Here is a 72,089-nt window from a genome sequence, read left to right on the forward strand (position 1 = left end):
GCTGGCTGGGTATGGGGCTAGGCCCCTTGTTGTGGGGCCACTGAAACACTCTCGACTACTCGTATTTATCGTTATCACCGCAGCAACACCACCAAAAAAGGGTGAACCGCAAAATCCTGGAGGATGTTGAACGTTAAACCATTCTATGAATACGGAACAAGCTAAAGTTGTATCGTTTTTCTGCGAAATTTGAGCCGCGGCGAATAGATATTCATAGATAAAATTATAATTCAAAAGAACGAGACAGCATTATAATCCAAGCGAACGAATTCAGGTTCCATTCGTTCCCGTGGGGACAGTTGTGAGCATAGCTTAACGAGGAAAAAAAGAATGATGATACTTTCGATTTATAGGTGGGGCAAGACGACCATATGGGGCAAGAGGAACAATCGCTCGTACGGCCGTAATTTTTACAATTTTGATTAATTCCAGTATGAGGAATTGTTGCTAACAATGCAATTAGCTGATTCTACTAACACGTAATTGCCAAAACGACGTAAACGCCACGGGGCATAAGATTTAATGAAGTTTTTTCAAAACCTTTGTTTTATTATAATAATTGGAAAGTACAAAATAAGACTTAGGGTTCGTTTTAAGGCTCATTTTATCAAAATACTATTTTTCCTTAATCAGTAGTGTCCCTACCAATGACTTGCACCTATTATAAAGTATGATTTAACTTTTGGTTATTTTTGTTGAGAGCTTTTGAAAAATCTTGTTCAGGTGCATTGTTCCTCTTGCCCCATCGGATTGTTCGTCTTGCCCCACTAGTTGAGTAGAACGCATGGAAAATCAAAAATTTTAATATCAATTTTTCACATTAAAAACAGTAGTTTTTAATAAATTGTTCTATCAAAGTCTTAGTTAAGACCTGGAATATGATGAATATACAAAATCCGACAGATTTTTTTAACGTTTTTAATGGGTTTTAACGAGCATTTCCTTAGCTTGTTACACTTGCCCCACTTTCCCCTATATGCACACAGTTAAAAAATCGATGGTAAAAGCACATGCACAAGACTCCAAGTAAGACATTTAGGGGACTCTCGTCCCTACCTCCATAACTCCCTGTCAAATAAAATCCATTTCTGGACTCGACAAACAGACACAGAAAACGTTTTTTATTTACGGTACTTTCCTAATGTGCTTCCAAAAAATCCACATTAACCCCTTCCCGCCGAGAACAAAATCGAGATTTTTACGGGTTTCTTTGCCATTTTCGACAGAATTGACCAAATTGGATGGAATTTGAATTGGAGCCAGTAAACATCTTAAATAACACTGTGCAGGAAGAATGAGATCATTTCATTATTTAGTTTTCGAGAAATTTCAATTTGAAGTGAAAAATTAGTGGTGCTCTGGTGCAACCATGGGGCTTTAGAGGGTTAAACAATTGCAGCATTTCGAACCGATTCCATCGAACAAGAAACACTGGACTCACTATCCAGAAGTTGCTGGTTCGACGGCGCTCTTAAAATTCTAAATGTAAATATAGGTATCCGGCGCCTTTGCTCCGTTCCGTACTGAAACACATAAGAGCCCAGGGCGGTTAAGTCGTTATAGTTAAAAGGAAGACACAAGTGGTTGGTACTAGCAATAGTGCCCAACAGCAGCTATAAAGTCAACTTCGTTTATCATCAAATCGTCAGCTGTGTGCTATCTTGTGACATAGACCATTTTGGTCGAAAATGAGTTAATGATGACGTTTTGATATACTTAACAAACACTACAAGATGCTTTAACCCGATTTTGGAAACTCGCTTCCGTTTCCCGGATATCGCAATACACACTTGTGACATAGACCAATTTATCATCAAAATGATTGTGCACACTTGTGACACGTCATACATGTTGTTGGAAAATGTGGAAAATTTGTCTTGTTTTTCACAAATTTATGTTGATAACACTTTCTAAAAGCAATGCAATCTTTTGTTTTTGAAAATATACTGATTAAGTCGATTAAACCATTAATCTGAGCTTATTTTAGTTTGTATGGGAGTTCTGTGCACACTTGTGACACGTAGTACAATTTTACTTTCGAAACACACTTGTGACACGTGCTTTTCAGATTTTTGAATACATAATTTACTGTATCTTTTAACTGGTGTAACCAAATTAGTTGAAACTTGGAGCATTTGTTAAGCGATAGTATACGAACCGATTGCTTCAAAAAGTTTGGCTCTACTATTCATAGTTTTGAAAATATTTATCATCAAACTTTAAAAATAGATTTTCTCGAAAAGTACTAAATGGTCGTTGTCACAAGATAGCACACAGCATACGAAATTCCACCATATTTTGGAAATATATTGGTAAACTATCCAAGAACAATCCTACGTTGAAAGTTTTTCCAATGACCAGTAGCCATTTTACAAGCAATCCCAATTCAAAGCAATGACAAAACTTTTTGTGCAACTAATTCCAAAATATTTTAAGAGCAGTTATACAATTTTGCAGACAAATTGTGAGGGGCATGTGTCAAAAAGGTCCACCTTAAACAGGGTGTAATCCTAGTATCCCGCCAAGATGGCAGATATTTTCCGCCCACATTTACCAATTTCGCTTTGTGCTTTCAACAATGTGTCATTGGATTACTTGACGCCGGAACAAAGTGCGTGGGAAATAGAGCGAGGGGATTAGCTCTTTCACCCTCGTTCGTTCACTCACCGGCGTGATAAACGTAAGAGAGAAAAAATACATGCCACTTTTAAAAGTACAATTCCGCCGGTACTTGGCCCCAGAGTGGTACGTACGAACGCACAAACGTCAAAGTTCGAAATTTGATTAACCTTTCAAAGGCAATTTGTGTTTGCGCTGTCTGTGATTTTACGCTGGAGGGGCGTAAAACAAAAGATTCTCCGTTATCACTTTGTCTTCCTCTTTCTCCTCGGGAAGCTTTTATTCTTGCTCGCAGGAAATCGCATAACGCGTCTCCATTTGCACCCGCATATTTCAAAAGCTTCCACAGAGCGTAGTGTCACACGCTATTACTCTGTGGTGCTCATTTCGTGGTCGTACTCGGGCGCTCTCTCTCTTTCTATATCTCTCTCTCACCATCTCGCCAGAACAAATGTTTCTCTGGCACGCGGAATGACCTCGATCATCAACGTGAAATCGGGAGAGCATTCCTGAGCGGTTCCACACTAAATGGCGGGGAAATCAATGCAAAAATAGGTTAGAGATAAGGTTTTTGTAAATAATTTGCCAAAATGAAACATAAACTTACTTTGTAATGAAGCTTTCCGAATCGACATGAGCAAATTGTAAAATTTTCATTACATTTACATGTTAATTGATATTATCCGCGCAGCACCAAACCGAAGTGCGCATCACTTCTGTTGCGCGGAAAAATCTGTTGCGCCGAACAAAAATGTAGTGATTTGTTGTTACCGTGTACATGCGCCTGTGGCCCAACAGCTTTATCAGGTTGCGCTCGTATTTTAATTGTTGTCTGCTTTCACAATAATAATTGGTTGGATTTGAGTCTTAAAATAATACAAATTTGTAATAAGCGAGGGTGTTGCTTTTCGGCTCAAAGTTCATTAATCACTCATTTGTTGCCGTTCCTAACAACTTGAATCAGCAGCGAACAGGGATGGAATAATCGTAAAAAAATCTTTTTCGCTTGCGAACTTTCTTCACCCGCGAAGGAGAGTGGAGACGAAACACGCAAAAGAAAATCGCTCCCGAACAAAAATCAGCAATAGATGATTGTTTTGTGATTCTCAATATATGCATCGTTCATCTCCGTTCATCTACAGGTCATGTTCTCTGACAGGTCATTTTTGGACGTGTGACATTATACCTGCAAGAGTAATAGAGAAATCGAATCGCCGAATAATACCGGGGATGATCTTCTCAGTTTCCTTTTACCGATTTTTCGTGCGCGAGAGAGGAGAGCTAAGATCCCTTTAGATTTTTTCTCTTGGTGAGCGTCAAAAGATTTTCTTTTTCAATCGTAACTTTCTACGATTCGCAAGCAGCCAGTGATTTGGTCAACCACCGTTTGTCGTTGACACTCACACGAAACATGGTCAGCTAAACTAACAACAGCAGCGTGGTACCAACAGCCGTGAACTTGTATAAGTTGCTGTCAAATGAATTATTGATGTGGTGTAAACACAAACAAACACAATTTGTACTTATTTGTCAACAGTTTTAAGAATTTGGGGTTTTGATGCAAATCTTCCTGTTTGTCGTGAGTTCAACCATCCGCTCCTTGCGCTGGAATTGCTTCCCACCATCACAGCAGGACAGATACGGCGAAAGGACCTTGCACTTCGGGAGCGCGCACACACACGCACACACACACGCACACACCCAGTCAACGACGGTGTCTTCTGCGCGTACTCCACGAAAGTATCTCAGTCCGGAGTTCGGGCTGGGTTCGGATCAGCATCCTCGAGATGGCAACGACGGGGATGCTGTGGCCGCCGCTGGTGGAGTTTAGTTTATCTCGATGTGTCCTTGCGACCAGACGGTCAGAACTGGGTTTTGGATAGGAAATAAGAAATCGCGAGTGAGTGAGTGTTTTGGGGTTGGTCCGGGTTAGACGACAACGAGTTTTGTCCGTCGGATGCCATCAGACGGGGTACCGTAGGTTCGTGTGGTGTATGATTGGTGGTGCTGTCGACGGCGACACAACACGTGGTTGATATCGTTACATTTGAGCCAATTGGATATACTAACCCGAAACGAAATTGGATTATTGAATTAAAACATAGCTTCCTGCTGGGTGGAGTAGTGTGTTCAGCTGAGAACGACTCGAGTGGATAATGGAAGATAAAAGTACACCGCAAGGACCTGCTCGGTGTTGGCTGAATCGTGAAGACCTGTGTTATGCTTAGCTCGTTTGGTGCCAGTGCTAAGGCTGCTCCTGGCTCGTACCTGTAGTTGCAGTGCTTGTCGGCTGGCATCCGGGAGCAAAAGGACACCCGGCAAGCGATACCGAAATGAATTTATATGTGCGATTCGCGTACAAGTGCTAATTGTCATAAACGCAAACTTGTGATTTACATACCCACCTGGCTGTGTCGGGTTTCGCAACGACGAGTGGGAGTCAAGCACACCCGCACCTCGTGTGGGTGTGTGAGCATGGATATCCAAGTGGTGTGTGGTGTGCCAACGGATCAGCAAACCCCACGAGAAGAGTGGCTTTGTACCGACATGTGTGATCGTTTCGTGGCGTGGGTAGTGTGCTGAGCTGCGTTGTTAATGAGGAAAATGAAATCACCTGCTTGCCGCGTGTGAACATCCAGAATGACGTTAATGAATTTCACCCACCACACTGACGACATAACATGATAGAAAGCGCCTCTGCCTTTGCTATGAACCAATGGAACTGATTCCCTTCGGCGGCATCATTAACGATGAAAGCTATTCCCGATAGAACATTGCTGCTGGGGTTGTAGGCAGCATATTGCCAATAATTTTCCGTAACCTCTTCACCTCTTCAAGTATGTGCTATGTGTTTGAAATATATACGATTATCACACTCTAGGTGCCATAAATCAATAATTGTGTGTATGTTACATTAATGTAACCTTATTTCATACACTCTTGGTTGAGAGGTGGTTTGCCCAACCCAACTCAACCTCCGATTTTCATCATCTGGTAATGCCAAGCAGCATCTCCAAGTATTATTGTCGTCTGGTTTTGCCAAGAAGGTACGACCCTGCCGGGAGGGGTTGATGTGGGCCACGTGAGGAGCAGAAGGTGATTTATGCTGGAGGGGTCTGTGTTGCCAAGAATTTCATCGTACTTTATATCTCCTTGAGTCGAGACGAGGAGGGCGGGGGAACTGTGGGAATGAAGAAAATTCCACACTCTGGCTTACAAGCACACACACATGATTCCAAAGATTTTCGGAACAAGCTGATGCCGGTTTTGTTAACAGGTTCTAAAAATGGGGCACAACATGAACATTTTCCGAGAGTGCTATAATTTGATGCCATTAACAAAACTGAAATAATAAACTAATAATGAACTAATTTAGGGTTGGTGGCTAATTGAACTTAACTTCAAAAATGAACCATTTTTTGAACTAATTTTCTGTTGTTATTATGGTTGCGGTTTTTTTAATCACTGTCTTATTCCATGCACTCTTGGTGGGGCTGTTGGGCATCTTTTAAAAGCGTTGGTTCTAAGAAGGTTATTTTTTTTATTTTATGTGGAGAGTAATGAAAAAAAGGTCAGCCTTACGAAACGATGGAGATTCAATGCTATCATACTGAAATGTAAAAATCTTCAGGTTATTTTGGATTTTCTTAAATGTTGAATCATAAATTCAACAAGAATCCTTCTCCAGTCTTTGCGTTTACAGTTTCCATCACTTTGAAATAGTGTTTTTTGGGATTGTTAAAGTTTCATCGCTGAAAAAATATGTATATAAAATTATGATAGTAAACTGAGGTTAGTAGGCCTCGTTGATTTATCACGCAAGCAAAATGCACGATCTTCAATGTAAAAACCTGCTGAAAAGGTTAGTCCCTGATTAACATCTTTTCCCATAAGCGAGTTTAACACTGTCCGAAAACAAGCTCAAACAATATAATTCCATGAGAACCTTTGGAATCTGAACACACTGAACATCTGATTTTTTTCAAAAGTATGTTTTCAACAAGTCTCCTTTGAATTGTCTTTCAATTATTTAACTAAGGACGGGTTGTCAAATCTTCAATGTTTTAGGCTTATTTAAAAGGTCTTCCAAATGCATTTCTAAAAACACATAACCTGACTGGTTTTCTTAAAAAGCCTACCCTTTTTACAATCTTTCTAACTTTAGTCAAACACGTTTTTTTAGCATAACTATTGAAGTACTTAACTAAACTTAATGATTTCCAATAGCAACTTAGAAGTTAAGACGGATGAAATAAAACCGGACAAAGTCGGTTCAGCTAGAGCAGAGATAATCAAATGCAATTATTTTGATCAACATCCCGCCACACATAGACATTTGCTCAGAATTTGGTCCTGAGTAGATATCTATACGTGAAGGTTAAGAGTTTTAATTAAGAAGTTTATTTTACAAGTGATTTCATAGCCATTCCTCAGTAAGGCTTCATCCATAAAGTACGTCACGCTGAAATCCGGCAAAATTTACCCCCCCCCCCCTTTTGTCACGCTTTCCCTATACTTTTAATAGACAATGTCACACTTTCTCAGACCTCCCCCCCTCCCCCCCTAGAGCGTGACATACTTTATGGATGACGCCTAAGGTGTGGAAGGCACAAATCGTTTCGTCACTCAATAGTAATTTTTGCAATTCCGTCGTGAAACTACTTACTTTTCCTGTCATTCTTGAACGACGAAATAGCCTACTTTTCTGTACCAAAAATAACAGAATCGAATAGCAACACTTTTCAAAATAAATGCTGAAAAGTTCTACTTTTCAGCACTGAAATGGGTGCTGAAAAGTTGAACTTTTCAGCACTTGTTTCGAAAAGTAACACTTTTCAACATTTTTTTGATTTAAACGATTTATTGACAAAAAACATGAAAATTCGACTTAAAATTTCACTCAATGGGTGTTTTTCGAAATTGCAAAAAATGTTGTATGGAACTCGTTGCAAAACTTGATTTTTTCAGCACTCGTCGTATTTATCCAACTCGGTGAACCTCGTTGGATAAATGTACGACTCGTGCTGAAAAAATCCTCTTTTTGCAACTTGTTGCATAAACTACTATTTTGCAATTCCGTCGTGAAACTACTTACTTTTCCTGTCATTCTTGAACGACGAAATAGCCTACTTTTCTGTACCAAAAATAACAGAATCGAATAGCAACACTTTTCAAAATAAATGCTGAAAAGTTCTACTTTTCAGCACTGAAATGGGTGCTGAAAAGTTGAACTTTTCAGCACTTGTTTCGAAAAGTAACACTTTTCAACATTTTTTTGATTTAAACGATTTATTGACAAAATACATGAAAATTTGACATAGAATTTCACTCAATGGGTGCTTTTCGGAATAGCAAAAAATGTTGTATGGAACTCGTTGCAAAACTTGATTTTTTCAGCACTCTCCGTATTTATCCAACTCGGTGAACCTCGTTGGATAAATGTACGATTCGTGCTGAAAGAATCCTCTTTTTGCAACTTGTTGCATAAACTACTATTTCAGCATAAGTATAATAATTTTAATTATAGTTTAAACAGAATTAAAATCAGTTGTGCACTTCGGAATAAACGGAAAAAGGGACGCTATTTGTGCAGTTGTTGCTGTCTCACGAAAAATTGAATTGTTCGATCTACAACTTTGCGGTCGCTTTGCATAATTGATACTCGAAACTAGGTATCCAAAGGCTTGAATTCGGTTTTTGTTTCACCCTGGGATTCGAATTCACGACCATTGTATTGCGAGTCCAACTGCTAATCAGTGACTTCACCGAAGCAGGTTTATTACGAGGAAGGTGACTCCTACACCTGGAATGGTCTGAGGAAGGATTTGACCCCCTCATGCCAAAAATACCAAATTGACTAAGCCCTTGTTTTGTATAAATATTTTACATACGTTTTTTTTGCTCAAAAAAATCTGGCCAAATCGACATCATTCAAGTACCGTCATCAGGGGTGACATTGGGTCTGGGGGGTGAGATTGGGTCATACAAAAATGAGGAAATTTGTATGACCCAATCTCACCCCTCAGACTCAATGTCACCCCTGATGACGGTACCAGTTTTTATTAAACTCATGATTGAATTATAAAACCTCTCAATGTATCAAATTAACATAACGTAGATTATTCAAGTTCATCAACCTATAGGTAGAACAAAGATGTTTAAAATTATTAATATATCAGGCACGGGTCCCCCACAGACCGTTATTATGAAGAATCTGGGACCATTCTGCACCTCTGGGCCGAGTTTCAAAATATTTGCCGGCAGAAATTTCGAATACGGTCAGTTTTAGTGTTTCGAGGAGAAATTAAGGAGAAATCACATGTAAAATGCGTAGGAAAAGATCAATGTTTCAATGTCTTAACTCCAAAACATTACTGATCATGGTTTTAAATTGTATTAACATGTAGCAGAATGATATAAAAACGAATTACAGCACTGACTTAGCCGGATTAAGCCTAAATTATGTGACTTAAGTGTATTATTTACAAGTTTATACCTTAACATTAAACAAAAACTCCTACATCAAGGAATTTTAAGTCAAAGAAAACTAGATTGCACAAAAATAACTTTAAATGGGGTGACTTTGAGCCAAGGGGTGACATTGTACCAAATTTTACGATTTTATAATAGCCAGATAGCTTAACAACAAGCTGGACAAGCTTGAATTGCAAAGTATAAACGTTGCTTATCAAAGCAATCTTTATGCGTTTAATGGTAAAATGTCACCCCTTGGCTCAAAGTCACCCCATTTTAAGTTATTTTTTTGCAAACTAGTTAACCATGACTTAAAATTCCTTGATGTACAAGTTTTTTTTTAAATATTAAGGTATAAACTTTTAAATAATACACTGAAGTTACATAATTTAGGCTTAATCCGGCTAAGGTCGTGATTATTCAGGTTATTTTTTTGTGTGTGCTTTTGTGTCGCTGTTCGTATGGGGTGAGTGATTATGGTAATCGAATAATAGCATCATTGGTGCGCTGGAAGTGGGGACGCGAAGTCGTGATTATTCAGGTTATTTTTTTTTTGTGTGCTTTTGTGTCGCTGTTCGTATGGGGTGAGTGATTGTGGTAATCGAATAATAGCATCATTGGTGCGCTGGAAGTGGGGACGCGAAATCGTGATTATGCAGGTTAATTTTTTTTTTGGTGTGCTTTTGTGTCGCTATTCGTATGGGGTGAGTGATTGTGGTAATCGAATAATAGCATCATTGGTGCGCTGGAAGTGGGGACGCGAAGTCGTGATTATTCAGGTTATTTTTTTGTGTGCTTTTGTGTCGCTGTTCGTATGGGGTGAGTGATATTGGTAATCGAATAATAGCATCATTGGTGCGCTGGAAGTGGGGACGCGAAATCGTGATTATGCAGGTTAATTTTTTTTTGTGTGCTTTTGTGTCGCTGTTCGTATGGGGTGAGTGATTGTGGTAATCGAATAATAGCATGACTTACTGAATTATTTGTGTCTTGAGCGTAATTTTCGTTGAGTAATTGGTGTTTTTTGTGATTTTTTTTGTGATCTTAATTAATTGTTTTGTGATTTTCAAAGCCCTTCCTATATCATCGTTGATCGGAAGGCACGGCGTCGGGTAAATTGTGTATATTTTTTTCGAATAAGGTTTTATTTTTTTATGGTGAAAAAGCCATTTCTATATAATGATCGAAAGACGCACTGACATTTTGGATTAATTAATAGTGGAGTGAAATAATTGTGTGTGAGTGACTTTGTGTGTTAACCAGAAAGACCTTCCCATAGCATCGTTGCTCGGAAGGCTCGCCGACGGGTCTGTTATGAAAGTCCTCCCCATAGCATCGTAGCTCGGGAGGCATCGAAAAGCCAATACCTTATCCTACTAACCCAAAAAAATAATAATCACGTGATGCTTGAAGGAGATGCTGTGGATTCAACGGTCTCAAGCGGTATCAACAAGTATATAGCGAAAAACTGTGTGCTTGATGAGTCTGCAACTTCAACTATCGGACTAACATTCCTCCCTTTCGTTGAACTGCAGGCTTCTTGGGAGGGCGCCGGTATTGACTAATAAAGTAGGGATCTTCAGAGGTTAAACAGTGAACGGATGGTTGGCTCCCACTGATCATTTTTGATTCATTGTTTAACTTCAGCTGATCTGTCAATAACGGAGTAGCAGCTCATTGGCAGTCAACCATGCTCATGCTCATGCTCATGCTCATGCTCATGCTCATGCTCATGCTCATGCTCATGCTCATGCTCATGCTCATAATTTAGGCTTAATCCGGCTAAGTCAGTGCTGTAAATCGTTTTTATATCATTTTGCTACATGTTAATACAATTTAAAACCATGACCAGTAAGGTTTTGGAGTTAAGACATTGAAACATTGATCTTTTCCTACGCATTTTACATGTGATTTCTCCTTAATTTCTACTCGAAACACTAAAACTGACCGTATTCGAAATTTCTGCCGGCAAATATTTTGAAACTCCGCCCAGAGGTGCAGAATGGTCCCAGAAACCATGTCCAATCATTGGTTTGGGTGGATTTTTTTTTTCATAATAACGGTCTGTGGGGGACCCGTGTCAGGTGGACATGGTCCAATGGTCCAATTCAAAAATCAAAAACATGCAAATTTTATTATTATTTTTCACAAAGTGTTGATCCAGCATTTGAATTCCACAACATTTGAAATAATAACATACAGCAATTCCATTCAAAAAGAGCACAAACCGAAAAAAAATCTGGGGTCCTAGGCCATTAGGCGGTAAGGTGGTCCAAAATTCATTAGTTTTCCCAAAACACATTTTCCATAAATTATAACTCAGAGCCTTTTTTACCGTTTTGAACTGTCTTGGGCGCAAATGAATGTTTACAATACAACTTTTTCAATTGTTAGACTAGATTTTTTGGACATAAATCTATTTTTCCGTAAAAGTCAATCTAATAACCTTTCATTTGCGTTCAAGACAGCATAAATCGGATCCATGTTATTATTTTAATTTAAGAAAATGACAATGTTTGGGACCACCCAAGCAAGGTGAAGGTCACCCTAATGGCTAAACAAAAAATGGGTCTAATTATATCAGCCAAGGAACCCCCAGAAAAGCTTTGAGCCCAATCGGAAAACGTTTTTTCGGTTTATGCCCTTTTTAGAATGGAATTGCTGCATAAACTCAAACTCAGCATTGAAAAAAGTGTTCAATTTGAAAAAGTTCAGAAAATGGCTCCCATAAACCATTTCTTTGATATCGGTTTATTGAGAGCGCTTACGTCACTGCTTACACCAATTGGTGCAAGTTTTCTCACATTTGCTCCTTGATTGTGTATAGTGGAGGTTGTGCGGCGAAAATAATGGCGTATCATTTTTAACTCACGTAGATCAGCAACATCCACACGCCAGCAGTTGGCAAGAAAGGACCATTTTTCAGGTGGTTTTCCATTCTGCTTCCCTCTCACGTACGACGGACGGACGGTGGCTGCCTTGCGTCATTCGATGTGCGACCGACGTAAGAATGTGCAGCAGAAAAGCGGCCAAAGGACCCACGAAGAACCCTTTTCCGCACAGATGTGTTATCAAAGGTATATTCATTCACATCACAGAACATTGCCGACACACCTGGCGGACGTGGCTGATTCAGTGCAGAAAATATTTCAGTCACATCTAACTGTCGTACAAATGAAAGACGAAAATTGCATGTTTCTTCGTCGTTTTAATTTCAATTAGCATAATCTGTGCCCGTCACGTTGACGAAAGCGTTTTGGGTGGGAATAAATTTACATCAATGGTAGATTTTCTTTATTCAGAACCAGCGAAGAAAAATATAAATTTGCCGGAATTGATGTTTTTAGAACAAATCTAACTTGATAAATGAAATATGTATCAACCAAAAGTATCACTACCACTCTACTTCTGCATGGTTTTTTGAGTTAAAAGTCAACACATTTGGCCAAAAATAACAGGTGGTGTTGTGGACGTCAGAACATCGCCACTCATTATATTAAAATTTTCTGGGCAGCGCAGCGTCAAGGCTGGAAGATGACCCTTTGTATAGAAGGAAAAACTGTCATCAAATTATAATATTTTTACCAAGTTTACGAAAGGTAGGGTTAACTGTCGTTCTATGTATCTCGAGCTAGAGGAAATACCAAGTTTAGTCTCTGGTTATCATTTTCGAAGGGACCATCGAGGAAGGATGCCAAATGAAAACTCAATTAAAAAACGATGATTTTATCAGCACGAGTCTTACATTTATTTATTATTAAACAAGCCTAACCCGACAAACTTCGTTCTACCTTCGTTTGTTGACGTTTTTGGCTTCAGCCTCCTGTGATCAAAATTTGATTTTACGTAACTTTTTCCATACAATTTGCCGATGCTCCGGAATCGGTTCCAGAGTGGCCAAAGTGTCAATTAGTTAGCGTATAAACCTTCCTTGGACTTATACGAACCCAACGCAACAAAGAGCACCTCGATCCGACGCTCCGTATTGAACTGATTCGCGTTCGAACAAAACCGTCGAAATTTTTTATGTATATAGAAGATATGAATAGCACTAAAAATCGTATTTTGCAACGAGTTGTATGGGTAATTCTCCGCCAACTCACAAAGCAGTTGCCCCGACCCCTCTTCGATTTGCGACTTTTGTTCATGATCACGAATCCGACGTCCGTTTTTTGATATTTCGTGACGGAGGGTCGGTACGACCCCTTTAATTTTTGAATATGCGAAAAAAAGAGGTGTTTTTCAATAATTTGCAGCCTGAAATGGTGATGAGATATAAATTTGGTGTCAAAGGGACTTTTATGTAAAATTAGACGCCTGATTTGATGGCGTACTCAGAATTCCAAAAAAAAAAACGTATTTTTCATCGAAAAAAATCACTACAAAAGTTTTAAAAGCTCTGCCATTTTCCGTTACTCAACTGTAACAAGGGGTTTGCTTGTAACCATTACGAGTTATCGCGATTTTACGAAAATAAAAAGTTTTGAAAAAGTTGGTCGTCGTTATTAGGTTCATTAGGGTGCCCGGAATATGGAACTTTTTCTCAAAACCTCGCTCCACAAAATGAATATTGTTCCTTGTATGAAAACTGTTTTTTTTACCAACTTTAGGCTCGGGTATCAATGGGTTAATCGCAACCAATTTCGCTCAAAATTTACACATATGCTTAAAATTACCCAAAAAACTGTTTTCAGCTTGTGGAGCAGGAGGTCATTTTTTCTGGGCACCCTAATGCCCATCCTAGGTCACCCGCGACAGACACGGAAAACGAAACAAAGAGAAAACTTTTTTGTAACTTTTTTGAAACTTGTTTTCGTAGAATCGCGATAACTCGTGATGGTTACAAGCAAACCCATTATGTTTATAAATCAAAATTTTTGTAATTGTCTGCTCTACCACTTTGTAGATCACTGTTACACTCTAAAAAATAACCCTGCAAAGTTAGAATAAACACGAAATTTTAAAATGAAAAATGTATTTCTAAATGAAAAAAATGACTCTTCTGGGTTAATGATGATTCGAAAAGTAGGGGAGAGTGGGGAGACTTGATCCCCGGGGACACTTGATCCCAAGCCTGTATCTCGTCAGCATGTGGGTAAAACAATTAGCATTGTTCTAGAAAGTTGTGCGAAATTAACTAAAACTCATTGTAGAAAACAAAGAAAAAAATTAAAAAAATGTTTAGATTCAGTTACACACATTTTTCTAAATCGAGCTGCAAAAAACTTCCAAGAGATCTTTTTTTCTTTGTATTGATATGTATAGAAAACACTCAAAAATTATTCAAAAAAAAAATTTTATACATGAATTGTTTGATAAACTTATCAACTCCAAAACCCTTACGCAAAAACGAAACTATTGGCACTACGCCCCCCGGGGCATGGCCTTCCTCTAACGTGGGATTTCTGCTCCAGCGCCTCTGACGAGACAGGAGAAACCGGGACCGACGTTTTACTTCACCATCCGATAGAAGCTCAGTGGATAAGGCGGGAATCGAACCCGCGTCTCATAGCATCATCGGGATCGGCAGCCGAAGCCGCTACCCCTGCGCCACGAGACCCACTAAAAACTAAAAACCCTTACGCATTTGATGTTAAATTTATCGTCATACTATTTTTACAATCAATTGTTTAAAAAAGTGCGTTTAGGGAGACTTGATCCCTGCATTTTTACAGTCACTGGAATCAGCCTCAAGATTAATTAATTGAGCTGGGTTTTCATACATAGTTTCCTTTAGTATAGTTGTACATAACTTACTGCAGTTTGAACCATTTTTCAAAAGTTTCGTAAACAAAAATTTCCAGCTTTTGTAAACATGCTTAATTTTGGTCTAAAAAATAATATTTTAAGTTTTTAAATATTTAACATAATAAACTTGTTATATTTTGAACACAAACGTACAGGTTTTATGTGAAATTGCTGTAACTTATAGAAAATTAAAAGTTTGGATGAATAAGAAACATTTTGCTTAACATTTCTTCAAAATGTTGAAAGGGGGATCAAGTTACCCCTAACATTTTTAAAATGCCGGTTTAAAATATTTTTTTAAAACGCTTGGCATGATTCGAAGAGTTTATCTGAATAAATATCCTTATTAGCCAAACATAGATGAATGTTTAAGCTTTCAATTCATGCAAAAAGTTTATAGTTTTGTGAGAAATTGACAGAGTTATGTGCGATACAAAAAAAGGGGATCAAGTCTCCCCACTCTCCCCTACATTAAATTTCCCATCAAATGAGATGTTCCAACAAATTTTGCAGTTGAGTAACGGGAAATTGCATAGTTTTTAAAACTTTTTTAGTGTTTTTTCGATGAAAAATACGTATTCTGAGCACGCCAATCAAATGTGACACCGAATTTCTATCTCATCACCGTTTCAGGCTGCAAATTATTAAAAAACACCTCTTTTTTCGCATGTTCAAAAATGAAAGGGGTCGTACCGCCTCTCCGTCACGAAATATCAAAAAACGGACCTCGGATTCGTGATCAGGAACAAAAGTTAGAAAAATCTAGTCATTGACTTTATTGCATTATAACAATACTCACAATCATGAAATCAAATATTTCCAACAGCGCAATAGCTCTGCAGACTGCAAACCACCTTAATTTACGGTCAAACCTAACGGAATCCAATTATGAATGACATGTGGTTCAAGTGGAATTCAATTGTGGTTCTTTATTGCTTGCCTTGTTATCCGCATTGTATTCATCACCTTCGCCGAAGTGTGCACGCAGCGATAATAACAAAATATGTGACATTGTTCTCCGACACTAACGAGAAAAGGCAGATTCCGCACCGGAAATAGATTGCCTGCTTTCTGATTGAAGATGAAACCATAGGAAAACACGCTTCACCACAGCTATTTATCAAAACGTCACCGTTTTGAATGCGGGTGTGTACGCTCTGGTTGCAACACGAGAAGAAAGAAAATATCTTTTATTCCATGAAAAAATGGTTCTCTCAAAGCGACAATTTGCCGCCTCCAGCTGGTCCTTGTTCCAGAACCATCCATAAATATTTCGCTGTCATAAATTTTCTTTCGATTCCTCAGGCCCGGCCGTGCTCCTAGAAAAGCTTTCACTGTCTGGCTGTTTTTGTACTATGTATACAAAATATTGCAATCATGTCGCGGGGATACGATCGCAGCTTTGTACATGGCGTTTGTTGTAGACCTCCTACTTCGACGTTCCTCTGTTAAAGAACACCCGGACCGGGACGTCACGGGACGCGACAACCCATGGTTTTGGGGCTATTTGAATGCATACACGTAAATAATAATGATAAATGGCCAGAATAAAGTAAATTTATATCACAACATCTACCACACTTTTGCCATATCAAAGCAAATTTTCTTGAACGGATGCCAAAATCAAGACATTCTTCTCGTGCGCAGTTTTTGTCTGACTTTTTGGTTCGCTTTATTCTCTCACATTTCTCTCCAAACTTTTCTTTTTTTCTTCTAAAAGTTTTCTCACCAAAAGTATTGTTGTTCACCTGAGAGCTTTTTTTCTTCTGTTAGTTGCAGTTCAAATAATAAAAAAAAACAAGCATTCAGGCACCCAACAATTCAGCTCCAACTTTATGCTTAGCATAACAAGCGAGCGAATGCAAAAGTATTCTTAAATTTTTGAAACCTTTTCGCTCGCCCCAAAGATATGCGAGAGCTGGGCGTGTTGCTAGTGGGTGAACTTTGTGAATTCCTTGCGTAACGTGATTTACCTCGGAGAGTTATCCTTGTTAGTATGATTCAGCACCAGCCTTGGGAAGGAAAGAGAATGAAAGCCGCAGACAAAAATATCCAACAGTCGTAAAATAAAACGTAACTGCAAATGTCCTACACTTTTCAAAACCCCAGCACGATTGGAACACGCGTGTTGATAATCTTCAAAGTTAATGATTCAATGGAAATTGGAAACTGCAATTTGGACACCTGCGGCACCAATTCGATGTCGTTGTGCTATCTTGTCGAAATTACCATCTTGGGTTTTATGCATGGTTGTCAGGAAATAAAATTGGCCCAGTTCTGATAAAACATTTGGAAAAATCTTTCAGACAAAATTATAACAGTTATAAATGCGAAATGTGAGGAAAGTTATTGATTCGTTCACAAGTTTGTTGAATACATATGATTCAATAAATTGTTGGGCCTCAAAAACGATAAATTTCATTTATATTTAATAAAATGTCGATTTTTGAATCTGCATTGAACACTTCCATTTCAATCAAAAATTGTTTGAAACTGGCAGAACAAAAACATTTTAGTAGTTCTTTACGATGTCGCAAATTTTTTTCGCGATTTTGAAGTTTTCGGTTTTTTTTATTTAGATGCAACTTTGTCGTTTTTGATAAATTGTACCGTTTTTAAGTTAAAGCTTCTTTTGAATATATTTTTTTTAAATAAATTTATAATAGATTTTCTTTTATTATTTTTAATACTTGTCACGTTTTGTGAAATTTGGTGTTTTTGAATTATGGTCCCCGTGAAAATTGTATTTTAGAAAAAATAATAAGCCTAATTATGTGATATGAATAATTTACAATTTAATATTTATGGAAAAATTGCTGACATGCTTAAGGTGCCTGTGGTTTATATATTTTCTACATGGGTCATTCCAGGTCAACTGAGTACACTTTTGGACTCGACCTTCTCCGATTTGGACCAAACTTGGAGGGAACGTTTATCTATCGATAGTTAACAGAAATCCCAAGTTTGGTGCTGATTGGACCATCCCTCTATTTTTGGCACCGCCCTCTTTTTTGGCGATTTTCTAAAAAACTTTTTTTTCTTTTAATCATAACTTTGCAGCTATTTGAGCAAAAGACTTTCTACAGGTTGCATTTTATAAAAAATTGTCCAAGAAATTCGATAAAAATGAAATTTTAACCCTTAAATGCCCACTAATATTATATTTTAACGTTTTAAGTATAAAAATTCAGTTTTGACCAATTGCTTATACTTTTATTTGTTTTATTTTATCATCATCGTGTTCCCCGGACAATTTTACATAATAATCAATGTAGACTTCAAACTAAAATGAACTATTGGCGAGATACAGCGATTTTACTGAAAAAAGTTTGATTTTTCGCAGCACTCGGAAGTTCATGGTGTACTTTTCAACAAACAGGAATGAATCTCGCATAATTCGATTTTTATATGTGAGAAACTTATTACGGATTTGAATTCATAGGACAGAGTGCAGTGCAAAATCAAACTTTTTTCAGTAAAATCGCTGTATCTCGCCAATAGTTCATTTTAGTTTGAAGTCTACATTGATATTTATGTAAAATTGTCCGGGGAACACGATGATGATAAAATAAAACAAATAAAAATTTAAGCAATTGGTCAAAACTGAATTTTTATACTTAAAACGTTAAAATATAATATTAGTGGGCATTTAAGGGTTAAAATTTTATTTTTATCGAATTCCTTGGACAATTTTCTATAAAATGAAACCTGTAGAAAGTCTTTTGCTCAAATAATTGCAAAGTTATGATTAAAAGAAAAAAAAGTTTTTTTAGAAAATCGCCAAAAAAGAGGGCAGTGCCAAAAATAGAGGGATGGTCAGCACCAAACTTGGGATTTCTGTTAAATATCGATAGATAAACGTTCCCTCCAAGTTTGGTCCAAATCGGTGAAGGTCGAGTCCAAAAGTGTACTCAGTTGACCTGGAATGACCCACATTTATCTCTCCCTTTCCATCTTTCTATCTTTGCAGTATGGTTGGCTTCCTTATTTTTCTTGCCACGAAACCAACTTGCGGTCAGTTTTTGCCATCAAATGCATCGTTTTTTTAATTTGAAGTGACGAGTACAAGTGGCTTATGTCCCCAAAGGATACCCACAAATACCACACAATTCAAACATGATTGATGTCACTCCAGGAGCCTACAGAGAAACCACTGATGAAAAGTGCGATAAAAAGGCTTCCCCACGACCTGTCAAGTGCCAATGTCACCTTATTCCGCCATTCATTGTCCTGACCGGGGCCGTAGTGCGGTGCCACGCACGACGAACCGAGTGTTAATGTAATGAGTTTATTACGTTGCTGTCGTTGCTGCCCTCACTCTGGGAGGCAGGAAACGCGGAGCTGGTACAACGCGGAAAGGGGCGTTTAAAACTTGTATATGTTTTCACACTTTCCGGGACCCAAAAAGTGCCACATGATCTTTCCAGGCTCACCCGACCGGTGACGCCTTTGGGGGCTTGGGCCAGCCACATTCCTGCACGCGGGTAATATAAATTATTTTTCAGTTTTAATTTTCCACGTCCCTGCGCTTCCCATTCCAGGGTCGGTTGGCCATTGTTGCCACGTGGCCCATTCTGGCGCCGCCGCCGTTACCGCTACATCTCCACTGATGCTGACACAGTGGAGTGTTTGTAGACTGTCCCCCGACGATGACGCCGACGACGACGATGGCGACTTTTATTCTGTGATGCTGCGAATTTCATCATCATAGCACAAAATTTATGAACAACGTAAATGAGCACAGAGACTACCCGTAACGCGAGTTGACTGTATTGTGCCGAATCCTCCCACGGTCCCAACACATTGCTGGCAGTCCCTTTGTGGCGACCGCCGGGAAAGGAAAGTTGTTCAGGAGCGCCACCAGTGTGTCGTATCACGGGAACAAGGTAACGAATTTGGCCCGTCACTTGATGGAGCATGAATCCTCCGTCTCTCTTTTTTTTTGCTGTTGTTTTTTTCGGGTTCTATCCATTCTTTTCAAACCAGGGGTTCGCAAAGCGATCCTTATCGCTCTGAATTAATCGAAAGCACGTTATTACGTGAACGTGGCATATTTTAATATCAAAGCCATCGAAGCAACAACTTAACCTCGAGTCAATTCTCATCGTGAAGAGAGTAAGTTATAAAGATTTTTGATAATGTGCTGGACAGTGTATTTTCAAACATTTTATTTTTTGATTGTATAGGGTGAAACAAAAAATAATTAGATTTCTAGCTTTCTTTGAATTTGCCCCAACATCAAAGCTAAAAGAACTAAGGCGACAGAATAAAATTCTATCTTTAAAACAAAAAATATACCGTTATCAGGGGTGACATTGGGTCTGGGGGTGAGATTGGGCAATAAAAATGCTGAAATTTGTATGACCCAATCTCACCCCCAGACCTAATGTCACCCCTGATGACGGTACTAGGTAAATAGTAGCTGTTTTCAAAGAATCACTATAAGTATTCTTCAGTAACTTCATTAAAACTTAATCTCACAGTCGGAGATTATTCTTTCCTAGGTACTGTTCGTAATGTAAATTCGTTCAAAAGCACACCAAAACTATTAATATTAGGGTGGGTACGTTTTTCAAAAAGTTCTCGTATCAAGTTTTAGTATGGTTCCCCTTGTAGGGCATGCCCATAGGGACTTTCAAGCCAAATATCAGCTCATTTGGTTGTAAACTGGCTGCGCGCATCAGGGTTAAAGTTTACATGGGAATTACTATGGGAAAATTGCAAATTTTGTTCAACCGCTCCTACAGGTCTGGGAAAATAACGCGCTAACTTCTGGTATGGTCAGGCCTATGGGGAATGGTCTGGAGAACACTTTTCCCGAAGAGAGCAAATGGATTCGTTGTCCCTAGACCTGGCGCATCGGCAAACAATCCGATGTTTCGGAATCAACGGTTTTCCCTGAAAAAGCATCAAATTTTCCTTAGCATGCTATGGTCATCAGGGGTGACATTGGGTCATACAAATTTCAGCATTTTTGTATGACCCAATCTCACCCCCTAGACCCAATGTTAGGTAAAATTACATCATAAAAGAAGAAATATTCAACCTTCCAAAATTACACCTTCAAAATTTTCACATTTTTTTACTGTGTGTGCAATTGTGATTTCGTAACCACTGCTCTTAAAGCCCTGTGACGAATAACGCACGGTTCGCTAGAAAATTCCACATGACCAGAGCCAGAGCGTTCCGAACGCGCACCAAGTGGATGGTCCCGATCACTCGGTCCAAATATAATTCCACGTGGTGCAACATCCGGCCATCAGTCGACTAAGGGCACCACTCACGTGCTTTTTCAACCGCCCCCCCCCTCTCCCCCTTCACAAAGGTAGACACGTGTGCCGTTCTGCCTTCTGCCTGAGCTTTTGCCCTTCTCATTCGCGTTATGCTTTTGGCCTGGCCTCGCGGTGATGAACTTTGACGAGGGTCTGCACTCGTGACAAGTGTTCCTGCCAGCAGAGGTGCTTTCGAGTCAAGTTGTTGCGCTTTTGTTGTGACAGAAGCACATTGTTCCGGCACAACTGCAGCACCACTCGTAATTAAATGCTGCAATGACCTGGCCTCATCCGATTGCCGCTCATCACAAGCCTTAGTACAGGATAGACGCCAACCAACGGTGTGGTTATCTAATAAGAATTTGTTTGAAGTTACCTTATCCTGGCTTTAAACCGGTGACTATAGGTTCAGGGACGAAGGAATTTACGTGCTAAATTGCGTGCTTCATCCTTTGCCTCGTCTGCTTCATTGTGTTTTGAAACCGGTGGCAATTTAATTGAACCATTTCAAGCTCCTCAAACCTTCTGATTTTTCCTTAGGGAAATTGACAAACAGGTGAATTTATAGCTAGAAAGCACAGAATTACTTATGAGATTAGCTTCAGGATTTTTCGTGATCCCAAATTGTAATGGCTAATGATAATTAATCACGGGTTAGACATTGGGTTCGACCCAACCAACCACCCTTGATTGATTTTCAATAGATTGCCTTCTCGGAATGGTACGAAGGTGCTTTCGCATCACTGAATAATTCCGATATGCTTGCAATTTGTTAATAGATTTTGGCCCGATGGAAAGGGCTTCGCTTTTATTTGTAGATGGCTTTGCTTGATAGTAAGTATTTTTATTGAATTTTCATCGTTTTATATAAAATTCTTAGGTAATAAATAATATTTTAAAAACATGCACTAAAAAGTAATTTTTGAAAAGGTGCTTATTTCTAAATTAAAGCAACGAATACCTTGCACTGCTTAATTTAGGATGTCATCATTCTGTCATTAAAGTTTTATCAATCTTGGTGAATTTAGTACGTATTAGCTGGGTGCGGAATAGTTGTCCGCGAAGCGGCCTCAATTTTGAACTGGCAAGGCGGAACCAATTTACTGTTCGCCAAAAGCTAGGAAAAAGTAGCAAGTATTGTAATCGATCTTTTTATGGCCGAAATAAAAAATCGGTGGCGTCATGCTTTTGAGGAATAATTCGAAGATAACAAATCTAGAGTTTTTTTAAAGGTCCAATAAACTATTGTGTTTATAGGACTTTTTGAAAAAAAAAAAACTCTAGAAATGTTAAGAAGAGGGTTGAAATCGAGATTGGCATAATAGAATAGACATTGTCTTTGGATTCGTTTGGGTCTTAGAAGAGAAGCTGGAGCAGGATGATATTTTTTTTAAAAAGGACAAAATTTAATGAAATTAAACATGCTGAACTGAAATAAATGAAAAACGATCAAGTTCACTCATCTACATTTATTCATAGATCCGCTGTCTAAGCGACGTTTTTTGATTTTCTTCTGCTGCATACATTGAATGGAGTGTCGAATAAAGTATTTAATCAATTTGGATTTAAGGTTATGACATTTTGGTAGATTAACTGGCACCTGACACATAGTATTAATTAATGTTGCACTGATATTATCACTGCACGTCAATGTTTCATAACAAATCACTTTAGTTACAAAAAATAAGTCACGCTTGAGCTTGAACACAGCATTCTACTTTGTTTACGTTTACAGCTGTTCGCAGCTGGAGCAGTGGGGAGCATTCGAAAATCACGTTACGCATTTCGTCTATTCAGCACCCAGCCTATTAGTAATAAGAAAAAAAAAAAACATTTAAAAAATCATTTTGCTCTAGACGCGAAGGTTTGATGAGGATTCCATATAATTTTAGCAATAACTCTTCATAACCTCGCTTGTTTTTTGCCCAGGATTTTACAGCCCTGTCCGAACAAATTTTTGGTTCAACATCATTTACTCTTCCAGAAACCCCAAAAATATTCAGAACTTTGCTCTAGAAATATTGAGGAAATTTTGTATTTTTTAAGAAAACTTAACTCGTTGCATCGTAGTGTGGGACTTGCCTTGCGTTTTTCTCAGCTTGCGCATGGGACATTAGGGTGTAATATGGTTGTATGGAAAAAAATAAAGTTGTCCAAATTTAGCGAGCACAGCATTTTTTCAGTTCCTTTTGGGGTCCTAAACAACTCCCCAAAGTTTGGAATCGATTGGTTAAGTCCTCACTTTGCGCAAAGCGATTCAATTCTCCATATAAATTTGTATGGGAAAAAACATTTTTGGGGATTTAAATATTTATAAAATCCACGTTTCACACTGTACTAAAACCGGATTCATATTCGGATGCTCTGGAAGGTGCTCTACAACTTTCCCGAAGAGAGTATGGTGCTAACTTGCTCCTATAAAAAGATACAGCGTGTTCAAAACTCGTCTAAAACGTGTTTTTTGCTCGAAAATCACGTTTTAGACGAGTTTTGAGGACGCTGTATCTTCTTTCAGGGACAAGCTAGCACCATACTCTCTTCGGGAAAGTTGTAGAGCACCTTCCAGAGCATCCGAATATGAATCCGGTTTTATTACAGTGTGAAACGTGGATTTTATAAATATCAAAATCCAAAAAAATGGTTTTCCCATAAAAATTTATATGGAAAATTGAATCGCTTTGCGCAATGTGAGGACTAAACCAATCGTTCCCAAACTTTGGGGAGTTGTTTAGGACCCCAAAAGGAACTAAAAAATTGCTGTGCTGGAAAATCGATTTTGATATTACACCCTAATGGGACATCCATGCGAACATGGCTAGTTACATCCTTTTGAAAAGTTGTTGTGGATTTCCCCGAAATTCATTCTCGCGAAAAGACGTTTGGGAGCGTTCTTTTATTATGTAACGCAAAAATTGATTTTTAGACATCATCAAATTTTATTTTTTGTATTGAGTGTAACACGACGTTTGACCGACGACGTTTGACCATGTTATGTAAAATGCTTCTCAAATAAACACACAAAATCAATTGATTTTTTATGATTTTTTTAATCCTTAATTGAAAATGACCATTACAAGATTGCAGGAATTTAAAGGTTTATAACATGCGAAAGTTGCTTGCCATGCCTGATTGTTCTATTAAATGTGATATTATAATTATACGGCAACAATTTTTTGCGTGATCAGAAACATTTTTAGTACAACACACATTTTAAAATTTTGAGCGATGTTCTTTTTATAGATGAATACTACAGAAAAGATAAAAGTTTGTGAAATACTTAACGGTCCAAAAAAGAGGGGGTTTTCACTCTTTTTGTTACACAGCGATACATGAGGAGAATAAAGCAACGCTTACAAACGAACAATTGGCAGGATAATCCCATCTGGTCTTTTTGCAAAATTTATTTAACGCTGCAATGACGCAGTTGAAAAAATATTTAATTTACTCGACACACGACACCGCAGATGATGGACCACGAGAACAGTCACTGGTTATGGGTTTTGTTTTTTTCCATTTTCCTCATCCCATCGGAATTCAAATCTTCCGGAACAGCTGGACGTCGATGATGGGTAAGCCGCTTATAACTGAACTGATGGTGACGATGACCGATGCTCTCGTTGGTTTGTGGCATGATTCCGTTACTGGGAAAGGGAGTTGTGGGTTTTATTTTCTCCTTGTCATCTCGCGCGAGGTCATATTGTTGAATCAGATTACCGTCGTTGGACGGAAAGCACGCGGTGCAAATTCAGTGGTCGTCACTCGTTCCATCCAATGTGACATTTTAAGATTTAATCATGACACCACTTCCCATCTGGGCTTTCTCGTCGTCGTCTTCTTGGCCGAAGGAATCAGCAATGATATGGATGAAATATCACGCAGCGAGCACGACATCATCACAACTTTCTCTGTCTGCCAGCTTAGAGTGAAGAACCGATGAGAACGACAACGACGACGACGACGGTTCGACCGGAAAGTGTATTCGTGCACAAGAAGACGGAAAATGAAGTTTGAAGGGAGAAAAATGTATAGTGGAGTGTGATAGAGAACAATAAATAACACTCAAGACACCCGGCAAGCCAAAGGAAAAAAAGTGGGAAAAGAAGGAAAATGCATGCTTACCGAGAAAAATGAGCTGTATAGATATGAAATTCAATTACAGTAAGTGAAGTTGAATAGAGGCAAGTGAAGGGAAAAAGTACGAGCGCGCCACTGTGATGACAGCAGAATTCAAAAGATGCCAAGAAGCTACATCTCCGACGATGAAGATGACGCTCCAAAACGACTTACGAACGGCGAACGGATGTTGCTGAAGGATAAAAGAAGTTACGATGTGGGAGTGAAAACTTTTTTATGTAGAAATATGTGCCACCAGTGATTGTGATAAGTTCGTCTCCTAGCGGAAAATGTAGATGAAGTAAAATATTTTGTGATGACATCGTCGTACTGCTCACATCATCAGTGTAACAATGTCGCATTCGCGACCATTGTCTTTCTTCTTACGACGATGATAGGTACGTACCTGATTTAGTGATCTTTTGGTTTTTTTTTCAAAATGTTCATCGAATGTAAAGCAATAAATAAAAGCAATTATGGAGCGAACATTCTGAGGCTGGTCACGTTTCAGAATGCCGCTGGGAACGATAAAATTCCAAAACATTTGAGCAAAACGCCATGCTGCAGGTACATAAGTCGCTGCTCCCTGCTGTTTGTAATTGAAAGATGTTTAATGTTGTTACATAAATCTCGATTTATTATAACTGAAAATTAGAATCTGAGAAACTTTTGAAGTTACCTGATCTCTTTATAAAAAATACTAAAATTTGTTCAAATTTGCTCAAAAGATAAATTCGTTATAAGTTCAAAACATATATAAAAAGGTTGATTTTTGGACGGGGTAATTTTTTACCAAAAACTTACCTAAACTTTAGACAGCTGCCATGATGTAAAGATTTGTTCTATGAACGTGATTTTTTCAGCATTTTTTTCTTAAAATGTCTCCAATATGACCCTTTAAACAGATTTAAGGTTTATTGAGAAAAGCCTGTAAAATAAAAAAAAAATCCATAAAAAACACACTTTGGCCCAATCTCACCCCAAGAACAAATGTCATCCCCACTGACGGTATTTAAAAAATAAATCGTCACATTTCATCAAATAGTCTCTCAAATGTCTCTCCATAACATATATAACTGGTCAAAAAGAAAAAAAAACAGTTAAAATACAAAATATATTACAATGTGTAATTGAAAAAAAGTGGGTGGTCTTCTTACCGCCGTTCTACGTTTTTTTTTCATGTGAAATAGAGCAACTGAGAAAAACTCGAATGAAATATTTCGACGGGTTTCTGTGTTTCTACACATAAGGACGAACAGGGTCCTATATGTACCGAATCGCCCCACTTAGCAGTGTTTCACTCTCATTTGTAGTCCACTTGCTGTACAACGGATGAACAAAACACTATTTTCGTAAAAAACGTAAACTAATGTTTCCATGAAAGAAAATACTTGGTGGAACAATTCAACACTTGGTGTTGTTTTTTAATGAGAACTATATTAAATGCGTAGACAGACAGATAAGTTTATGAAAAATAAGTTTACTTGGTTATCGATTAGAATCGATAATAAATTAACTTGGTTATCGATTAGATTCGAACATCAACTACCACAACATTCTGCACGTACACAATTTATATCCCATGCTTGAAACTCAATCCTTTTTTTCTATGTGATACCAAGAGCTTTTGATTCCGATCCGGTTTCTGAATATGAGTCCCGTTAAGCCATCACTTTTTTTCTAACATGCACGCATCGCAAATTTGATACCGTGAAAGACTGAAACTAGAAAAGAGATTTATGTCGTTTCGGGGATGATTCGAATGCGATTCAAACTGAAATCGCATTCAGCTGTGAAGAAACAATGGCCCGTGCCAAGCTGTATCGAACGAAGCGAAGCTTTTTTTGGCAAAAGTGGGAAAAATCAGTTTGTTAAAGGTGACAATCACGGGCAAACCCCATTTTCCCCGTCCTCTTCAGTTCCAGTTTAGTAGAAGCGCTGTAGTTTTGGGACGGAACGTGACATTTGAACATGATGTGTTTCTCTGCTTTACTTGCTTGCAGACTTGAGAGAACAAACCGTGCTCACCGAGCACCCAACATCAGCAGCAGCAGCAGCAGCAGCAACAACGGCAGAGAACGTAGCATATTCTAAACAAATCACTGGGAATAGCAAATTGTCATCGCCGACGATGGTACCATCGTCGACGGAGAAGATATTGCTAAATGTGACAACGACAGACACGTTGACATCCGTCGAGCAGCAGCAGTTTCAGCAGCATCAGGGCGGCACGATGACACCTCGACACAACGAGGAAGCTGCACAGCTGCAACAGTCAACACCTACGACAGAAATGTCCTCACCAGCTGCAGTAGCCACTGTGGAGCCATTACCGACGGCATCGGCATCGGTGACGGTAGTGCAGCCAACGATGGATCAATACAAATCCAACTATAGTATAAAATTCACAACTTTTCGACCATGTAAGAAGATTGATTGCGGGGGGGCCTCCCCCCTCTTCGTTTTTGAATTGCCAATGTGTGTGTAGCGAAAGATTGAATGGCCTCTCTAATTCGGTGATTTATTGTTGCAGTACTAGTACCTACTTTACCTGATATTCGACATAGGATTATACATTCGATGCCTTATCAGTCCAAGCATCACCACGAGCGGCACTGGGGTCCATTTTTCGAAGAGCCACTCAACGTGACTTCCGGAGCATTGCAGGTTGGCTACCATTTGTCAACGGAAGCCATTCTCAACTGTAGGGTAGGAATGCTCAAGGATAAAACGGTAAGCCACTGTATCTCAATCATGCTCTAATTTCCTTTTTGTCTGGCTCGGATTATTTCTCTCTATCGACGCATATATGTACCATGCCTTGCGTGCATATAAGGCCTCGAAACACTGCACGGTGGGTTGTTTGATTTTAATTTTAATATAGTTAAAATGCACACATCTTCTTTGCTATGTACGGATGGAGAACATTTGAATTTCAATTTTGATTTACAGCCGCCAGCACAGCATATAGTAGTCATTCTTCTTATGAATATGTTAATGCAGCTAAGAAACTGGTTTAATGCATTTTTTATCTGGTTATAAAGGTTTTTTCGATTTTAAATGATATTTCTTTAGAAAAGTTTCTAAAAACGATAGATTCATGTTATATTCATGTTCATGTTCATATCTATCAAATTGCTTTTGAGTATTTCTTAAGAGATTCTGAATTACATATTTGACCTTTCTTTGAAATTACCGTAAAACGGGGTGACTTTGATAGCCGGGGTGACTTTGATAGGTTTGCGATTTTTCCGCAAAATGAAGAGTACAATTAAAATACGTAAGGAATGGTTTAGAAACATACTGACCGTGGTAGAGAAGTGTTCAATGTACCTCAAGAAGAACTTTTCATAAAATTTTGACAAGTTTAAAAAGTTAGTTAACTATAGTTAAGAAAATCTTGATGAAAGTCATCATTTTAAACTTCTCAAAGTGTCATGATTTTCTCAATGAACATGATTTTTAATCAGAAAACGGAATGCATTTTCGGATTCTTTGGACAATTTTCCACTAGGAGAAGGTTAAAAAAGTGTGTAAATAATAAATAATATGTGTTTTTGAAACACAATTTAAAAAAAAAATCTACAAATTTAAAGGCAATTTCAGTTGAACAAATTTCATGTAAAATGTGAAAACTTGTGATTCGTGCTTCGAATTCAGTATAAAATGCAATATAAATCGATAATTTTACAAACAAAACCAGTTTTAACATATTTCAGAATTAGACTTTTTAACAATTTTACCTAAAATTTATATGTATTTTGCTAAAAAGCTTATACTCTTAGTTAACTAAATATAAACATTGTTTTTTTTTTCTTAAAAACTATATCAGCTACTTTAGTGATGGTACATTTAGCGTACAAATAAAATTTGAACATCTTAAATATGATTTTAACAAGAAAAACTATGACTATCAAAGTCACCCCGAAATTAAAATTAGGAATTTTTAAAGTAACTATTTTTATAAAAATTATTGAAAAAACTTTTTTTCCGAAATAGTGCATGGACTTTGTGTGGTCTGCCCCAGTACATATTTTAAAAATATTAATCTGTTGGAAAATAATCTGAAAACAAATTGAAGTCCTATCAAAGTCACCCCGGTTTGCGGTACCCCAAAGTGATAATTTGAAGAAACAAAACGATCGAATATAAATCATTTCTTTGTACAAGTTTGCATACAAATTAGCATAAGGGCATTATGCAGCTTTGTTTTCATGACAAATTGTACATAAAAAGATTTTGATTTGGTCCATCATGGTTCTTGCAGCTTTGATTGTGGGGTAATTTCAGAGGAAGCTAGAAATCTGTTAAATTTGGTACGTAATAGTATGTGCAATTTAGAGTCTCTTTCTACTGAGAATTTTGGCTCGAGCATCGAGTCGATCTGGCTCGAGATCGAACCTGAATCGAATCGAGACTCGAGCCAAAATTCTCAGTGGGTTGAGGCATATTGTTAAGAAATTTGATGGATATTCACATAAATCCACCAATTTTCAGCAACTTTTCTGAAGAGATATCTTAAAAACGCAAAAATAAATTTGCACTAGACCCCTCGGCGAAATACTTCGATGAACTCCGTATAATGTAGGGAAAGAGTCCTTCTTGCATGGTGTCAAATATCAAACCTGCCGATTTTTTTTATCTTAAAATACACAAGTTTACAAAATTTATAATATCGGCCCTCAGTGAGAAAAAATCGAGCCGATTTGGCGCGATTTCGAGCCAACAGCAAAATATGCCATTTTATTTTGATAGAAATGCTGTAGTTTTGAGGGACGATCTTATAATTTGTGTAAAAAGTTGTTGTCTGGTTACGATCTGTAGGCTCATGATTAGGCTGCCTGAGTTTGCAGCATCGCTTTAGCCGATTTTGAACAGATGATATAAATAATGCTAACATTATCTACTTGTTTTTATTTTAATATGAAATACATACCGTCAACTGGGGCGAATCGGGACACATGGGGCGAATTGGGACAGCAATTTTAACCATGTTAGAGCACAATATTTTGATTTTTCTGGTTGGTTTCGGATAGAACAGACTCAGACCAGTAAAATGTGTACATCTTTTTCCAAATTTAGAACCTTTAAGTGCTCTAAACTCTGCTGTCCCTATTCAGACTGTAGTCCCGATTCGCCCCAGATCGATTTTTTTTAATAGCGATATGTCAGTGTACTTACCTTGATGCTTATTTACCTTCCGTGAAATTAAATTTTGAAAGCAACATTCCCACTGTGCTGTGACAAAACCAATAGGGCCACATTTTCAGTAGTGCCACAAAATGTCGACATTAATCTTATCCTTCGAATATCCGATCTGCTCCAGTTGGAAGATGTGCTGACTTTTGTCTTTTCCCTTTTATCTTTCATCTCTGCTTCCCTCTCTCTCACACTGCCTTCGGACACCACAACTCCGCGTACCGCCCATCACTCGACGCCTCACATTACACAGGTGATGTGGATCCGCCGGACGACCGATAAGGTATCGCTGCTCACGGTGGGCAACAACACGTACAGTGGCGATCCGAGGATAAGGGTTAAATTTCAATATCCGAATAATTGGCGGCTACATATCAACCCAATCAAGTATGACGACGGTGGCCTGTACATGTGTCAGGTCTCGACACATCCGCCCCGGGTCTTCGCCACCAATCTCACAATTCTAGGTAAGTATCCTTTTTTATTGCCCTCTCTCTCTCACTCGTTCTTCTTGCGTTCTTTGCTTCGGATACTGATGCCGCCGATGCTGATAACAAAGGCTTCGTACAACATCTCATCACACACGACACACAATTAACATCTTCTTGCTTCGGATCTCCGGGAGTCCGGACTACCACTGTTGACTCGTTCCGTGCTGATGAAGATGAGATGAGAGGATGAATGATGACGCCACTTTTCATCGGCTGTCATTCATTCTCACCCGTGTGAAAAATTGTTTTGCTCATCTGGTTCCATTCATTTGACGAGCCAGCCAGTTTTCCGCATTTTGGCTTAGCACAAAAGAAGAGCACACACACAAATGAACAAACAAGTCAAAGGGGATTAATTCTTGAGTGAATGAGATCATCCACTAACGGGGCTGCAAAAGGATTGCTAGCGTTTTGCCCTTTAAAAGGGATGGAAATTTGGCCCACCCGGGCAAATCGCAGTACAATGGTTCCGTTTAAGGGTACGTCAAATTTTCCACCAGATTTATTGCAAAGAAGAAATAAAGTAATCGAGTGGAACGATACGCCTTTTGGGTTCTGGTATTTATGACAATAATAACTCTTGGTTTCGACAAGATGTGGTCGAGCCCCATAAGTTGATATGAAAAATAAACGACTTTTTTACATTTTTTTCTTCTGCTTTTCTTAACCTAGAACCCGCAGTCCGGATAGTGGACGAAATGGGGTACGAGTTCTACGATCGATATTACAAATTAGGTAGCACAATCGATATATCATGCCAGGTGTCCCTGTCCTACCTGGCAACACTGCCCACCGGGACGCCGGGACCAAACACGGTGGGCCATCTCGTTAACAGTTTTCAGCAGCAGCCGGTCCCGGGGACTGCCGCTGGTGCCGGCGATGGGACGCGACCGGCCGACTCCAAGCAGCTCAACGAAGGAGTGATAACTAGCAATAACAATAAAGATAAGACCAAACAGTCGTTGCCGCAAAATATCGTTTGGAAAAAGGATGGCACCGTGCTGCCAAAGGATATCAAGTTAAGCTCTAGGTAAGTCTGTCTGCATGCAAACAGTTAATGGTTCCATTTAGTATGGCACTAGGTGTGATGGGGGTCGCTATTAATAATATCTTTCATCGGCCAGGTTCAAGATTCTATGCGTGATTTCGGCAGCTGTTGATGCTAACGATGTGTGTCATCTCATCGAAATGAAAATGGGCTCCATTATGTCACTAACTTCCAATTTCCTGATTTTTTATTCATTGGATTGATAAAATTCTAAACTTTTATCGCTCAACTTTGAATTACAAGCTCGAGTATACGAAGTCTCATTTGAAAAATTGAACCAAAATTATCATCACTTTTTCAATGTACCGTTTAGTCTCAACTCAGCTCTGATCTACTCTAAAATGAAGTTTGGTTAATTAAGTAGAAATGTAATTAATTTGAGCAACCACAAATCAAATCAACAGTCCATAAACTTGTCAATTTATTTGATTTAACCAAAATTGCGCGTGATGTTGCCATTGTTTCATTACAGTAAACTCAATTAGAAATGCTCACTGAGAAATACCACTGAGCACTGACGCGGTCATTTTGAAGTACTTATTGATTGTAATAATCACGATAAAATCACAGACATCATCATTAACCTAGAAAGAATGTTGGTTCAAAATATTGCATGAACTGTGTTTTGACAATTCTGAAAGTTGTTGCTAAAATTTTCCTAGTTCTAAGGTTGGTACAAATTCCATCAATTGTAATAGTTATTTTGAGTAAAATTGTTTTTTTGCCCCCTGATTTTTGAGGAAATTTAGAATGGGGGAGGGGAGACTTGACATAAAACGTTTAAATAGTAAAATATTTCATTTAGGGGACAGTGGGGCAAGACGACCATATGGGGTAATAGGAACAATCGCTCGTACAAACGTTTTTCGTACAATTTCGGTATTTCCAAAAGTGATAACAATTCAATTGTTAGCAAATTAACATACTGTTTTCTTTATTGCTCCTTTTACCTAAACGGTTTGTTCGTCTTGCCCCACTAGTTGAGTAGAACGTACTGAAAATCAATAATTTTATAGTCAAATTTGTATGGTACAAAACTGTTTTTTAGAAACTTGTTCTATCAAAGTCCGACGAACATTTCCTTAGCTTGTTACACTTGCTCCTATGCTTAGTTTTGCTGTGTTTACCTTACCTTTACTAAATATTTAGTAAAGGCGAATGCTAGTTTGGATACGTCATCGACCAGTCTCCCTATTTGGTGTAGTCAATATGTGACCCCTTAAAGAGTATGTTTGCAATACTGAATTATCATTTATTTTAAAATTCTTGCAAATTTATAACTATTGGCTTTTCATTTTATAATTGCTATTTGCGATGTTCTGTTCGGTGAAGTGTTGACCACCACAATTAAGTATCTGTTTTGAAGAGCGTTACATAAGTCAGGTTCGGGTTTGAATGAATACAGCTTCAACTGTAAACCTGCAAGCATTGCTCGTTCCAACTGTACAATCGCGAGAGACAACTGTAAATTGCACCGTGTCGGATGACTAATACCGAGCGTGCTCGTTTTGCGTTGGCACAAACTTCCGCAGCATCGCAATTTGTCCGCCAGCATGTGGTCATTCATTTTATTACCCTCGCACATTGTCACATTCGCGCAATCTGATCTGTGCCGGCGCGCCACGTGGTCCTTACACCCTTTTTGCACATGTCCAGCAGGACGATGACGACGACGACAACAATTTCTATTAGCTCGAGAGATTCTAAACACAATTACGATAATTCAATATAACCCCTTTTGTCTCCGTTCGTCGTGACGTGGATCGTGGTCGTTGTCGTCCTCCGTTTGAACTGGTGGAGGTTCAAGCCCTAACATGGCTTGTATGAATTCTCTTTCTCTTTCTCTCTCTCTCTCTAATCATTTGCAGCCTCTCGAAGCAGTGGCTCAGCATCCGATTGTCCATTATCCAGGCCGAGCGGACGCACAGCGGTCTGTACACTTGCACAGTGGCCGACAAGCAGACGACTTCCGCACAAATTCAAGTGCTGAATGGTACGTATGTGTGTGTGTGAAGGGGCTATCCTTTTTTGGGGTGGCAACACCAGCGAGGGTCCTTTTGGTGCGAAAGTTCGGGATGTGCCTCCTGCAGTGCCATAATGCAGATGTATGTGGTGGATGCATTCGGTGCCTTGGCCGGTCCCTGTCCCTCTGAAAAGCTCTCTGTGAAATGGTGATTTGATTTGCACTTTGTTGCTTTCGAGCTGTTTTCCTAGCATAATTGATGAAAAAATGTTGTCGTTTCGAAAATTACACAAAAAAGTTATCTAAAATCTTTATAATACTACACATAGTGAAGAAGAAAGGCATACAACAATCAGGCATATATTACTTCATCAGCAAAAAGCCATATGCGATAGTTAGTGTGTTAGTGTGTATTAACCAGGCACGCTGCCTTCAAATTTTGGGTTTGCACTTTTTCTAGTAGCTAACCCAGATAACGTAAAAACCAAACTCTTTCTGGATTGCTTGTGACTTTGGAATTGTTGAGTTTCTTTTATGATACACTTGCCAGCAGAGACTGGTTTGAGTTTGTGTAAGAAACAGGAACAAAATGTCAATTTGTTTTTAAATGCTTCTTTTAAAGAAGTTACTAAATCAACACGGTATTAGATTATTAATTCAAATTTTCTTAAACAAATTAAACAGACCTACAAAAAAGACTGCGCAAGCTCAACTCGAGGGAGCCCTAGAAACACGTGCACTTTGAATTCACCAAAAAATATTTAGATAGGGTCGAATAGTTTTTCTCCAATGTTTGTATGGACAATTAGAGCACTTCGTCGCAATATGTGCGCATGCAATATGCAGGAGACAGGGTTGTAAAAATATCAAACTATCAGCTCTCTGCAACTACAATTAGTAAGACTGAATACTCATGTCTCAAATACAACTGCTCGTCTTTCCGTGCTGATATTCTCTGCGCCGAACATAGCCTAACACGTTTTTCTGTTTACACACTCGCGTTTGACATTCTCCTTCTCTCTCTTATTCTCGCTTTTACGATCATCCCTCCGCAACAGCGTTTAATCACAAAAGCCGCCACAGAACCAATTTCTCAAGCGCAGTTTAACGGGACGTCATGCGTGGTCGCCGTCTCGCGCTTTTTCTTCGGATTTTTTTGGAAGAGATTGAGATACTCAGCGATGTCGAAGAAAAGGGGAGGAGTAATAGAGAGAGAATGCCATCGCTGGGAATCACAAGACACATGAAGAGATCTCACAAGCTATAGTAACGGTCGCTATAGTCTCTGATGATTTGGTGCAGAAATCATCAAATGATACACAGTAAAAAAAAGTTGAATTTTGGAATGTTGAAAACCTACCAAAGGTTGAATATTACCTCTTTTTATGAGTAATATTACACAACATATGTGTAAAAATGTGAACCTGATGAATATTCATCAAAAACTGATGAAAATTCATCATTTTCTGGGGTAAAATTAATCATTTTTTTTGCCACAAAATCTGTCACCATTTCCTGATGAATATTACCATTTTTTTCTGTGTAGCTTATTTTATCACTCATTGGCAACACTGAGGAGAGGCGAACCCTACTACTGCAAATTGGATGTAGTTAAGAGCGAGTGCTTAACCTGCCAAACATACGAGAATAAACCCTATTCCGATAAAACGCGTTTTAGTGTCACCAAATCTTCGTCAAGGCAATTTTCTATAAGAATGGCATAGTTGTCGTTTGTTTTTTTTCACATAGGTTGATTCTTAACTCAATGTTAACATGTTCAGATTAATGTTAACATTCCATAGGTCGCCTTCCCTAAGTTGTCGTGATAAGGTCCAGCTTGTGACGATACACTACCTACCCTCTACTAAGCAATCGAATCCAGAAGGGAAAAGATCACCAGTTACCCCCCCCCCCCCCCCCCCAAAGGTGTCCACGTGGTTTATGGATGGTCCCTTTGTTGGTCGGTGATATGTATTTTAATGACGTTACATTTTTAGGTTTTACAGAAACCAAAGTGCATGTGATTCGGAAGACCTGCTACTGTAAGCAACTCTGTTAATTAAAATTCAGTTTTTGCAGCAGTTGTTATCTTTCAATTACTTCTAGCAGCTTTCTTCCCAAAGATTCGTGCTTCTGAATTGAATGTTTATAAATGACTTTTCCGGTTATCTCAGTTGTAGCTTTGTTTTATCACAATTCCTTCCATTTGCAAAATGAATCATGAAAATTGTGCAAAACTTCAATTCTTGGTCCCAAAGGAAAAATCCAGTTTAGTTTTTTTCTTCAATCCAATGTTTACCTCGAATGAAAAATTGATCGATTAGATTCATCCAATTTAGATGCGAGTTTGGGTTGGTATTTTGCAGAGAGTTTCAGCAGAACGATACATTGCCAAAGCACCAGCATCGGCATGCGAAAGGGAGGGGGGGGGCAAAACCGAAAAACTCGTAGTGTATGCTAATGAAAATTTTATTTGAAAAATCCAGGTGAGACTCCGGCTGCGGTTCAGCACAACCAGGGGGACAAAGAACGTGCAATTTCGGCACTTATCTTCTATTGCGTCCTCTGTTGGATCCAACTGCACATATCCTACACGTAATGTCCCCGGAGCGAGCTGGCTGCACCCATAACCCGACTGCGACAATATACCAATCATTCCGAAGCACGCCACCACGCCATCAAGATTAATTATTCCGGCCCGGGCGACTACTGCTGTGGCATCAGACGGCGTATCCCGCACACACCTTTTGGTTGACCGACTGTCTCGGCTGGGTGAACTTCTTTCCACACCGAGCGCCATCATTCGATTAGTGCAAGATGAAATCTGCGAGAATAATGAAGCTCCTCCGGACGCCAGTAGACGAGAACCGGTCGACGGGACAAACAATGATTTTCAAGAGTCATGATTTATGTATCATTTTTCACTGCACGCTGCGGTTCGTGCCAAACCGAGTCAAGCTCCTAAACCAAGCGCTCGCCCCCCACTTAATCACGATTGTAACTCAATTGAGTCCCCCCGAGTTTCGACCCAGAAGCAATCACGGCCACGAGGGGCTTCCGGCGGGGAAGTTGAGCATTTTGTAATGTAGCTGACGAAAAACGACACACAAAAAATCAAAATGTAAATTATTTTCTAGGGATTGAATTTTATCGAATTGTTACACGTTTATCGAGGATTATGTAAATACACCCACGTAAGCACAAGTTGTCAGAAGATGTTTTGAGTGAATACTGGTAAATTCAAACTAGTTAAAAACTCTAGAGGACTTTGGAATTAATGGAGTATTATCAATTTCATCAGAACAAACATTTTAAACCGAATTGCAAAAACAGTGTTAGAAATAACTATACTTCAAAATAATAATTACCAACCCTATGCATATAGAGAAAAACAACACAAACACCCAAACACACAAGAAAAAGCAACACTCACACAAACTTTAAAAGAAAACAGTATCTACTAAGATGAATGTATTATGTATATTATGGAAACAAGAAATAATTCTTGATGAAAAATTGTACCACTTGAACCGAAACAAAATAAAACAAATATACGACAAAAAAAGGAGAATTGTGACGTCTCCAGCAGCGTATATAAACAAATGCAATAAATGGATATTTGTTTTCCCTTCCATCTTTCGACGAAACGCTCCCTCTAATAGCCCAACTGCCAGAGTACAACTTTTCTTGTCCGCTTCGTATTCGCTTTCTAATCATTCGCGTATTATATTTTTTTGTTCCGGTCCAAAACCAACAAACCTTCACGAGACTCGCGAGCACGTTTCGGGCAGGGATGTCGCGTTATTCGGGATGCGTTTAGTAGTTCAGTGGTTCCCGGGTCTCTTTGATGTTGCTAAAATTGTCTATTTTATGCTTGTCCAGTTTTAAATGTAATCAATATTCAGTGATTTGAAAAAAAGAAAAAGAGAAAGCTTTTCAGGTAAGTTGAGTGAAAAGAAAGTGAAAATGGTATGGTTATATGGCATTTCAATCTTATATGTACTATTCGCGTTGACTTAAAAGTTTAGATGGGAAAACCTCATGAGCTCATAGTCCGGGTTTCAGGAAACAACTTTCCATACAAATAAGCGTGGTCAATCGCCAGCCCCCCCCCCCTTCCTTTAGGTTTCCACGTGATTTATGGATGGTCCCCACCCAGAACTGGGCATCTGTATACGAGAGGATAAAGAGCATGGTTCGGTGGTAAAATAGCGTGGATTCATTTTCCAAAAAATCACCCATCAAAAAAAGTGTCGATACCGAGACTCGAAGCCGAGACCTTCGGCATATTAAACTGCGCCTTTGCCGTATCGGCCACCACGAAACGGTGGCTAAGAGTTGGCTAAGAGGCGGTCATTTGTTCATATAAGCCGCTCAATGGGATCAACTGTTTTAATGAACGAATGAACACGATTTGTTGTTGTTGTAGCGCGAGAGATCTTTACTCTCGCCATATCGTACATTCCTCTCGTTTCTCTTTTCGAAAGGACTATCTGCATGGATTTAAACTTTGAGCTTAGTACAATTTCATGTATATTTTCCATGTTAATTCACCACATCTCACATTTCCATGACAATTTTGATTATTTCATAATCCCGTTATGATTAATTCAACTAGATAAATATTTAAATAGTGATGATTGGAACGAATACAGAGCGCAAGTGGGAACCACTGAATTAGACGAACTTCGACTGCGAACCATATTGTTGGGCCCGCGGGGATGTTACCCTAAACATGTCGGGGGGTTTGGAGCAGAAAGCATTTCGCGACCGACTTGGACTAAGGATGAGGAGGGTAAGTATCACCCTAAGAGTGGGGGTATGAATCGTGGGTGGAAGGTGGATAAGCACAAATACACTTGAGTGGCACCCAACCAAAAAACAGCTGCCGGGCACCAGTCAGCAGCGAGAAGAGAAAGAGCGCGACGATGGGGAATGAGAAAGAAAAAAAAGCGAAAAATACCAGGTAAGGAAAATCAGACTACGTTAGCATTTATTCCACCTCACTGGTTCCGGAGGCTGCTTCGTGGGCAATGTGGAAAGCTTGAAGAAGGGAGGGAGAAAAAGGAAGGAGAAAACAAGCCGCGACAAAACATGGAAAGTACACGATATTGTCGTTCTAGGTGTCTTGGGTCTTTGGACAAAAAGTGTAGGATTACAATGTACATAAAAGTTACAATCCGTCACAAAAAGTTGTACTTTTGAATGAGTTACAGTGTTGGTGGAGTGGTTGTTTTAGTACCGACCCCGCCCTAGTGCAAGCTGATAGGATTAATTCAACGCGGACAAAATAATTACATAATCGTTCATCAGCGGAGTTTCTACGGCGGGTGGAACAAATTTTAACTCATAATTAAATCAAGTTTTCAAGCATGCTCGAAAGATCGCGTCTGGAGAAATTGCTGAGGAAATTGTCTTGTTGCAAAGTCTAGAGTAAAAAATGCTACGAAACTTTGCCATAATTTGGTTACTTTTTCAAATGGATTGTTAAAAAAAAATATTACCAGTACTCCAGCTCTCCACGTGGCCCTTATTGAATTACATGTCTTTTAGACATTCCCGATAATTATATCTTTGACTAAATAAACCTCAAATTAGTTTTGCTAAATTACAGTGTTTCTGTTTCTTCTTAGATTCGATTTAGTCCAAATTTGAATTTGAGGAATTTTGATAGTTGCGTTCGAATAATGCAATATGTGATGTACGTACATGCTTCTTGGCACAATAAGCTCTCCTTTCATTATTGTCGAAGCAAGTCAAAATCAATGTTTAACTCACAAAATGTCAAATAGATAAGGTTTATTTTAATTTTTAAATAAAATTTACATAATTTTTGTATACAAGTACCCGTCTGTAATAATCTTGTTTTATTTTGAACATTTAGATGAGTAAATGACACATAAATCACATCATTTGCCATGTTACCTAAACTGTTTTTTAAAAGTTTCCCATAAATGATGGAGGAATTTAAAACAAAAAAATAAAATAAAAAATAGATATTTCGGAATTTGAAGCATTGGAAAGCCAAGAAAAAATCCTATAAGACACATTTTAAAATTGCGGTGACTTTTTTTCCTGAAAATTTTCTTCTAGAAAACATGCCGTGTTTTAAACGATTGGCTCAAAACAACTAAATTTACAGCATTTTGTATAAAAAAACACGTTTAGACGAGTTTTGAACACGCTATATCTTTTTATAGGAGCAAGTTAGCACCATATTCTCTTCGGGAAAGTTGTAGAGCACATTCCGGAGCATCCGAATATGAATCCACTTTTAGTATAGCGAAACTTGGATTTTTTAAATATCAAAATTAAAAAAAAATGATTTTTCCCATGCTAATTTGTATGGAAAATTGAATCGCTTTGCGCAAAGTGAGGACTAAACCAATCGTTCCCAAACTTTGGGGAGTTGTTTAGGACCCCAAAAGGAACTAAAATAATGCTGTGCTGGAAAATCGATTTTGATATTACACCCTAGTGACTCAAACTGTTGACGACTACGAACTGTAAACAAGCCACTCAAATTTCATTGTACCGAGTAGGTTTTTTTATGCAGTTTTCTCATTTATCCTGAAAATCGGTAATAGTAACAGATACGAGTTTTTTTCATAAAACTATTTTGAATGATTTAGAATTTGTTTTCAAAAAGTTTACAACCATGCGCCTCCATCGAACCATTTCACTGCTAAAAAATATTCAATGGAGACGCATGGTGGCTCATTCATTTTATGGATCCTTAGTCTAGGAAAATGAACGACATGAATGCAGTTTTCCGGCAACGTAAATCTGGATGGTTGAACCTACCTCTTGTTTACGCGAAACAATTTTAGTTATGTTTATCTTCACTGCCTAGTTTGCCACAAAAGTTATTTGCTTCGATAAGCGCTTATTCGTTGATTGATCGGATAATTGGTCGGTTGTTTCGATGCGTTCCAATTAGGACGCCGTCAACGTCATTGGGCACAATCAGCACAAATGTGGTGTTGCCTCCACTAGGACACGTCAGTGTCGAGCCGAGTAAATTAACAGCCGGAGACAATGCCACTGATTAGAAGCGCCTCTGTCGTTGGTCCGGATGTCCACCAGCCACCACTAAAACCATTATCGGGAAAAGACATTGATTGCTCGTGAAGTGACTGGCAGACCGGCCTGGGTTGGATGGCGCGAAAGACGTTTTGGCTTCGGAGCAGAGCAGAGGTATCAACTGTTGAGCTGTGTCAATATAAGTTAACTACCGAACAAGACAGCTCATTGTTGCCGTTTGTTATCATTTTCTATAACTGAGGGTAGAGTTTCCTATTGTGCATATTTCTTATTTTTTTTAATTGGGACCATTTCAATTCCAAAGCTCTTCAAGACCTATTTCGAAATACATTGATACCGATCCAGTATTGGCTGTTGCCCTGTTGTTCAAAGTCGATGCGCTTAAGTGATGCTTTGAGACATAAGGTTAATGTGAATCGCGTTTAGTGGTCTTCAGAACCTCAATAAAATTAAATTGAGCATCACAATTAGGAGCTTCATTGTGAATTGCGTTTATGCATCCTTGAGAAGCATTAGTTTGAGGTTAGTAAAATTTTAGCATTATTATTGGGTTGGTTTCGATTGGAGTTGAAACACTTGATTCAGTTCAAACCACCCCGGTACACACTCATTTTTGGTATTCGAGCTCGGCAGACTTCTGCCGAAAACAGAACAACTGATTTCTTCGGCAGAAAAATGCCGAACTTCGGCAAAATAACAGTCATTTTTCGCCGAGAATTCGGTACAATGACTCGCATTTTGCCGAGATTCGCCATATATTTCTGCCGAGCGATAAGTTGTTTTGATTTCGGCAGAATTCTGCCGAAGTTCTGCATAAAAATCTGAGTGTGTAGCAATTCGGTAACGTGGAAGCCGCAGTGTAGTTGGATACCTTGGCAGGAGGATTTCAGAAATCAAACTAAATAAAATCAAATACATAAACCATCCGGTTTACAATTTTAAGGGTAATTATTTTCCCTGCACACAAAGAAAAAATACTGTAAATTTAAAAAGATCGTTCGTTGGATTAAAAGTTCGCGTTGGTGAATATTCGTAGAAAGTTCAAACTTTTTCATTTAAAAGTTGGAAAGTTTTTGATACTACCATGCATTTCTGGAACAAAATCGTTGTATCGGTAAAAGTTTTTTACTTTTATATTAGGAAAAAAAAATTTATGGCAAGAATAAATAACATTTAACTTTACAGCGATGATTTTCGCAAATGTGATGGATTTTATTTCCATTTTTATTTTTATGTTAATACTAAAACTGCTGCTTATGGTTGGCCAACTTCCGCGTCCAAGCTCTACCGATTCTTACGGTACGCCACCGGTCACGTCCGAAGACCCCGGGTTGAGCAGGTTACGGATGGACGTTTCTTTGGGCAGCAACATCGCGGCCTTCATTTTAGAGCAGGGTGGTCTCGTTGTCGGCCATCATCAGGGCAGGCTTGGAGGAGTTGGCCATTGTTTTTTGATTCGGGAAGGAAAGTCGACGTTTTCCGGCTGGAACCGATAGTTCCCGATCTTCGTCCTCCTTCGAGAATGACACAGATGTTGCCAGTTCATCCGGCCGAAGCTGTGCCGTCGCGAGATGAGCGTTTGTGGGCGGGAGTTGCTGAAAGAGTTTGAAAGTAAATGAAATTGTCTAGACACTGAACACATTCTCAATAATCACCGGTGACTTCTTCGGAATTCTTCCGGATCTTTAGGAAATACTCGTCAAACATGTCCTGCAGCGAGAAATGGCCTGCGGACCCTCAGGACATCCCACACTGGCCCGTCATCACTTCCGGCACATAATGCTGCTGATGGTCGTAAACCCCGGCACCGAGTGCAACATCCGCGCTGACCACCTCCGATTATGCCACTTCTCCTCGTATCCCTCTTCCGTCGGATCCTTCTCCTCGCCGTTAAAATTAACTTTATCGTACTTGTTCAAAAAGCGGATGTAAATCTGCTTCAACTTCAATCTCGTCTACCCACCCCGGGCCACCACCACCGAATACAACCGGTGCAAATTCACATCCGCATAAACGGCGTCCTTCAAAAATAAACAAAATCAAACACAAACGCCACCAAACACACAAGCTTCCTTCTTACCCATTTCGGCCGAGATACAGCTGCAGATCTGGCAGGAAGCTGGCCTTATCCTTTTGAAAACCAACTTTCCCCTAATCCCCCAACCTTGTTCCGCACCCGCACCATCCTCCTCAAGGGTTTCCGCGTCCAAGTCCTGGCTGCGGCCGCGTTCGGTTTTGATTGTCGTCGTGGACCACCACTCACTTACCACCGAAATCACCTAAACGTTTGTTTACATTTTAAACTTAGGCGTACCGTAATCTGGGGTGAATCGGGACTACAGTCTAAATAGGGACAGCAGTTTTGAGAGCACTTAAAGCTTATAAATTTGGAAATGGATGTACACATTTTGTTGGCCTGAGTCTGTTCTAACCGAAACCAATCAGAAAAATCAAAATATTGTGCTTCAACATGGTTAAAACTGCTGTCCCAGTTCGCCCCATGTGTCCCGATTGACCCCAGTTTACGGTACACGGTTTCACTTGAACGACAAAATGAAAGAAATTATTCAGTCGAATTAAAAGTTAAAACTTTTAAATCAGTTAGCAATGAGATTTTCAAATGCTGTAGCAGTAAAAGTTTTCAATTTCAAAACAAGAAAAAAACTTTTAATGTAGCAAATTTTATCCACTTTTTAATTCTAAAGTACCGTAATCTGAGGTGAATCGGGACTACAGTCTGAATAGGGACCGCAGTTTTTAGAGCACTTAAAGCTTTTAAATTTGGAAATGGATGTACACATTATGTTGGCCTTAGTCTGTTCTAACCGAAAGCAACCAGAAAAATCAAAATATTGTGCTCCAACATGGTTAAAAATGCTGTCCCAATTCGCCCCATGTGTCCCCAGTTTACGGTAAGTAACTTTTGTCATTACCGTAATATTTTTTTGTGAGCTCCTTTTTCGAAACACGTGCATTTTGAATTTTTCAAAAATATTTAGACAGGGCCGAATGGGTTTTCTCCAAAGTTTGTATGGAGAATTAGGGCGGTTCGTCGCTGTTACAAGCAAAAATTACATGCAATATTTGGGAGTAGCGAACCTCACTAATTCTCCATACAAACTCTGGAGGAAAACCATTCGGCCCTGTTTAAATATTTTTGAAAAATTCAAAATGCATGTGTTACTGAGGACCCCAAACTGCATGCTGCCCCTCGAGTTGAGCCTGCACAGAAATTTTGAAAATGGTCTGAACGTCAATTTCAAACCATGAAACAAATTGGTCTTTTTTGAACCACACTAATGATTAGAGAAAAACAAACATGACCTTCATTTAATGACACAGAATACAGCAAACAATCGGTAATGCAATGATTGAATAACGAGATCATAAATAAAACAACTCCGCGTTTGCAGCGGCAAGTAGGCGGATCAGAGCAATATCATTTGTCAACAAAACACCAGATTGACACCAGCCAGCGCAGCAGAACACCCGCGATGATGGGTGAGGCAACAACGATGACAATATAAATAGGAACTTATTGTGGAGCCTGAGCTGATCCGGTCCAATACGTTCCCTTCCGCACTCGGCGGCGAGGCCCACTCATCGCTTTGCCAATAAAGCTAAATCATTATTATCAGCGCTATCTGCAAACATCATTTATGTCGCATTTCCAATAAATGGAGGGATACACGATAGATATCGCCACCCCCTTCTTCCTTGAGGCCGGACTTGGAGAGATAGAGGGAGAAAGGGAGAGTATTTATCAACATTATGACCATGATAAGGCGCGACCGCTACCGACCGTGGCGCTTCTTCTGCTTCGTGCTCTCCACGAGAAGATGGCCATAAACCGGTCATTATTGTATCAAAGAGCCATTAAATATTTATGATGAATAATAGTCCTGTGCATGTCCCTGATGGCCAACGAATCGGACATTTGTAGTTGGTGCTGTAGCAAACCAACAAATCCCATTGCACTTGTCATTTCATTATTTCTTCTTTTGCCTAATGGATTTTCCGGAAATGGCATTCATCACAGCGATAAAACTTACACTTTTTGTAACGAAAAACATACTAAACGCTGCATAACCATTTGGAAGAACGCCAATGTTTGGCTAAACAAACAGAAAAATGTTTCGTTTCATGCTCGACGTTCCGGCTTAATCCGTCTTTTCATCCAATCCAGCATAGGGGATACGGAATGTATTATTATACTAAATAAATATCCTCTTCCGAGAAAAAAGACACGCGATTACAGAAGAAACTTCAGCCCACGCCAGAGGGCGCAAAAAACGACTTCAAAAACAATCACCGAAACGAAAATCAAATCAAACAGCCATCAATCAACGACAATGGCCAGTCTACCGAGCGATAGGATTTCGGTGAACGAGAAAAAGGAAATCATTCACGGTGAATCTATCATGTTCGTGACCTCACTGACACAGTGTATAGGGAAGAAAACTCCGGAAAACGTTTTTTTTTCTTCTTTCATTCACGTGGTGAGTTATTCTTTCCACCAACAAAGCACGACTCGGACGTAATTAGATTGTGATTCTGTAATCAGCAACATCAACTCAAAACATCCGAACAAAAGCAGAAGCTTTCAGCCCAGTAAGAAAAATCCAATTCGTACAATTGAAAGCTGAGCGCAGGAATTTCAAAGGAAGCGATAGGAAAAAACACGTGAGAAGCATCCCAACTGGATGAATTAACTTTGTCTGAAGCAGTCAGCTGCTGGCTGGCTGGTTGGCGGGAAGTCGTGTTCCAGATCTTGATAAACGTGACAATCTAAATATTTCGCGGAAAATGTGGCCGTAGAGCTGAAAGGACAACATTCCAAAAGGAAAACAGTCTTGCTATCTTCAGGCCAGTTCTTCCCCTGCCATTATCACACAGACCACTTATTATGCGTTCTACACAGTAATCATTTACAAATTTCATCTTTTTCATCGAAATACCTGAGCCTCAACAAATTTTACGAAACCACTTTTAAACTAAAGGTTAAAACTTTGGCTCATTGAAAAAAAAACCATTTTTGCAGCCAAATACAGTCCAGACTCGATTGTCCGAAGGTTTCGGATTTCAGATAATCGAATCAGGACAAAAAACATGTTTTCGTATTTTTCAATTTTCTTACTTTAAACATAAAATTCGAGTTATGCGACCCCATTATAGTCAGACTTCAATAGTTGATTGCCTATTAAATTTCAAAATGGATTTTTTGATCACCGCCATTTTGGATTTAAAAATTGTGAATTACTTTAGCGTAGTATAGGGGTCATACTTAAGGTCGACAATCAAAAACAAGACAACGCAAAAAATATATTGTTTTTTCGTGATTCGATAATCCGAAGTGAATTTTTTCCGAGGCCTTTGGATAATCTTGTCTGGACTGTATAGCTTACCAAATAATGATCTTTTGTGTCTAAAAATTAGGAAACGATCTATGTAGTCTACGTATATTTGACAAAACAAATAAATAAAAGGTATTTCATTTACCCACCCAATAATAGATCACATAATAGATCCGGACATTATTTATTTTAATGAAAATATATGAGATCTGGCCTCAGCTTATGGTATGAAAATCACTTAAGAGCTCCTAACTTTTAAAAGAGTTTTTTTTAACATGACTCTTGAAGTACTTAACTAAACTTAATAATTTTCTGGTCAAATGAGACCAAAACGGACTAAATCAGTTCTGCAAGTGTTAACATAGGAGGGCCTCGTGGCGCGATGGTTAGCAGCTTCGGCTTCCGATCCCTTAGTGGCTATGGGGCGCGGGTTCAATTCCCGCCTTATCCACCTGGGCTTCTATCGGATAAAACGTCGGTCCATGTGCCTAAAAGAGGTTTTGGGTGACTCACCTCACTTAACCTTCGGACGTCTAGAAATGAGCAGAAACTTGCAACAGAGACCACAAAAGACCCGCGGGTCGTTAAAGTGGATTGCTTTACTTTTTTAAATGTTAACATAATCGAGTGACGACTTATTGATCAATATCACACTACACTCACAGTTATTTGCTCAGTAGATTTGTATACGTGAAAGTGGGTCTAGAAGGTCTAATAAAAAAGTTTATATTCCGAGTGATTTAATTTAATTCTTGAGGAAGGCAAAATAGATTGAGTTATTTGAAGAAAAAAAACTAGTTTTATATTTATCATTTAATTTTTTTATGCGCTTCCCATATGATTTTCAGACAAGATGGAAATATAGAGCATTTATTGTTATTTTTAGTGATGCTTTATACAGTTTTGCCCACATGTATCATGTAGGAATATTAGAAACTTTCACTAAATTTTCGATGTAAAATTGTCCAAGGAATCCGATAAAAATATGTTCAGACTTAGGCTCTTTGGTCCAGCACCGTCAAAACGGCATTTTAAAGTTTTATTAAACATTTTCAAATGTTAGGCTGGAATTGTTTGGTCTTCAAATTATTTTTCATTGGAAGACCACATAATCAACAACCAGACAACTAAAATCGGTTGCAATGGCACGGAGTTATGATTTTTTGAAAAATGTGGTTTCTGTTTGAGACCACTCTAGCACGGTGTAGGTCACCCTAATGGCCAAACAAAAAAAAAATACGTTACTAATTGTAATGGCCAAGAAATCTCCAGAAAATCGGAAAACTTTTTTTCGGTTTAGGCTCTTTTCACAGAAATAGAATTGTTTTTTTGTCAGGAGAAAGTTAGCACCCACCTTTCATCGTCCTAGAGATTTATTTATTTTCTTGTGCTAATTCCTCAATTTTAATAATAATAAAAATTACTGACAGCAAAGTACACAAAAATCTTACCAAAAGCCCCAATCAAATTCAAACGCTTTGCGCTAATCTGGGACTCAACCAAGGTATCGGATGATTCGAAAGTCTTTTTAGTCATTTTTTTTAAAGCCGTCTTTGTTAACTCGTTTACTGTGTCTAGGCTTAATCTACTTATTTTATAATTTTATGTTTTTTGCATAATATTTTTATTCATTTGATTTTTTAGTGAATTGTAGTCCGTCACTCAATTTCGAATAAAACAAAGCATTTCCGTGAAAACAACACAACCGTGAGGATATTGCCCGGACTCGTCTTTACAAATTCTGCTGCTGTTGCTCCAAAATCACATCATCATCTTTATCGCTGGAGGAGAAGAATTGTTTTGCATTTGCTCCGCTCAGAACGTGTCCCATTAGCAAAATACGTGTTTTCATACACGGGAAAACCGTTTGCCTTGATCCTTTCATCAGAACACTCACCTTCAGCATCCAGCAACTGCAATAAATGAATTCTGCGCCAGAGGCCGGTTCTGGGAAGAATGAATACGGTGGCAGCCGTTGCAGCCGTCTCTGCTGACAAACACTGAGCCAACGTAGGTTGGTATAGAAAGAAAACCAGGCAACGAAACTAATTAGATTGCATTGTTTTGCTCGAAATTTTTGCTCTTTTGCTGACAATTTAATCACCTGCCTCGGGTATCAGCACCCAGCCACTGCTTCGTGCAAGCAAACAAACGGGAAAATGTTTTAAGCCCACCCTCTAGATACGAAAAATGGAGTCTCTACCGAAAATTTAAAAATAAACATAATCCGTAATAAGCATTATTTATGTCGTTTTAAAGGAGAATCATGCCAGAAGATTATATTATTAAAAAAAAAACACTCTGTGTTAAGCCAGCAGAATCCAGTTTACTAGAGTAAACAAAAGTAATTTGTGTTTTCAAGTTTAGATAACAAATATATCGTCTGCTGTGTGCTATCTTGTGACATAGACCATTTTGGTCGAAAATTAGTTAATGATGACGTTTTGCTATACTTAACAAACACTACAAGATGCTATTACCCGATTTTGGGAACTCGCTTCCGTTTCCAGGATATTGCAATACACACTTGTGAGACAAGTTGTGACATAGACAAATTTATCATCAAAATGATCGTGCACACTTGTGACACGTCATACATGTTGTTGGAAAATGTGGAATTTGTTTCTTGTTTCTCACAAATTTATGTTGATACACACTTTCTAAAGGCAATGTAATCTTTTGTTTCTGAAAAAACACTGATTAAGTCGGTTAAACTATTGATTTAAGCATATTTTAGTTTGTATGGAAATTCTGTGCACACTTGTGACACGTAGTACGATTTTACTTTCGAAACACACTTGTGACACGTGTGATAGTATACGAACCGATTGCTACAAAAAGTTTGGCTCTATCATTCATAGTTTTGAAAATATTTATCATCAAACTTTAAAAATCGTTTTTCTCGAATAGTACTAAATGGTCGTTGTCACAAGATAGCACACAACAGACGATATGTTACAGTTTTTTGAGAGAACAGAACTGGAAAAATCGTCGTGGTTGTGCTATCTTCATCTTCACGCAAATTTGCAGTCTGACCAAATTTATTTGGGCGATCGGCAAAATAGTGCAATCCCGATGATGTTCCTTTGCGATGGCGAAATGTACGTTCTTGTAAAGTCGCAACCGGGACTTCTTGAGACACGATGTTCCAGACGCAGCACCATCACCTGTTCCCGATTCCGCCAACCGATTCCAGCACAGTTCAATCACACTCATACTTCCGCGCCACTTTCAACTGTCCACAGCATAAACATAAACACAAAGCAAAGCAATCCACTTTAACGACCCCTTGGGTCTTTTGTGGTCTCAGTTACAAGTTTTTGCTCATTTCTAGGCATCCAAAGGTTATGTGTGGTGAATCATCTAAACCCTCTTTTACTCAAATGGACCGACGTTTTACTTCCCCATCCGATAGAAGGCCAGGAAAATAAGGCGGGAATCGAACCCGCGCCCCATAGCATCTTAGGGATCGGCAGCCGAAGCCGCAAACCACCGCGCCACAAGGCCCTCGAAACATAAACACGCGCCTCTTTAAATTCGCTGTCAAAACCAAGTACACGTTTCAGTAAGGAATAGTCTGTTTCGGGTTATTATAGCCCGGTCAATATATTTATATTTTTTACATTATTTTGTAAGACAAAGACTTAGCGTCTATGTGCTGGTAATATATTGTTGCAGTTTGAGAGCATGATGACAACCCGTCAAGGATCAATGTCACCGGTGTGAAGTAATTGTGTTACAATGTCCTCAATCATCTTGTCATCATCTCACGCATGGTCCCAATTTTCCCGTAAACAGGCAACTTAAGCAGCTTTGATTCCACCCACACTTAAAGTGTGCCATACTCGGCTTCCGCAATAATCATTTCATTGCTGGTGGCCACTGTGAGGTCCTCATTATATCGAATTACCGTCTGATGTTTCAAACAGACTCCGAGAAGTGCACTTGCATCAAGTGGCACTTGTCAGAAGACCATTGCAGTGGAAGAACCAACCTTCTAGCACTGAACTTCCCGAACTATACACAATAGTCGTCATAGGAGTTGTGGCTCAAAGCCACAAGTTTCGCACCACATGTGCTGCAGCCTGTGTACTGCTCGAAACCAATGCCCCACGAGCGCGGTCACAACTCATTTCCAGCGTTCTAATGCGAGAATAAGCTGACACGTCTGTATATGCTCGCCAGCCGACAATATCATATATTATTCGAGTGGGTGAGCGCCCCAAGGTCTTGTCACATAGGAACCGACCGGAATGATCCTGTCCCGCAACCACAGTCACATGTCTGTCCTCCCAGCTGCAGTGGCTTTCAACGTTCAACATTCAGCATATTCGCTTCTATGTACACTGAGCGATAACAACAACATAAGTGTTTAATTTGCATGAAGTATGAACCATAGAGCCGTTCATGGTTAAGAGGTGCCCACATCCGACAAGGTTCCCAGACTCGGTAATCGGTCCAGAAACGAAACATTCACTACTTTTGGCACACTCGAAAAGCATATTTTTCATTTTCTTTGGCAATGATTAACAACCCTGATTTTTCTTCGCTTTCAATGATAAGACACGGTGTGAGAAAAACTTTTTTTTCCTTACTCTTTTGTGTTAGAACGACAATCTGTCCTCTAGCGGTAAAAGTACTCGAAAAAAAATCAGGTTGTTTGCGAACTCCTTCACGTAGAATGCAACAAGCGAAAAATAGCGATTGTGTAAAAGCTTCGAGTGTACTTTGTGCAAAAAAAAATCACTGAATTGTTATTATTTCGATCCACCCAGTTATCATGAATCAAGCGAGTATTTTTTAAACACACAGTTTGCGTATATTATAATTTCACTGTGAGGCAAATTTTAGGAATACATTTTCAAACAAAAAATCTACACTGAAATGTTTAGTATACTCTAAAAATTAAGTAAGCTTCGGAAATTTTGTTCCAAGACGTCCCGGGAAGGATGAGTTTGTTTGTCCTTCAACGTATAGTAAAAAGACAAGGATTTTTAATCAGTTTCAGCTAAATTTGCTTGGTTTCCTGGCCCTTGTTTGTCTTGTTTTAAATAAATTAATCTCTGCTACATGCTAAGCACCGTCCTCACTCGAAGATCATCAAGCAACAATTTTCCACTCATCCCAAAACTACAGTTCAATTCAAGTTCATAACCACCGGAGCCAGAGCGTTATCGAACAAATTGGATAGCGATTTCCGGTATATGAAGAAAATTACTGCTGGAACGTGCCTGCGGTGCTTATTTGTTTCCAACACTTACGCAATCGTTTGGTGGAAAGTTTTTAGGAATTTTGTTTCTTTTCCCCTCTCCCGCTTTTTATCCACCGCCCTCACAAAGAACGCGTGTCACCAGCTCGGATGCATACAAATGTGTTATCAAAAATTCAAAACCCCTAAACTTTTCCGCCTCACTGGGGAAACGGATTTGGAAAGAACCCAGCACGGCGATCGATCGAAACGATATCTTATCAAATGAGGGTCAGTCATCCTTAATCTGTCTTAGGGTGACACTACTTCAGGGGTGCTCAAAGTTTTTGGAGGATGGGCCAAATTTGTAGCTAAAATGAGCTTGCGGGCCAAAGTATTGTTGATTTTATTGTTTAAAGTATAAAAAAAAAACACTGAAGGTAATTGTGCTTGCAATATAAAATTTATTAAAGTATTTTTATATTTCAAAAATGGTGTCATGTAATCTGCATGTAACAGCGTAATTTTATCTTTAAATTAAACGTGGCTAATAAAAAATCGTTGAGAGCCAGAATTTCAAATTATTTTTAAATTATCCAGAACATGCTAACAATGTTTCTCAACGCACAGAAATTATTTTTTAATTGATTTCAGATGATTGCACTTAAATTTTCTTTGATATTTTTGAGTTTTTTGAAACAATATTTTTGCCCATGATTTTTTCGACCCAATTTCTGATAATGGGAGGAGAGGAGGAATGTCGATAAAAGCTTTGTAAAATACTTGGAGCAGCCTTATTCCTCCAATTTCAACATTTTGTCTGCCTTAACCCTGAGAGCCAGAATTTCTAAAAATGTTTGATGAAAGTTTTGATGATACTTACTAGAAGATTTGCAAAAAAAAAAATTAAGCCATCATTTTGAAAAAAAGTATAAAATCACTTTACAAGTGATTAACGGGCAATTTCACATGATAATTCAAAACGGGTCCGCGGTCCACAAAAAATCACCTCGCGGGCCATACTTTGGTCACCCCTGCACTACTTTGTTGAATTATTTTGACAAAATTAAGTATATGTGCCAATTTTAAGGAAAAAAAAGAAACGGTTCTGGTTAAGGAATTGAAATTACAAGCCAAACTTTCAACATTTTAAGGCTCTGAAAGGTATCATTCCCGGTCGGCCATGTTGGTTTTTAAAAATCATTAAAATCTTAATTCAGAATGCATCAATCATAAAATGGTTTTCTACATGTTGTTTGTAAAAGCATTTTACATATCATGATTAATTTTTCATTAGAATTTACTATCTCTGGGCTCTGTATCCAGAACCATCATTAACAGTCATTAATCCAAAAATGAATGACACCATCTACGACCCAAATGAAAAAGGTGTTTATAATTATTGTTACATTTGTTCAATTGTTATGCAATCATTAATTTTAAAAAATAATTACTTACTAGTTACTGACAGAACAAATTTCTTCACAAAATATTTTGGAACGTGCTCAAACATTCTAATCAAAATATTATTATCAAAGCAGGAAAATCCATTTCAAAATATTTTCAGTTGATTAGGCTTCTATTTCCATTAAAATTTTGATGATCTTTGAAAAAAATGGTCTCTGATTTTAGCAGATTTTAAAGGGAAGGGGTGACATAAACATTGAAAAAATATTCACAGTGGTCTTACTTTTGTCTTAAGCATTTCAGCAACATACTTTCTAAAAGAAAGATTCTAAGCTATTTTGGACTGGCGCAAAGCAGGGACGGAATCAATCGTTAGTAAATGTGTTGTAAACAAATTGCTGTGCTGAAAAAATATTTTGTTATTACTCCCTAATGGCGATGAGCCGCAAGGTTTGAAGGGTTTCAAAAGTCTATAACCGACAACATGCCTATATTTTCGTTCAGCTTCCCATTATTGGCTTTGAAAATTGAACTTTAATTACGAAGAAGCGTTTTTCAAGTGGCATCTCTATTTAAACTCATTTTCTAAATATAATGTCATTGCAAGCAACTTATTGTTCGTTTTTCATTTTTTGAAACAAATATATTCTGAAATAAAATTGAAAAATAGGGCCCTGCATTTCAATTAGGTTTGAAGAAAAATTGTACAAGAGGATTCATACACAAAGATATTCAATTTGACATTTGAAGACAATAATAATAACTTGTGATGTGAAACGTTTGATTGAATTCCATCAACATTAAACCGTTATCCGGTTCACATCACATGAGTTTTAAGTATGATTGATTTTATAACTTTATAAGCTCATTAGCACTTCTAGATCACAACTGTAAACAAGTGCTAATTAAATTTCCTTGCTAAATTATGTTGATTTTCATCTTGCCACACATAGACAATTACCATAATCGAGTGACCAAGCGGTGGAATAATTCTATTAGTGTTGCACGATAGAGATCAGCCGGAGATGCTTCTGTGGATGAATGACTTCATCTAATTATTGACAGTATCCCAGCCACTCACTTTCCCATTTCGAGGCTTACAACACTGTACAGACTTTATCCACATGCACAAAAAAGGCCTTTTGTAAACACTATTTTGCACTCCCATCACCACCACCGACCGTGAAGGTGGGTGGGTCGGAGAAAATGCATCGACCCTGCTGGTGCACATGCCCGGACGTGGGAAAAAAATCTACGTGAAGTGAAAAATAAATATTGATTTCCACCCTTCCATTATCCGTTTTGTACCATCGTGTGCTGATGGAGCTCTCATCCATTCAACGGAACACTCAGCAGCCACACACAAACACACACGTGGTGCAGAAGAAGGATGCAATTCTGGCCCTGGCACAGTTGAACAGTGCAAGTGCAACTCTCATCCAACGCTGATGGACCAGGATGATGGAAGGAACAGGAAAGTATACGTTGGCTAACAAACAAGCGGTTTTGTAAAGGATAAAAATTCGTGCCCGTCATAGACACAAAGTATTGATTTATACGCCAGAATCTGATTTGCACCTAAAAATACATATGTTCATGCCTTCACATCAGTGCAACTCCCTGAGACTTTGATCAATGATTTTTTTTATTCGGTTTCAACTTTGTGGTTTCGATCATCTTGAGCAAAAATCTAAAAAAAATCACAAAGCGTTGGATAGGGGGTTTTCAATTAGTCAAATCAAATCAAATTAAGTTAGAGCCTATAAAGCTATTGTGAAGCATATCAAACATTGTTATGAATTTCAGAATCAATTCATTTAAACCGTTTAGCTTGATACCAAATCTTAAAATTGTCTACTTTGTTGCTAATTTCAATCCAGTAACAGCAGATATGAATGACGACTATGATACATTTTGCGATTAATCGCTGCCTGTTACACCTCACGAGTAAGACTGCTGATAATAGTGTTTATTCTCAAATTGCCAAGACTAGCTGTCATTCATCAATCCAGAATTTTTCAATTTTCAAATATTGCTTTTTGTGTGTTTTTGAATACCCATGACTCAAGGCGGTTTCAATTCAATTCAATTCGGTTTTATTAGTGAATAATCATGTTACAATAAGTTCTTCGCAGTACATAACAGAGTTTTGGAGTTCCTTTCAGCTGTGTGTTAAATCTCAATCCATTTTGGAACGATTATTGCTTATGACTAAGAGATTACCAAAAGTAAGAAAAAATTTAGAAAAAACTTACTGAAATTGCAAAGGAAAGGGGATAGAAATAGAAAAAGCTTAAACTAGATCACAGTTTTTTTTTATCTATTGTAGATGTGCTTAATCATTAGCTCCCCAAGGGCCAGAAATTGCTCCGCCTTGTTACGGCAGGTCCGGAACCGCGTCATCATCTCACCCGCTAGAGCAAAAAACTCCGGCAAGGTGAAGAAATCTTCTCCGGTTACTTCTTGCTGGGCCGCATCGCCGCTACCGGCAGCGACCACGCTGGCGAACGATCGCCCCCATCCAGGAGGGAACGCTGGGTTGTCCACTGGAACCGTACGCTGTCCAGCTGCAGGAACGGTTGCGCTCGTATTCCGCTGAGAAGGGTGGGATGCTGCTGCTTTCTTCTTCCTCTTTTCCTGCTCCTCGAGGTACGCCTTGCGCGCGACGCATCCGCGGTAATTACCGGTATGGTTGCCGTCACAGTTGGCGCACTTAATGCGCGCCTTGGTGTGCTCTGCCTTGTCCCCCAAGTCCGCCTTGCACGGCAGTGCACACTTCTCCGAGAGGTGTGTTTCACCGCACTTCACGCAGCGGGGCGGGAGGTTGCAGTTCCGCGAGCCGTGGCCGAACTTCTGGCAACGGTGGCATTGCGCTACGTCCATTGGGTTTTTGGAGTTAAACCGCCAGTTTACCCAAAAACCGTCCAACGCCTTAGTCCGTCGCAGGTCTTGGATTTTGACGGTGCCGCGGTCGAAGTACAACAGGTACAGAGTGTGCGTACCTGTGACTGTTGTCTTGCGCGAGAGCACTTTTATCTCCCGTGGCGTTATTCCGGCACCCGAGAGGTGTTCCTTCAGGTCGGCGATTGGGCGGTCTTGGTAGCCCTGCAGGACTACCTTAACCGCGGTCTTCTCAACTGGATCGAATGTGTAGAACTTGAAGTTGCTACACTTCAGTTCTTTCACCACCAGGTCGAAATTCTTTTTGTTGAAAGTAATCACTTGTACTTTCGATTTTCCAATTTTCAGACTATATTGGAGGCCTTCCAGCAACTCGTCAACATCGTCCGCCAACGTACCCAAAACAAAAATTGGAGGTGGTCGTCGTTCCTTCGGAGAATTATCTTTTTTTGTCGTACTACCTTTTTTGCGTGCACGTCCATCGTCGTCGTCGTCGTCGGTAGTGCTGCTACCGTCGGTGTTGTTGTTGTTGGTTTCCTCGTCACTCAGCCTCGCGAACTTGTTACTGGTGGGAATGTTGGCGGATGTTGATGCGCCACCGGTCGACAAATTGCCGGAAGTACCTGAGCGGAGTCTGCTTCTTATAGGGCTGCGATCCTGGACACGGTAATTAGCGTGCAATAACTCCGGATTGAAACCATCAGCGCACACGCTCCCCTGCGCGATGGCGGACGACGCGGCGGCGTTATTTTGTTTACCTTTTTGCACTCGGCCGGTAGACGAACTTCGCGGGTTTTTCGAGGCCGCACTCGAACTGCCACGGCCACGGCCGGCCTTCGGCATGCTGGTGGAGCAAACTCGCGGGTAATCACGGTCGATTGCGGCGGAAAATTCGAAAAAACTTTTAGAGCTCTGAGCACTTAACTGCTGCTTGCTCTGGAGGATACACGCAGAATGAAGGCGGTTTCAAAAACACTTAAAAAGCAAAAATTGAAAATATGGTTTTTAGGACTTATAAAATAAAGCTTTAGACGTGTACAATCGCTTATTGTATTAACCCATGTCTGCTGGCGGTAAATGGATAAAATTGTAGTTGGATCGAAGCAAGTTGATGACCAAACCGACGACCCAATTATTCAATTTTTTATTCGTCTCTGCCACACCCAGCGATCAAGTGACAGCCAGCAGTAAAGAGTTCGAAGCATTCCGTCAGTAGGGTGACATTGGGTCTGGGGGTGAGATTGGGTCATAGTGATTTTTTACGGATTTTACCATTTTTCAGGTTATTTTCAATGAAAATGAATTCTGTTGAAATGGTTGTGTAGGGGACATCTTAAGATGACTTAGCTGAAAACATCTCATTCATACAACAAATCCTGTCATTTTGGCAGCTGTCTAAAGTTGAGGTACGTTTTTGGCCAGGTGCTCGAAAAGTACCTAAATGTTTGAAAATCGCTACTTCAAACATTGTATACTATAGCTATAGCATGTCAATACAATTCCCTCGAACAAGAAACACCGTTAGATGACTTGTTTTCACCATATTGTTGTATTTGAGCTTAATTTTACTTTCATTTGACCCAATGTCACCCCCTCTAAGGGGTGAGAATTGGACTATTTGCAAACGATTGGCAGTTAAGGTAGAGTTCATCAAATTCCACCATATTTTGGGAAAATGTTAGCAAACTATTTAAGAATAATTTTACGTTAAAAGATTTTTGATTTTATTTAAATTGGTTTTGTTATTAAGAAATAACGAGTGGTGTTTTTTGACCCATAGTCACCCCCACTGACGGTACTCAAAATGCCTTTCTTCAGGTAATCATTATTCGCTAGAAAAGATTTTTTTTTCATATGATGATTCAATTTTTCTTTCTCAACATGACCATTTGCAGTTGGCTCGATTTCACCAGATAATTGGGACTTTTAGTTTCTTGGCAACGTAACAAACGAAGCAATCTTCTTCGAAAACCTAATTTTCTTCTCGATTGATGGATGTGTTCTCCTGAGAAATTATACTGTTAAATTTGAAATCAGCCTACTTTGCTGTTTCTTTCAACTTAAGGCCCACGCCCATTTGGCGTTATAATGAAGTTACACGTGAAAAGATTCTTGCCGAAACGAAACTTCCAGCACATGTGGGAGTAACATTAGAAATTCTTCCCGTTAAATTGAGTAAAGCTTAGAAAAAATGGTCGTCAGGAAAGGTGAGCATAAAATTGACTGAAACATTCCTGTTCACGGTGATAGCTTTCGAAGTTTTCCCAACATTTACACAGTTTTAAGGCCGAAAGCTGCGTCGTCTCGCAATCAAGAATGTTGCCCTTAGGGTTTGTTCAAATATTACGTCCAGAGATTTTCAGGATTTCGGACCCCCCCCCCCTCCCCCCTGTCACGCACTTTTCCTATACCTTTAACATGGGCTGTCACAAACCTCAGACCCCCCCCCCTCCCCCTATTCATGGACGTAATTTTTGAACGAACCCTTACTTCAATTAGGACCCTGATTGAATGTACCGGTGAAGAGACTTGATGAGGGTGAATCAGAGTGAGCATTTTTCCACCCAAAGGAAAATCAATTTTTTATCTCGTGTCAGCCGTAAAGATCCTCCGGTAGTGACGGCATGTGTTAATTCAATAACGCTGATTGAGCGATTCTGAGAATCGGATCTGGACGCCTTCCGAAGACTTTTCTTCTTCACGCGCAAGGACTCAGCCGACGAATGAAATTATCCGTGCTGAAAAAGGACGTCGTTTGTTATTCTTGCTTTGATCCTGACGGCGAAGGTCATCGGCGTTGGAATCCGCGTTGAGCAAAGACACGCAACGAAGCAGCGTCGAAATCACTCAAATAGATTTGAAGTTTTCCTTTCACGCTCGGGTGGAAAGTTTCCACTCTAGACTTTATCAAGCTTTAAACGAATTTAAGGTGTTTGGACCGAGCTGAACAGAAATGAAATTTATGCCAATGAAAGAAAACTTTTTTAAAGGTTGAGTGAAACTAAATTTTATTCATTTCAAATAATTTTAATTATGTTTAAAAATTACTCTTCTAGATAAATTGCTGCATATAATGAGATGCAAGACAAAATGAGAAACGTTGATTTCAACCTTAATTTGGTTGCAAAAAAAACCATCTCTTCCGATTTTCATCCCTTTCTAGGTACAGGAAATCCAAACTGGGTCAGAATTTGCAATCGGAACTGTCGGTAATGCGAAGGACCACTTCCATCGTAACAGCACTCCACTTCCAGATTGAAATGTTCCTGCCAGCCAGGACCACTTGGGCTGATTTCCCGTGTTAGGAGGGCATAGCTATGCTATACTACTCAAGAGACATTCCACTGTGCGCCACCAAGTGGGTGGGTGCAATCGAAATTCTGATCTTGTAAAAGTAAACATTTGCTTGCCACGAGATTATTGTTGCGCTTTGCAAATTCATCAGGGCATTCGTTCCGACCAGTTCCGTCGCATTGTTGACGTGGGAACCAGATCTCGACTGTTTGGTAGTCCGGGTGGACCAGCAGCTGGGCAAACACTGCACTTTGCATCACGTGCTCCGGAAAGGGTGGTGCAATTTTGGCAAAGTATACAATTACTTTACTTTACTTTACAAATAACGAAAAATTTTATCTCTAAAACTCAATTTTCTGAACATTCATCAATTCTATCGATAGAAAAACCTCCAAAACGGTGTTATATCCACTCCAAAATGTTGATATAGCAATTTTATGGTAATATATTGACATTTAGATAAATTTAAAGTTTGCAAAATTAAGTTTAGATAAGGAACTTCCAGAGTTATATAAACTTTTATACTAAGTAGTTAGTAAACTTTATATTCAATTTAAATTATTTTTTTTATCAATCAAGGATGCCTATTTGGAGTTGAGACACAGGATTCATGATGATTTGTCACCAAATAACTGTATTTATCTTAATTTTTCAAAAGGTGTGCACACTTTTTTGCACCTTTTTTAATTTTTGTAATAGCATTTGTTATAGAACTTTTATAAGAATCATCTTTTCATGAGCTTTTTGTAGCAAAATGTTCGGCCTGAGTTTTCAAACAAAACGGAGTACTAGGTTTCTGTCAAACTTTAAATTATGTGCATGTTTCATCAAAAAAGGTGCATAGTGCAGTGTCCAAGGGGTGTAAATATTTTTTTTTTGCAATTCCGTCGTGAAACTACTTACTTTTCCTGTCATTCTTGAACGACGAAATAGCCTACTTTTCTGTACCAAAAATAACAGAATCGAATAGCAACACTTTTCAAAATAAATGCTGAAAAGTTCTACTTTTCAGCACTGAAATGGGTGCTGAAAAGTTGAACTTTTCAGCACTTGTTTCGAAAAGTATCACTTTTCAACATTTTTTTGATTAAAACGATTTATTGACAAAATACATAACAATTTAACTTAAAATTTCACTCAATGGGTGTTTTTCGGAATTGCAAAAAATGTTGTATGGAACTCGTTGCAAAACTTGTTTTTTTCAGCACTCTTCGTATTTATCCAACTCGGTGAAACTCGTTGGATAAATGTACGACTCGTGCTGAAAAAATCCTCTTTTTGCAACTTGTTGCATAAACTACTATTTATGTACTGTAAGTATTCCGAGAAAAACGCGTTTTTATGTTCGTCCCCAAATCTTTGCCACGGCAATTTCAAAGGGGAAGGGGATATTAGCCGTTTGGGTTTCCGCATCAGCAGCCAAAACTAAACAATGTTTTAGTAAAACTTTAGTTTTAGAAGATGCGTTGGAACATCCTCTACCTCCTGAAGCAATAATCTCGATTTTGCCAAAAGTGGATAATAGCCGTTTTTCAATGATATGCAGTTTAGCAATGCAAGGATTTTAAGATACAGTAATCGTTACTTAAGTTTGGTGGTTATTAAATCGCTGTTCCATTTGATTCGCCATTTACAGCCAGAATTATTCAACTGTCTCATTGTAGACGAAATTGGCAGGAACAATGAGACAGGTGGGGAACAATGAGACACGCTACGAAAATCAATACTTTTTGAGTTTAACATCATGTTTGTGTGTTGTATCATTTCAGGTGACTTGTTCTTGGACATTCAAAACTAATTTTGCTAACTTGAAACTTCAATTGACAAAAGTTAACCTAAAAAGTATTTAAATTATGAAAAACTTTATATTTATTCCAAATAACTTTATATCTTTGGTTAAATGAATTTAAAACTCGATAAATGTGCCACAAATTACTTCCAATGCATGTTAGCCGGGACCGTTGTGTAGGGGTAAGCGTGATTGCCTCTCACCCAGTCGGCCTGGGTTCGATCCCAGACGGTCCCGGTGGCATTTTTCGAGACGAAATTTGTCTGATCACGCCTTCCGTCGGAAGGGAAGTAAATGTTGGCCCCGGACTAACCTAAAAAAAGGTAAGGTCGTTAGCTCAGTCCAGGTGTAGAAAGCGTCTCCCTGGGTCCTGTCTCGGTGAAGTCGCTGGTAGGCAGTTGGACTAACAATCCAAAGGTCGTCAGTTCGAATCCCTGGGTGGATGGAAGCATAGGTGTGAAAAGAGGTTTTCAATTGCCTCAACAACCAAGCCTTCGAACACCTAGTTTCGAGTAGGAATCTCGCAATCGAGAACGCCAAGGCAATGCTGTAGAGCGAATAATTTGATTTGATTTTTTTGGATAAAACAACGAATTGTCAGCCATTGTATCATTGTTTCCCGTGTCTCATTGATGACTACTCTACCCTACTCTAGAAAATCTAATATAAAATAGGTAAACTATTGTTTCCTTTTTTATTCGAATAAAATTTAGAGATTATTCAAAGATTTGACGCATTTGTGCTTAAGATAGAGTAAACTTTCCATAGAAAATTCACTGGCACCTCAAATTCAAACTCAACTGTGAACTAGCCAATTGTTCAGATGTAAATAAACCAAGTGCATGCGCTTCGTTCAAAACCATTTTGTTCAGTGCGTTGAATTTGTCAGTTGGTAACGTAAGATGGGGTAACTTACGTTAGTTAGATCATTTATTGCGAACGCATTAAAAATCAACTGATTTTTACAATTATTTTAACCAATTTAGAATTAGTCATATTAATTTTTTCATGGATTGTTTAATCCAGATTTGTATTGAATTTTGAAAGGCTTTATAAAAATGTGTTTATCATCCACAACTGTATTTTTTAAAGCTTTGAATGCATGTAAACAAGCTACCGTTCAAAGCAATCACACTCAACTGTGCCGGTCTCGTACACGATTGAATCGCTGCAGCCACATCAACTCGTCATCATACTACATCGATGGGTGAAGTTGGGAAAGTAGTTTCTCCTCTGACCAACATGGGCGGAACTATTGCTCCAGCTGAAAATATGCAATTTTCGTTACTCGCCGTTTGCAGTTGACAAGGTGGGGTTTCCATTTTGGTCCTGCTAATTTTATCGCACTAAAATATGCAGCTTAGACGCGCGTGCGATAGTGGAAAACGGGACTCGGTTGAGGTTTGCCCACGCGTGAGTGCCCGCTGCACGTGTCGACCACACATGGACGAATAAATTTGCATTGTGTTACAACAGCATCAAGAGTGTTTTCATGGAATATTTGTTTCTGCGAGCGGCCACGTAAAATTGGTCGAGTTGATTCAGAACGAATGCTTTCGGTGCAACGATTAGGATGACGCTAATTTTGCATATAAACGTTAAACAAGTGTTTCTGCTTTGTGTTATGATTTGGTACGAGTGGAGCACAGAAAATGATAGACCGATGTACATTTGAACCATTAATCAATCACTGAAGATTAGCTTGATGATGATTTAAAAAAAGTATTAACTCGGAACTATTACTGTTTCAAGGACTACGGAATTTTGTTAGTCAAAAACATTTTTCTTTTTTAACTTAAAATCATTTCTAGCTTCAGGCAGAGGAGAATGTAAGTTCCACTCTTCCTTTTGGAAGATTTGCCAATTATTCCGAATGTCCTCGTGGGTCAAAAAGGGTAGAACGAAATATATTTAGAAAGCCCGTGGGGAAATTAGTTTTTCGTTGGCTCTAATCGATACCAAACCAGTTTGGCTAATTGGAACCTCCATTCATTATGCCCGCTCTCTTTTAAGAATCTGAAGAACCACGTAGTCTAACGAATGCTATACACAGATAAAAAAGAAACAGAACTCGATCTCTGAACTACGTTTGCATTCTAATATCGACCAAAGTGCCAAGAAAACGTCTGTAATGTGTAAAGTCAATTCCCTGTCCGAACCTAAATACCGTACGCAAAAAAAGATTAAATTTTCATAAAAATATAAACAACACAATAAGCAGGGACCATACAACGCAGACAGGATAATGCTGCCGGTTATGGAATGGCTTTAGGGAAAATGTGATAATAAATATATAGCATTGCTGCAGGCAACAGCCTGGGCTTCTTTTCGGCGTTTCCTCTTTTTCACACAGACCAATTTTCGATGGAAAGAGTGTTTGTTTGGTTTACCACCGGCGGCAGTGTTCACGCGTTGAGGAACTCACATATTTTAAAATTATCTGGGACAGGAAATTATTTATTTAGTACCGCCCCTGGGCATTCGTCCTTCCCCAACACCTTCAAGTTTTAAGCGAGTTTCGGAGGCACCATTAAGCACTATGACTTTAATCAATTATTGATTGGCCGTGATGCCGTTTTATGCATAATTGTCCCATGTCAGTTTTGAAATCGAAATCCCGAACGTTGTTGGAGGTTTGTTAAATATTTACTTGTTACCCAGAATTTGCAAAATAGTTGCAGCTGTCCCCGAGCAGACGGACATAACTTGGCAATAACATTTTTGGATATTTGAAAATACTAGGTCAAAACATTTTATGTTATTTATAACAAGATTTGTTATTCGCCGTTATGAATTTTGTGTTATTGGATTGTTATTGTAATAACAGACTAATAAAATTTTTGATTATCCTTCGAACAAATCGTTGTTATTATTTTTTGTTATTTTAAAACTAATCCGATCATCCCAATAACAGTAGGAGATATTCTTCCATAACAAAATATGTTGGTTTTCAACCAATATCAGACCAATAACAAATTTTGTTATAATAACAAAAAAAAAATCAATCAAATCAAACCATCCACATTAACGACCCCAAGGTCTTTTGTGGTCTCTCTATCGCAAGTTTCTGCTCGAACCTAGGAGTCCGAAGGCTTGAATGGAGAGAGCACCCAAACCTCTTTCTACTCCAAGGAATCTTCCACCCCAGTGTTTGAACTGACGACCTTTGGATTGCGAGTCCAACCGCCGCCTGCGATTCCACCGGAGTAGGCTTGGTTTGGTGTGTTGTTTGTACTTATGGCATGGAGACGACTCCTACACTGCCGTTTTACGGCGATATGATGTATACGCCATTGAGGTGATTTTGCTGTAGACACGATTTTCTGTTTTTGTTCATTTTTTCAATTTAAAATGACTAATTTAAGGTCTGCTCTGTAGAAACTGTTAAAAAGTACAATAAAAATGTGGCCCCTACAAAATTTCTTGTTTTTTCCTATTCTCTACGATTTTAAACCACAAACATCATTTGGCCGAAAAAATAGCAATAAAAAATCACTACTTTTCCTGCCCAATGATGTATGTATACATTGCTCGATCAAAGCTGGCTTTATTTTTTGTGCCAGCTATTTTGATAGCTGAGCGGATCCCGTAATGCATTGTCCACGTGGATACTTAAAGGGGGCGGGAGGCTATTAGGGAGCGTTCTTTTATTACGTAACGCAGTTGGGGGGGAGGGGGGTCGGAGGCCGTGTTACGCTCCATACAATTTTTTTAAAATTTGTATGGAAATTTTGTTACGGGTCTAAAAATCCGATTTTTTGCGTTACGTAATAAAAGAACGCTCCCTTAGCGATTGTCTACGCTCCATAAACACATTTTTTGCATGAACAATTGTCCGCAAGGGAGGTGGGTGGGTCTAGAATTTTCAAAAAAGTGTCTACGTGGATGTGGATAAGGTGTCATCCATTAAGTACGTCACATTAAAATCAGCCAAAATTTACTCCCCCCTTTGTCACGATTTCCCTATGCTTTAAACACGCAATGTCACGCTTGCTCTAAACCCCCCTCTTCCCTCAGAACGTGACGTACTTTATGGATGATGCCTAATGGACGTCCCCTTAAGAATTAAATCGAAATAATGTAATAAAATATTGCCCAGTCTTGATTTGGTCCCAAAACCTCAAATCAACATTCAAACAGTATTGAATTTGACTTCTATCAATTCTCAATGTATACATACATCATGATGAGTAAAATTGGCGTATACATCATAGTTTGTTTGCTTAATAAAATGGGCCCCAGAGCAGTTTTTTGAAAAATTCTTTCGTCAGGAGGTAGCTTTTAAGATTCTTTATCAGACTGTACAATAAAATTGAAAATGTCCAAAATGGCGTATACATCATATCGCCGTAAAACGGCAGTACACCTGGAATGACTTAACGGCCTAACAACCAAGGCCGGGACCGACATTTTACTTCCTCATCCGATGGAAGGTTGCAGCAGATGAGAATCGAACCCAGAATCATCCGCTAACAAAGCGGACAGCGTAACCATTCGGCCACGCACTGCCATGATGCCACGCACTTTATGATAACATAAACTGTTATTAAACTCTTATGCAAAAATTGATTTTTCAAGAAGATTCCATAACACTTTCTGTTTTTTTAACAGTATTTGTTATTGAAATGGCATGAATTTTGTTATAACTGTCTGCCCAGGTCGTAATGCTTATGCACCAAGTTGATATGCACCCTTTTTAAACGTTGCTCCAGAGTTTATATTGAGAATAAGGGCGGTGCATCGGTATTACATACAACTTAAAAATGTATGCAGTATGCAAGGCAGTACGTTGGAAACTCAAACCCAGGGGTGCCCAAAGGGGTGCCCAACCTGGTGGCACTGCGGGCCTGATCCGAATTTTCTGAAGCAGTGGCGGGCCGGAACAAAAGTTTGATAAAAGTTGAGAAAGTAAACATGTTTTTTAATAAAATTATGTAAACAAATAATTTGATTTATTTGCTTTGTTTAAAATTGTATTTGCTTTGTTTAAAATTGTAATTGTTTATGAAAAAATATATATTTTACGCTCCCTGATTTCTTAACTCATGGGCTTTTTTTAAAATTTTCTTCAGCGAAACATAATTAAAAATACTCCAGAATAATTGGCATTTTCAGTAGATCAAATTTCATATAAAATGTGAAAACTTTTGATTCGTGCTTCGAATTTAGTTCAAAATGCAATATGAATCGATAATTTTATAAACAAAATTGTTTTGACGATTTTTTTGGCTAAATTCTGGCTTTTTTTAAATTTTACCTAAAATTTATATGTAATCATAAAACGTAGCTCATAAAATTAGTTGACTTAATAAAAACATTGATTTTTTTCTTTAAAACTATACCAGCAACCGTAGTGATGGTAAATTTGAGGTAAAAATTAAATTTGAACACTTTGCATCTCATCCGGCCTTTTCTCGTGTTGCTCCAGATGTGTAGATATATTGTTTGGTCTTTTGTAGAATAATGTAGTCAAAAATTGTACTAATCTTTTACATGAAAACTAAAAAAAAAATATGAGAAACACACATTTGACTGTCTTAGATTTTTATTTGAGTAAATACCTTTTAAGATTTACACTAGTTGATCACTTTTTTCTCTCTTATTTCTCTCTTTCTATCGCCTGCTCTTTCTCTCTCCCTTTCTTTCTCTCTCTGTCTATTTCATTCTCTCTCTATCTCTTACTCTTGCTGTCTCTTTCTCACCTGGCTCTTATCTCTCTCTTATATCACACATTTACGATACCCTTTCTCTTCATGCTCTAACGTCTCTTCCTCTTCCAGCTCTGTTCGTGAAATTCAGTTCCCCAAACCTTTTATTGCATACTTTGACCTTTGCTGTGTAGCACTTCCGGCAGAGGTTAAACTTAAATCAACCCCAGAGTTACTGGTATTGTTTCTTGTTTGGAGTCGGCAAATTAAAAACGTCATTCAACAGGACTCGTGCCACGGAACCTCTGCGAGCAGTACCTTCCGAGTTCATCACTGCAGGGGTGGTTGTCGTCGCAGCTTCACCCGTAGGTGGTACTTCCAGACCTTGTCCCATGGCGACCTCCTTCTCAACCGACATCGACTGACCTTCTCCTGCTTCTCGCATCTCCATCCCTTCAACGACCAAGTCCGCAGTTTCCACAGATATGAACGATCGCAATCTCTCAAGCGATTCGTTTCCCTGCTCTGCTAGCTCAGTCAGCAGATTCTCCAGCGAAGGCTTTCCAGGCATTTCTTCAAGCTGGTCAATGAGCTGCTTGTAAGCTTCGAGCTGTACCTTGATGGTGCTAAACAGGACGGACACAGAATCCGTTGCCCATGGTTCCACCTTGATTACAAACGGCCTCGGTACCAACTGTGCCTCGCTCCGTCTGGCACGTTGGATGTCGATTAGCAGTCCCTCCCAGACAGGAACGACATGACTCACGGCACCCATAATTCGATCAACATCCGGAAGTTGAAGGTTTGGGTTGCTTAGCTGTGTTTGGGAGAAAATTAGGTTGATCAAAATCGATGAACAGTTAAATAAACCCGATACTTGCCTCGATCGTCATTTCTTGCAGCAGTGATGCAGCGTACGCGAATAGTTTAGCAGAATCATGAATTCCGTAATTTACCATCTTGAACTGTTGCAGTTCTCTGCACAAGCGCTGGCGGAAACTGACAAGATGGCGCAAATTTGGGGCCGGTTGTAAAGTTTGACGTTTTGCTTTCTAACACGCTTATTTGACATAGCTAATTTTTGAGTAATTTTCACTTAAAATTCGTCAAAGCCGAACCTATACTAGGATGTAACAAAATGAGTAAATTTTGCCGGCCTTTCCCCAGTCAGTTCAATTTTAATTCTTAATCGGAATATAATTAGAATCTAATTAGATTCCGTTTCAGAATTCGAATTCAATTAACTGGGTTAGGGCTAGTTATTGAAACTTCGAACAATTCAATAGCGATGTATGGGACCCTAAACCAAGTTGAATGCAACTGGTTTGGTCAAAATCGGTTCAGCCAGTGCCTAGAAAACTCAGTGAGAATTTTGGTCACATACATACATACACACACACAGACATTTGTTCAGTTTTCGATTCTGAGTCGATATGTATACATGAAGATGGGTCTTTGAGCTTTTAATAAAAAGTTCATTTTTAGAGCAGGATTATAGCCTTATTTCAGTGAGCAAGGCAAAATGTGTGACTCAATCCGATATTTTTTTTTTGGTTTATTTTTTCTTTGTATTCCACAATGCGTTTGAGTCAATTTCGCACAACTTTCTTGAAGAAAGCTATTTTTAACCCACACGCAGATGATATACAGGCTAGGGATCAAGTATCCAAGTGCGATATAGGTTCTCGCTCGCTAGTCGTGTATGCTACCACTGCACCGGCAGACCAGTTGAAAACGGGAGAGTTTTTTGTGCTACTGCCTTCGATGAAAACCGCGCTAAAATCAATCAGTAAAACACATTCAATTCATGTGGAAAATCACGTTGACTTTGAATAGTGCCTGTTTGGGGTAGATTAGAAGATCAATTTCAAGTGTTTCCCTCATCACTTTGGAATTTAACAAAGTGGGGCAAAACTTGAGTCACACGAATGAAAATAACGTGTCAAAAAATAACAAAAAGTCAATCGTCCAAACACTTGAATTTGATAGTGGATTGGATTGATTTCAATCATTAAAGTGTTTGGGCATTTGAATAAAACATTACTTAATCCACCTTAAGGTGGCTGGTGCCTTCAAAGGGGTAGGCATGGCTGAATGGTTACGCTGTTCGCTTTGTAAGCGGAAGGTTCTGGGTTCGATTCCCATCTGCTCCTATCGAGAAATTATGGAAAGAAGGAATTCTGAAATGCACGGTGCACGGGTTCACATCCAGACACACACATATGAACTCGTGAACCGTAGACCCACCAGGTATACTACGAGCAGTTCATTAAATTCTTTCGTTTTATCTCCTTCCTAGTAAGCATAGGCCAATAGTTCATAAATCTGGGAATCAAATCTGACATCCATTTAATTAAACAACTCTTAGGCTAAAAATGTCAGATCCTTCAATGTTTGGCCAAAATCACAACCCAAATATCCTATGCTTAGTAATTCGTCAAGCCAGCGACGTTAATCATCATTAATAACAAACGAGCACTTGATACAACTCTAGATAAGCAAACGCACACGGAAAACAATACGAAACTGAGAAAACTGACATATCGTCGTCATCATTACCAGACGCGTTTGTTTCGCCGAGAAAAGCTCACTTCTCAAATTATGCCCTACCCCATGCCATGCCTCCTAATTTCCCTTTGGTTCCTGTTCCTTTGCTGCTGGCGGCGTCCTCCTCCATCCTCCATCTCATCATCGTCTTCATGCCGAGAAATGTGGCTTGCCCTAATGACGTTGAATGATTGTGCTAATAACTTTGCTGGCACTCTAACGCAGCCGGCAGCAGACGAAACTAACATTCAACTGCGAAGCATGACGGGAGTAAATTCTTTCTTTGCGCCCTAAATGTTTAATGATACAGAATAAATTCGATCATTACATAATTGAAATATCCACATCCGGCGGGTTCGTGGCTTTCAGCGAATGACACTGATACATACGACCGCGGGTGGGGACGGCGTAATTAACGACAGCCAAGTGGATAAGTTACAATGGTTTTGTTATAAAATAAATTTAGAAATTCAGTGCAGCCCAGGTCCGATTATCCGAAGTCCTCGAAACAATTTCACTTCGGATAATCAAATCTTAGGATGATCGAATAATGAAAAACAATATGATTGTCTTGTTTTGAGTTATTCACTTTGTAAGGCTTCATCCATACAGTACGTCACGCTAAAATCAGCCAAAATTTACCCCCCCAACCTCTCCCTAGCTAGAGCGTGTCATACTTTATGGATGACGCCTAGAGACACTTGTACTGCCCCTGATCGCATAAATGTCCCATATGCATTTTCATCGATTTCGAGTTATTGATGCAGTTTGATTCAAAATTGTGTGCTCTTTCTATAGAGCCTATAACATCCAGTACTTTGTTCTAGAAATTAGGAGGAAATTCAGTTTTTTTGTGAAAACTTAACACGTAGCCTTATGTATGGGACAATAGGGTGCGCCAAAAAAGCAAAAAGTTGAGCTAGGTCGGATAGGCGGGCAGAAAATCAAAGCTGTATATCTACAGATGCTCTCCTGAAAATTTCAGCCAATTTGGTTAAGAATTCGAGGTGCCCACTCGATTTAAAGTTTGTATTGGATTTTGGACCCGTTAGTATGGGGAAAACACCATTTTTTACATTTTATTGCATTAAAATTCCAAACTTTAACCAAATAATATTCCGTATGAGGTGTTTATAGATTTTTATATGGGGAACATTTTTGTAGAACATCGCGAAACGATCTGAGCACATCTGGCTTAGTTATAAGTGGATTAAGCTAAGTTGTTTTTCCAGGGTCCAACTCAAGCTTTAACTATAGCCTTTTTATCTGTATGGTAACTGTGATCAGAAAAAAATTGTCTGACAGGTGAAGGATTTTTGTTGACAACATTTTCTTTGCGAATTCCAATGGAAGTAGATTTGAGGTGAGAATTTAGTATTTTTAAAAGCCTTTTCGTAAACCTTGACCAGTTTTTTTATCTTCACAGGTCCTTCTAGTGTTCCGAGGAGGAATTGGAACGCCGTGTTGTGCAAATTTAAGTTTATTTCCATTGCGGGTACCAAAGACGGATGTGGTTAATCAGCAGTAGTCCGACGGTGATGGAGGATATTGGAACTAATTAAAATGTTCCAAAAAGAAAATGGTGTGATTTCTATGGATGTCGGCAAGCTAGCTAGGAACTAACACTTGCCTTAGATTAGGAAATCAGAGTCAGCTTACCTCAAGTGACGGAGGATTACGTAGATCAAATAAATAAACTTAATTATTGGGAATATCATGGGATTTGCTTTATTATAGACAAAGAGAAAACGGAATTTAAGACTACGACTTATGGGTGGCAGCTTGACACTGCAACGCCGCGCACATTATATCAACTAGTGCTATAGGGTAGCAATGGCGGCACTGGAAAACCGGGCTGACATGAGCGATGGCGCAAAGTAACAAGCTATTACATAGGCTGGTGTCAAAGCTTTCAGTGTTTTTCTTCGTTTTCGGTGTCTTACTCGATCGGTCCTGTGGTCCGCTGTAACGGTCGTACCGAGAAGGGTCTCTTTTTCGTTATGGGCCTTAGCCCGAGAAAAGCGTTTCTAAGCGGGATATTGATCCTCAGACCCAGAGAGATTTCCTCCGTCTTCTTAACACTTAACTTTCTCGCAAACACCGCGATTGAAATGGCCGGTTTACGGTAATCTCCTTTTCCTTAGTACCCACAGAGTCTAACGGCAGCCCCCGCTATACAATATTTATGTTTTGTAACCCAAAACATCGAACTTTTTACTCAGATAAAATTATTAAATAAATAAATAACAATATTAGAAACACAAGGGATCAGCAATAACTTCTCAAAAAAAAAAATATTTATTTTAAATAATTGTTTCAATAACTAAAATAGATATCGCGGAACTTCATGCTGTTAAACCGCATCGACAACACGGCCATTTTAATTAGTTCCAATATCCTCCATCACCGTCGGACTACTGCTGATTAACCACATCCGTCTTTGGTACCTGCAATGGAAATAAACTAAAATTTGCACAACACGGCGTTCCAATTCCTCCTCGGAACACTAGAAGGACCTGTGAAGATAAAAAACTGGTCAAGGTTTACGGAAAGGCTTTTAAAAATACTAAATTCTCACCTCAAATCTACTTCCATTGGAATTCGCAATGAAAATGTTGTCAACAAAAATCCTTCACCTGTCAGACAATTTTTTTCTGATCACAGTTACCATACAGATAAAAAGGCTATAGTTAAAGCTTGAGTTGGACCCTGGAAAAACAACTTAGCTTAATCCACTTATAACTAAGCCAGATGTGCTCAGATCGTTTCGCGATGTTCTACAAAAATGTTCCCCATATAAAAATCTATAAATACCTCATACGGAATGTTATTTGGTTAAAATTTGGAATTTTAATGCAATAAAATGTAAAAAATGGTGTTTTCCCCATACTAACGGGTCCAAAATCCAATACAAACTTTAAATCGAGTGGGCACCTCGAATTCTTAACCAAATTGGCTGAAATTTTCAGGAGAGCATCTTTAGATATACA

The 72,089-nt window shown here is 38.9% G+C and overlaps 2 protein-coding genes across 2 annotated transcripts; one reads left to right on the forward strand and one right to left on the reverse strand.

The window, feature by feature from the left end:
* Positions 1-4,451: 4,451 nt before the first annotated feature.
* Positions 4,452-37,559, forward strand: LOC120418228 (uncharacterized). The gene is made up of 8 exons (XM_039580517.2): positions 4,452-4,600; positions 25,030-25,624; positions 27,230-27,649; positions 27,760-27,959; positions 30,679-30,892; positions 31,589-31,946; positions 33,833-33,957; positions 36,414-37,559. The coding sequence occupies exons 2-8, from the start codon at positions 25,543-25,545 to the stop codon at positions 36,524-36,526; spliced, it is 1,512 nt and encodes a 503-aa protein (XP_039436451.1). The 5' UTR covers positions 4,452-4,600; positions 25,030-25,542; the 3' UTR covers positions 36,527-37,559.
* A 28,863-nt stretch (positions 37,560-66,422) lies between these two features.
* On the reverse strand, positions 66,423-67,606 carry LOC120418250 (uncharacterized). Its single transcript, XM_039580564.2, has 2 exons — positions 67,434-67,606; positions 66,423-67,369 (listed from the first exon to the last, which is right to left on the reverse strand). The coding sequence occupies exons 1-2, from the start codon at positions 67,509-67,511 to the stop codon at positions 66,785-66,787; spliced, it is 663 nt and encodes a 220-aa protein (XP_039436498.1). The 5' UTR covers positions 67,512-67,606; the 3' UTR covers positions 66,423-66,784.
* Positions 67,607-72,089: the final 4,483 nt, after the last annotated feature.

This window comes from Culex pipiens, chromosome 3, assembly GCF_016801865.2.
Source record: "Culex pipiens pallens isolate TS chromosome 3, TS_CPP_V2, whole genome shotgun sequence".
Classification (NCBI taxonomy): Eukaryota; Metazoa; Arthropoda; class Insecta; order Diptera; family Culicidae; genus Culex; species Culex pipiens.

Coding starts and splice junctions, on each gene's coding strand:
- LOC120418228 (XM_039580517.2), top strand. CDS start 25,543: ATGACATCGTCGTACTGCTCACATCATCAGTGTAACAATGTCGCATTC. Junction 31,947..33,832: donor GATATCAAGTTAAGCTCTAG/GTAAGTCTGTCT, acceptor AATCATTTGCAG/CCTCTCGAAGCAGTGGCTCA. Junction 33,958..36,413: donor ACAAATTCAAGTGCTGAATG/GTACGTATGTGT, acceptor TGAAAAATCCAG/GTGAGACTCCGGCTGCGGTT.
- LOC120418250 (XM_039580564.2), bottom strand. CDS start 67,511: ATGGTAAATTACGGAATTCATGATTCTGCTAAACTATTCGCGTACGCT. Junction 67,370..67,433: donor TGCAAGAAATGACGATCGAG/GCAAGTATCGGG, acceptor TCCCAAACACAG/CTAAGCAACCCAAACCTTCA.